Consider the following 70119-nt stretch of genomic DNA (forward strand, 5'->3'; position numbering starts at 1 on the left):
CTGGGTCATCCCATGATGTACCCTACACATGTAATTTTCATGTGTGCCAAGGTGTGTTTGTTGAGATCACCAACGTACTAAGGGAGGCTGCTCATTGAATTTGATGGAGATGGAGGAGAAGTGAACATACACAAGAAGACCAGAGCAGGTCTAGAATTCAGGCAATGAAGATCTGAACTGTACAAGTAGCCTGGGAGAGGTTATAAAGGAATTGTGATTTGATTGGAAAAAGAAAACCCCTCGAAGTGCATCTAGCTGCCCAGCGCCTGGCCAAGGCAGAGAAACCAGTATCCCAGACCTTGCCATCCTGGTGCAGAAAGGGCTGTTCAGACCACGATTTACAAATGGGGCCAGAGGGAAGATTGCAGCCCTCCCCAGCCAGTCCTTGGGAGAGCCTGGAACCATCCTGAGGGGTGATGGAAAGCATTCTGAGGGAGACAAAATCTGGAAGAAGCCAGGACACAGGCTCCCACAAGGAGGATGCAGGGGCTGGGGCTGCTGGTGCTCTTGGGGCAATATCTTGGTGGTAAGTTGAAGGCTGACTCCCACTCCAGCTTCTCACTGCACCCTAGCCTCTCCTGCCTCTTCTCTGCAAGAATCTACTGAGCCTGCTGTGGATGTGCCCCTCTGTTGGATGCTAGGGACACATGAACAGACAAGGTCCCTGGCCTCAAGATAGAAGAGGCAAGTGTGCAATGCCAGTGAGCAACCAAAGAACACAGTGCAGCTGGATGTGGGCAAAAGCTAGCATGTGTCAGACTCATACAACAGGCACACTTGATGGGATTATCCCAATTTGCCCTCTTCCCCAAAATTGGAAGGCTCCCCAGGTAGCTCAAATGGTAAATAATCTGCTCGCAATGCGGGAGACCTGGGTTTGATTCCTGGGTCAGGAAGATTCCCTGGAGAAGGGCATGGCAACCCACTCCAGTATTCTTGCCTGGAGTAGTCCATGGGCTCGCAGAGTTGGACATGACCGAGCAACTAACACAACCACCATTTGAGGCAGGTACCATTATCATCAGTCTCGTTTGACAGATGAGGAAACTGAGATGCAGACAGGTTAAGTCACTTGCTGAGAACTGATCTGTGGTACTGCCAAGAGATGACGCAGGCAGCATGCTGCAGACGCCCTGCTGTTATTCCCTCTTGTCCTTGGCACCCACAGAAGGCCCCACATTTATAGTCTCTGCAGACAAAGAGCTGGGAATGGAACAATCAACACAGGGCCGGGGTGGAGAATCCCTAAGACCTCAAGAGTAGAGATGTCATCTGAGCTCCTTGGGAAGAATGAATATAAGTGCACAGAGGCTGATGGTGGGAGGAAAGGAATTCTGGGTAGAGGGGGAACTAGAAGTCGACTGGCTTTGCTGCATCCAGAGGCTTAGCTGGGGCTTCTGGAAGACGGTGAAAGCCATGGACCTTCACCTCATCCTGAAAGCTTGTGAAGTCATCTGTGAAGATCAGGATGGAGGACACAGTGAAGGACTAGGGGACCCAGGAAGTGCGGTTCTGAAGAGCCCCAGACCATTTCCCCACGAACTAGGACCCAGGGTCTCGAACTCAGGGTGCCTTGAAAACATACATAGCCCTCTGGGCCCTGAAGGAGCTCCATTCGCAATCCTAGGTGAACTTGATTTTTTCCGCGGAAGCCCACTCAACAGGCCAGGGAGCCGGCCTTGCTGTCTTCCTTGGGGAGGGTTCAGATGGTCTGTGCTGAGCAAAGAAGGCTCCTGCAGCCTCGGAAGAGCAAGCCAGCCAGGAGAGGACTCTGCAAACAGGAGGCAGGGCTGGAGAGGAAAGCACCACTGGGGTGGGGGAAGGGGAGGAAGAGGGGGCCGAGGCCCTGACCAAGGCTGCTTTCTGCCATTCCCCGCCCCCGGGGCTGAACCGGAAACAGCTGGGTGGTGGAAGCTTTCCTGCCAGGGCTGGTAGGTATTTCTCAGCCTGGAATGGGGGGCGAGGGTAGTTCCAGGGGACGTTTTCCAGGCTCATTATGCCCCCCAAACACCAAATTAGGGGGATGCATCAACTCCCTGGTGGGGCTGGGCTCCAGAGGTGCAGAGAACAAAGAGAGCCCCCCAGAATCCAGCATGCCTGATGGGCCTCTCCTGGGAGGCTTTGGCAACCTGGGCCCCAGAACTGGCCTGCCATCTGTCAGCCGCCCACCTCTCCTGGGTTCTCCCCGCACTTGTGTCAACCCTCTGCCACCAGCGTCCAGTTGGTCCTACTGAACCTCCCACAGGGCCCCCCACCCCCACCCGGCGCTCCCCTGACAGACCCAGAAGATTCCATCCTCGCCCATTTCTGTGCCCCAAGAGTCCCCAAGCCCATCTCTTCCTTTATTTCGTGGCAGACCCCTGAGAGGGCGGCGGGATTCTTCTCATTTCCCAGACTTGACCAGAAAGAAGGCTGCCGTTCCGGGGCAGGGGTGAGGGGTAGGGGTAAGTGAAGAAGCCAAGGTCACTCAGTCATGGGCAGCGGAACGTGGCCTCGACCCGGCCCTTCTTCCGCAGGCCGGCTGGCACCCGGCCGAGGCAGGTCGGGGCGGCCAGCTTGCGCCCCTCTTGGCTCCGCGGGCAGTCGGGGCGGGCGGCCGGAATGACAGGTGAGCAGGGACGGGGGACTGTTAGGGGGTTGGGCTGCGTGGTGCCACCTGGCGCGCCGCCTTTGGGTGCGGCCGCCCAAGTCTGAGGCGGCGCGGGGCTTTCGAAGGCCAGAGCCCGGGGGTAGCGCCGGGGCAGGCTCCTCCGGCTGAGGGTCGCGGGGGCGCCCCGGGCCCGCCGACCAGGCCCCGCCCCTTGGCGGCACGGGCGGGGGCAGGGGCGGCGCCGGCGGAGTGGGGCGCGGGCGCGCGGTGCTCAGTGCGCGCCGCCGCCCCTCCGGCCCAGCTCGCCCGCCCGCCCTACCCCCTCAGCCCGCTCGCGTCGCCCCCCACCCCTTCTCCTCTCCTCGGCCTGGCAGCCCCGCGCGCGGTGCAGCGCGACGATCGCGGCCTGGCGCTCGGGGCGCGGGGTTCGTGGCGCTCGAGGGTGGCGCGCCAGGCGCGGGGCGCGAGGCCAGACCTGGCGCGGCAGGGAGTGGGGGGGGCGGGCAGCAGCGGAGCCCCCAGTGGAGAGCAGGGCCAGGGGGGTACAGAGGTAATGGGTAGGGCCTGGGAATCCGGCTGCGAGGGGCGGGGAGCTCCAGGCGCACTTCGGCCCGGGCCGGGCTGAGCCCCGGGGCTCCCGGGGGTAGCGGGGCGGGGAGGGAGGGTGGGAGGAGACGGCGGGGCCGGGCCGGGGGGCTTGGCCGACGGGGAGCAGGTGGGCGGGGACAGGGGCCCTGCTGGAAGAGGCGCCGCAGCGAGGTGGCGGGCTGCGTGCACAAACAGGGCGGCCGCCTCCTGGGCCCGGAGAACGGTGAGGCCGCTGGGGTTGGGCGCCCCGGCCCCGAGGGCACGGTTCCGCGTCCAGGACCCCTGAGCCGGGCGCTGGGCACTGTCGGGGGAGGATCTGGAGGCCTGGCGGGCCACGGCGCCAGGGATTCTGCAGCCGACCCAGCTGCTGGGCCAGAGGCAGGAGTTCTTGGGCAGCGCGCTGGTGGCAGGCACTGGTGGCGGGCGATGGTGAGCGAGGACAGGCACCTTCAGGGCTGGCATGAGTGGAAAGGGAACGAGGAGGGCCCAGAGTTTGAGTTGGAGGGTCATTTGAGAGTTCCGTGTCACCGGGTGGGTTGATGAGTCATGAGATTTGGGGATCACAGAAGGCTTTCCTGGTGATCAGTTCTGAGTGAGGGCAATGAAGAGAGCTGGGATTTGGAGAAGCGTTTTTGAGGCCACCTTTGGGACACTGGGTGCTCCTGTGGCTGCCGGTCCCCCTGCGAGGGCCTTTAGAGCCGACATCCCAGAGTGCTGGGATGGGGCAGCTGCGGTCCGGGGAGGGGTTAAGGAAGGTCTTTGTGGTGGCGGGTCCCAGCCTTCCTTCCTTTTCAGGCCTTCAGGATTCAGCTGAGTTCCTGTGGGGAGTGGGTTAAAAATTCCTCCGGCCTACAGTCAGCCTTAGAGTATCCACCAGGGGCAGGAGGGACATATACGTGCGTGACTGCCGCAGCATTCTCTGTCGTGGAGCCCTCGCGCTTCCTCACTGTTGCCATAGTAACGGCCTATTGATGGTGTATTTATAGGGAAGAAGCAGGCGCTAAATTTTGGGGAAGGAGGGGGAGGAGGCCTCAGGCAGCAGCAGTGAAGGCAGGCGGTCACGGAATTGTTAATGGAGTGGGCCATGCCTGGGAGCTGTTTGGGAGAGTTACTGGCTTGTCTGAAGCTTAAAAATGAACTAATGACTTATACATGTGTCAGGCTAACCTAGTCGGCCTGTGATACCTGTGGGTGTGCGTTCTCCACAGTCAGGTGTGTTTGGGACAAGGCATAGCTATCTAGAAGCTGTTACATAATTTCTGCACAGAAGAAAAATGTAAAAAACAATACTGCAGTTCTCATTGATAAGCAATGAGACATGTATTTTTCTGTCGTCACTTATTAGTAAGCCTTTACTCATTCTTTTCAATTCCCCTGACACAACAGCTCCATTTTTCTTCAATCAAAAACCTTGCTGTTAGGCACGCCACACCCACACCCTAGACACATGACTGGCACTGGCCTTAGGGGAACCTCAAAGATCCAGAATGGAAGCAAGATTTTGAGATAATATTCCATCTTCTCTCTTCTAAATACCAAGGGTCAACTTTTCTCACCATGGCAGGCCTGTCTGTGGAACAATTCCCATGTTAAGAGTTTTGGGTGGGATTGTTGTGGGGTGCACAAGAGAAAGGCTCCTTCAACGTGGTGTTTCCATAGATGGATGTTAGCTTTGCTTTTTTCCTTCAGTTTTCATTTCATTTATGATTCACATTCTACCTGTTTGCCAAAAGGATTAGAGGATATATTTTAAATATACATAAGATTGAAAACATAAGGAGAAAAGTGGATACCATGTCACAGGGGAGAAAGCATATGTGTTTAATAGCTAGGCTTCCAGGGATCCTGTGCTTTATGGTTAATGTTAACACTGAACTTCTTGACAGCCTAGGCAAAAAGGGTAGCCCCGTGGGTGACACCGTTGTGTCTAACATCCAGTTAGTCATAAAACCAGAGCTTCTGCTTGGGGAGGGGAACCATGGGGTGATTGCTCCCAGATGTGGACACCTTGGCCAGTGCTCTGAAATATGTGTGTGAGTGGGAGTGTATGTTGTGGGTGAGGGCAGTGTGCTGCCGTCATGGTTTACATACTGGCTGGATAATTCCTGAGCTTTCGGCTGATAGCTCCGATTAGAAGGAACAGTCTCATCTAGCCAGTGGCTCAGTTTTGAACATGTCCATCCATGTCTAGGTCCTCTGCTGCTGTTTTGTTTAATGCACAGAGAGGAGAGATGACTCTGTTTCGGGAGATCCTTGCCAGCCTGTCTGGTGAAGAAGAACACAGCAGGTCCTCTGGACTTGGGCTGTGACTTTGGAGATGGTTGTTGTGGCTGTGGGAAGCGTTACCAGTGCCCACTTCTTAAACATGCATTGCCTGGTTTCAGGGACCGTGCTTGTCATTAGAGGTATGTGCGACTTGCCATTGTGAGGAAGCTTTGTTCCCCAAACAGGTCCTGTCACTGTCACTGTTGACTTGCTGGACCTTCCCTAAGTGCCCCTCTTTTCTCTGGGTTGTTTTCCAAGTCAGAAGTGCACATGTTCATCGAGTCGAGTGAGGAAAGCAGAACCTCAGACTGTAGGAGTTTTTCTTTTTTTTTAAAAAAAAGAGAAAAGGTCAAGCCTTAGGCCTAGACTCTCAGACTGTGTTCTTGGGGGAAATAGCTGGAAGGTTTGCTGTGGGCTCTGCTGCGCCTTGGGGAGCTCTACAGGAGAGCTTGGACAAGGATGAGAGTGTCAGGGCTGGGAGTGGCTGCACAGAGGGTGATGTGTGCCATGAGGGGCTGCTGTGACCTTTGACCAGGCCAGTGTGGGCGGGGTCACATCCCAGGGCCGAGAGGGTGCCCTGTAGGTTTGGGGGTTTGGGATTTCACCATGACTCTGCTTTCCTCCTTTGCCAGGTGAGTGACACACTGGATCTGACGGAGAGCCATGGCAGGTGAGTTTGTCTGGGCCCTGGCCAAGTGGGGAAGGGCTGTGCCTAGGTCTTATGGAAAAGTGCTAGCCTACCTTTCAAGGCCTTTTCAGCTTTCATCATACTGAGGGTGTTCCCATGGCTCCTGTCCAATTGTCTGGGTCTCATCTTTCCACTCTCAACTCTTCAGCTCCCTTCTGGAGCACAGACTCCCCTAGAGAGGTGCGCCTACCCAGGCTACTTGGAGAGAAGCTAGCATGACAGGCCATGGGGGTTTTGAGAGGGATGCCTACCTGGGACCAAGAGGGCCTGCCTGACATGAGGACTAACAAACCCCAACTCTAGGGGCACACTAGGAGCAGATGTCACCTCTTCTTTCATCTTCCAAGGTCTCAGCTCAGGCTTCTGGGTGTGCCAGTCAGCTCAGCTGGAAATGGGGGTTCCCCTTGGAAATAAGAGGATATGGCTCCCACTCCATGACATTTTGACTGGAGGCCATCTGTGCCCAGTTTCCAAAGGCCTAGATTCTCCATCTCGAGCCTGCTATCCCTCTTCCCAGAGGTCCTGTCAGATTCACGTGTGTCTAGTCTCCCGATCTCCTGCAGCAGGTTTTGTACTAGACCGTCAAGGGCAGGACTCTTGATACCAGGCCATCCGGCAGCCCAGGTGGCCATTCAGGTGGGGGATGCCAACATCAGCCTCACAGGGAAATGCATCCTTATGATAAAGGCTCTGATTTTCTCTTTTGGAGGTGAGGCAGAAGATACTGGGGACGTATTCACTGGTGACTATAACATTCAAGATGTGTCATGTGCAAGGTTCTCATGCAACACACACTTCCCTCTTATGAGGGCCCCATTGACCTCCAGAGTTTTGTCAGCAGATACAGCATGGTGTCAGAGAAAGTCAGCCCTCCCATCTGTTGTCCATGTCCAGGAGGGTGTCCTGCCTGCTATCTCTGCTTTGCTTCCCTCCATCCTTGAGCCTCTGTGCCCAGGCTGAGTCTGGTCAGCAGGTGCCTCTGGGCCCCTCCACCCTCCAGGCCTCAGCGCAACTTTCTCCTCAGTGTTTCTGGAGGCCAAGAACGCCCATTCGGTCCTGAAACGCTTCCCTCGTGCCAATGAGTTCCTGGAGGAGCTGCGACAGGGCACCATCGAGCGGGAGTGCATGGAAGAGGTCTGCAGCTATGAGGAGGTCAAGGAGGTTTTCGAGGACAAGGAGAAAACGGCACGTACCACCCTGGGGCTGGGTGCTGGGAGGATAGCTAGCCTCGGGAATAAGCCACGCCCACCCTGGGATCTCAGATGGATGAGAAGCAATGAAGGGAAGCCATCTGAGTCCATGGCAGGGCCACGGGGCCCTATAAGAACAGCTCACCTGTCCTTAGAGCCCCATCTGCCAGACTCATGGCCATGTTGTCCTCGGCCCTCAGGGCATTCCACGGCCTTGTCAGTGGCTCTCAGAGGCCAGTCAGGGTGGGGGCAGGCGCAGACCCTGCGGAACTTGATCCTGACCTGCCGAAGTCAGAAGTGCTTACGTGTGAGTGTCAGCTGCCCTTTTTCCTTCTTTTGCAGATGGAGTTCTGGAAGGGGTACCCGAATGCGGTCTACTCAGTTCGAGACCCCGCACAGAGCTCAGATGCCATGTATGTGGTGGTGCCCCTTTTGGGGGTGGCGTTGCTGATCGTCATCGCCTTGTTCATAATCTGGAGGTGCCAGCTGCAGAAAGCCACCCGTCATCACCCTTCATATGCTCAGAACCGGTACCTAGCGAGTCGCGCGGGGCACAGCCTCCCTCGGGTCATGGTGTACCGGGGCACGGTGCACAGCCAGGGGGAGGCCTCTGGGCATCGGGAGACAGGGAGCCACCCACAGGTGGTGCTGGGGCCCAGTCGGGGAGGCAGAACCACCGTCCGGCTTGAGAGCACCCTCTACCTTCCCGAGCTGTCTCTCTCCAGACTGTCCAGTGCCACCCCTCCCCCGTCCTATGAGGAGGTGACCGCTCCCCAGGAGAGCAGCAGCGAGGAGGCAAGCGTGTCTTACAGTGACCCACCGCCGAAGTATGAGGAGATTGTGGCGGCCAACCCTGGCTCAGACAAGTAGAGGGACGCGTGTCCGGTCCCATGTGAACGCCTCGTTCAGGGGCCTCCTGTTTCCTTTTAACTTTTTAAAGACTGTGCCACCACAAAACAGCCTTAGCCTCCTTGTTGCCAAATAATTTCCTCACCGTGGATCTGTAGGAAGTCAGTTGTCAGAGACAGGTGGAGGTGGGTAGGGATCATGCATGCATGAAAACCCCCTGGTGAGAGCCACAGGCAAGAGAGCCCAGCTCTTCCAGAAGCCCTTACACCCCTGCCATCCGGCCCTCCTGTCAGGGACTGGCTTCTCTTACGCCAAAGGAATCACCCCATGCAGTTGACTGTGGCCCCAGGCTCAAGCTCTGGGATCCTGCAGCTGGCCGGAGACCTGTTGTCCAAAGCCTCACCACAGGGTTGAGGGAGAGAAGCCAGGCCTCAGCGCCCTTTTCCCTCACTAGTCCTGTGCTCTCTGTCCTCACTCACATTGGACGAGAAGGACAGAACAAAAACAACAGTAATAACATAATGAACACAATACAACAAAATGATACCACCTGGGCCACTGATAGGGGTTCAAGGGAGATCAGTCACACAGATGGGTGACACCCCCCCATACCCACCCCACACTCCCAACCAGGTTCAAATGAATGTCTGGAGCCACCTGAGAGGAGGACAGGCTCTGTGAAGGATGAGGGCCAGGAGCTGGCTGGCCAAGCTACCCCCTCCACACTGGGGACGTGGTCATCTGGAGGGGAGCTCTAGTCCTACTGTGCTTGGCCTCCCTCAGACCTTGGCTCTCCAGGTTCTCTTTCAGCTGTGCTAAAAGCCACTACCCATTGGCCTGAGCCATATCATGGCCTTGGGAAAACAGATAACGCTAACCCTTCCTGTGGAGCCCATGGCCTTTGAACGGTTGGGCCACAGGCTGGGGTAGAAGGCTGAAGTTTTCTCCTTGTGAGGTTGGCCCATAGGGTGATTAAACCCATGAACTCGGTTTCCTCAGCATTGTGCTCTCTGGCCTTAAACTTTTAGGCAACTGCCCTTTTTTGTGAGTAAGTGTGTTGAGATGAACTTGAATTTCAGATGGCTGATTTCTTCTTAATGATGGTGCCCACCTGGGGAGAAGATCAGAAAGTGTCCCTTTGTAGAAATTTCTTTGTCGTAGAAATGGGGAAGCCCGTGACCTGGGTTTGAGGGCCTGTCTGAGATATGCTCTCTCATTGCCAGGTGCTGGTCCGTTTTTAACAACCCCTTTCTGTGGCCCAGGAACTGTCCACCTCTCCATTTCAGTGAGGCTTTGGGCAGTAGTGGGGCAGAGGTGACCCGCCCTTTAAGTGTCGGTGACCACGCAAAAGACACTGTCAACACTGCCTCTCCACCCCTCCATCTTCATCCTCCTGGCCTCAGCACCAAACCATTTTTCCTCTGTGGTGCTTTAAAAAATGTAGCAAATTTTTGTGGGGCCCAAAAGAGTGCACAGCCAGGGTCTATTGGCAACCACAGCAGTTTAAAACCCACTGAGAAGATAAGCTTCTCTCTGTCTAAACAGCTCTCCAAGGCAGGCCTTGTGCCTCATTCTTTGAATGTGGCCCTGCCTAGAGGCCACAGATAACTTCTGGAGGCCCCTCTGGTCCTCACTCACCCAGAAACATGCTTCAGGCACGGAGGCTTGTGTTCTTACCCCAGCGAGGCCACCAGCTTGGCCAACTCAACCCTGTGGCCCAGTTTTCCATCCTTCCCCTACCTCACAGGCCCGCTGGAGGGTGATTGAGCTAATGCCTGTGCAGTGCTTGAGACACCAGGAAGTCCAGTGCAGTTTGCCCTTAGGAAGATTCTTCTAGAAATATGTAGATCATGAGGCACCCGTTTTAGCAGAGGTCTTCGTAGGACTGTGAAGTCAAGTCTCAACCTGGGGAGTCAGTCTCCTGCCAGTTGGACTGTTCCTCCCCTCTCTCTTCCCACCCACCCCACCCCGAGAGTTCCCTGATGCCAGAGGTGCTGACCAGGTGGCATCCCACCTTTCCTTCCTCCCTCTTTTCCTCCTTCTGGGCCTCCAGCATCCTGCCCTTCCTCCCAAAGGCATTTTGGGTGTACACTGTCCATGAGGGAATTTGGGATCCATCCTCTTCAGCCATGTTGGAGGACCCGGGGCAGCCTGAGGCTCCAGGGCCTGTCCCTGCCGTCCCCGTGTTTTCTCGGGGACCATGCCTGTGTGTCAGCCAGGAGCATGGGAGAAGACAGCCCTCTGTGTCTCCTCCCCACGGGGCAGAGAGCCAGGAGTGGGCCCCGCAGACCAGAGCCAGAGGGAGGATGCTGGGGAGTGCCTGCTCCCATTGGCCCCTGTCAAGTCCTTTCCTTCTGAGCTGTTCACTGTTTGCAGCCAGTTTGAGGTGGGAGGCGGAAGGATGCCCGGGAGTCTGGCCCGGGGCAGAGACCAGCCTGCGTCCTGCGGGTACCAAGCTCTCCGGTTCGGGGCCTTCACAGCATTCTTCCACATGGGGTTCTGTGGTCCCTGGGACGTTTCTCACATTTTATCTTAGACAAAAAGGCTGTACCGTACACCATGGTCATAACTCCCTTGCGGTGCACATTTGGCTTTAAGAACGCCCTGTACATATCTTTTTCAACTCTGTATGGATATCGATTTGATACAATGTTCAATCTGCGATAGCCACATTTTTGTTGCTTTTGGGCTTCGGGTGTGTGTGTGCGCGTTGTTGCCTTTTCTCACATGCTTATCTGAAACAATAGCCGGCGTGTGGCTATATTTGTACCAGGAGGGTTCCGGTCTGAGGGGAGGAATGTCACCTCCCAGGGCTAGGCAGTCTGAGGACAAGACCCTGAGTCAAGAAAGCTGAGATGAGCTGCTGGAGTGAGCCCTCCAGAGTTGCCACCTTCTGCCCTCCTTCACTAAAGCTTTTGGAAGAGGAGGAAGCAGCTCTATCCTGTGGGCCTCCCTCCTGTGGGACCCTCGACTCACACACTCTTTTGGAGCAGTGCCCCCAACCTCGGCTCCTGTTCTGTGGGTGTCAACAATGGAAGGAAATCAGCACTCTTGGGCCTTTTTGGTTTTTCTTTTTCTTTTTGGCGGAAAGATGTGTGACTGTTGATTTGGGGGTATGGCAGGCTGGTTATTTAGATATTTTTCATTTTAAAACAAAAAGGCTTTAACAAATTCCATGGAATGTGACTTTCATGTGTTTTCAACCAAAATCTTTTTAAGACTTTTTGAAGCAAGCATCACTATCTTGTCCCTCCCCTGCTACTCCCCATCACCTGGGGTTTTTCCAAATGAAAGCACAAGCAGAAGTGTGTGCGGCCCCAGGACAGCTGCCTTGTGCCCTGGCTGACGGACACGCGACACTGTGCCGTCTTACCCAGAGGCCAGGGGCCTCTTCTTCAACTTGCGAATCCCACTGCCATTAGTGTGAATTCCTTTGGGTGCTTCGGAAAATAGGAACCTGCCCAATCTGTTGGACTGTGTCTTTCGGCTAGCCTGAAGATGACCGATCTGGGATACAAAAGCATCTTTCTGCTAAGAAGTTGGATGGAGCCAGATGGTTCCTCTCTGGCTGGGGGTTGATCTTTTCACAACCAAATGGCATCACACAAGAACTAAGAACAACACTGCCGCTAGATTGTTCCTTTGTCCAAGAGAGAGACAGAGAGAGATTACTAAGAGAATTTATCTTATTCACCTATGCTCTGTCTTTCTAGGAGTGTGCATGTGTGTGCTATGTGTCATGTGTGTGCCCTCACGTTCAAGGCCAAGATGGAGAGCTGGGTAGCCAAGCTGCTGTCTAGGCTGCTTTTTCAGCATGACGAGGAACGCAGCTCCATCTCAGGATTGCACCAATTCAGAAACAAGCACATCCTCCCCACTGAACTCTAGTCATACTAATCAGTATAATTAGATAATTTAAAAGTACTGTAATCAAACTGCCTGCAACTGTGGTAAAAGCCCATTAATTCAAAGCCCACTAGTTCAAAATGTAGGAAAAAAAAAATCACTTTTTTTTTTTTTTTTGCCAAACTCTAGATAATGCATGGTATCTGCGATTCTTCCTCTGCAGAAATATTCCCAATATTCTTCCCTTGAGTCAGTTTTCAGGTTCATATGTGTAAGAGGGATCTAGTTTAAAATGAGTTCCTTTTCCCATTAAAAGGCTCACGATATGATGGATCCCTTCACTGTGCCTTCAGCAGTTCTCGTATGTCAGGCTCTTCGTGTACACGATGACCTCTGTTCTGTCTCTACTGTGTGCGTGCTGGGTATGGCAGCGTTTCATTCTCCTCCTTTATTTGCTCTGTGAATAAAATAGTTTGTGAACTAAATTGCAATTTAAAGTGATATAACTGTGCATCATGATAAATAGTCTGTAAAGCAGATATTTCGCTATCAGTCCGGCCACTCCCATCATTCACCCCCAAATATTCAAACATAGCAAGCTTTCCCTTTCACAGGCTGTGGGTGGTGTGGCTCATCTGAGCAAGAATTTCCCTGACAAAGAGGTCCAAACAGCGCACCCCACCCCCTCAGGCTCAGTGCCTCAACAGTTGTCCCACTGTCCTGAGCTATGTGACTGGTGCCCAGTGCCTGCCCCCAGCCCACCCCCAGCCCGAGCATTAACACAGATATTCAAGATGGGGACAAGTCCCACAGCTTTTTACGCCTCCCCATATGTCTCCCCGTATGGATGCCACTTTCCCAGGCTTGAACACACCTGTTCTTTCACTCTGTGATTGTGACTCTGTGACAGTGGAAACCCTGATATGTGCAACCGAGCTTCTAGACATGATTACTATGAAATGAATTCATTTTGGTATCACTTTAAACTGTGCTCGTAATTTGTGCGTTGACCCATGTTGGCTGGCAAATCTGTACATTCACTCATATGTCAGGATTTCACTGGAGCCTGGGGTAACAAACAATTGTACTTCCGCTTTCTCTCTCTGTAATTTTTGAGTTTAGCTGTTAAGTTTCGTCTCTTTCTGTACCAGAAAGTAATAAATAATAATAAAGAGCAAATGGCATTTACTTGTGTTCTCTCCTTACCCATCTTGGATCGCTGCTGACTCTTACTTCCTTGGATTATGGAAGGTTGTGGGCCAAACTTGTTTTTCCAAGAGTCAGACTGTAGATAAGGAAACAGCCTGAACCAGTTTAGAAGCAGGAAGCAGAGAGGTCCTGGGTCCTAGAGCTGGTCCTGTATGTGTAACATGATCTGCCGACCCATCCCCTTGGGAGGAGGTTAGTAAGGTCTGCCACAAATCATGTTAACAGCTTCCCTGTCGCCTGATCCCTGGTTACTCATCAAGATGGCCTTACTAGAAAAGATGTTCTGCTTGGTTTCAGAGCTGGAGGAGGGGCAGGAGGGAGAAATTTTTTGGAGCTCTATATAGGTGGGATGTAATCCTCAGCTTTTGCCCTGGCTCAGCATCCTGAATTCTGAAGGTGGCAGGAGTCTGAGACTATTCGGTGGGCACTGACAGTTTAGCCTCCCCTTGGAGGAAGCGTGGTCTTAGCCTGGAACACTGCCAGCTGTTTATCTGGAGTGAGATGGGGCCAAGGAAAGTAATTGGTAAAAGTTGTGCCTGTCCCCCATAAGGAAAGTAATCCATCCTTTAATAGGAAAAGCCATGGCAGTGATGAGACGATGGCAGTGACATTCACGGCCTCCTTTGAGGATTGAATGTGGAGGCCCAATGCTTGAATGACAGCCAGAGGCCTTAGGTTCTTTTCTTATCCCGAGCTGGCTTACTGAGTGATGCCAGCCTTCTGAAGATGCTGGGCAGTCAAATGAAGACTCCTCAGGCACACTCCAGCACAAAGATGGGGTCATGTTCTAGACATAGGTTTGGAACTTTAGGCTCTTTTTGTCAGAAACTAGCACTCTAGCCAGCCACTGAGGGTCCCAGCCTAGCCCACACAAGGAAACTAGCACACGAGAGCTTCCCCCTTTCCCCAGCCCCATCTTGTACTACAGCCACACCCTTAGAGCAGCTGGTTTGAGATCTCACAGAATGAAGGCACTGAAGGACAGTGGAGAGGGGCCACAGACTGGGCTTGGAAATGATCATAACCAGCCCTTACTGAGCACTTAGTGTATGCCAGGTCCTGTAGAAGGATTAACTGAGACGATCCTCCTAACAAACCTGTGATGTCTGAGAGAAGCAAAGACCAAGAGGATGCCATTTGACCAAGGCCTCCAAGAGAAGTGCTGACTTCATTGTGTGAACCCAGGTCTGCCCAGATTGTCCCACCCCTGGCCAATTGTACTGCACTGCTGGTCTCCTCTGGTGATTACTTTGCTTTTGTGTTCATGTTGACTGTTCATCCTCCCAGTACCCACCCGTCTACCTCTTTCTACCTAACTGTTAATTCCACAAGGGCAGGGACCATGTATAACTTTTGTTCTCATCATTTCTTCTCCAGAACTCAGCTCAGTGCTTGGCTCACACTCAGTGTTCAATTAAAAAAAAATGTGTTGAGTGATTTTATTCTGCAGTCATAACTCAGGCTCCTTGTACTAATTTTCTCAGGGTGCTATAACAAAGTCCCATAGACTTGATAGCTTAAATAACAGAAATATATCGCCTCCAAGTTCTAGAGGCTGGAAGTCTGAGATCAAAAGTTTGGTAAAGTCGGTTGCTCCTGAGACCATTGCCTTGGCCTGTAGACGGCCATCTTCTTCCCATGTCTTCACATGATCTTCCCTTTGTTCATGTCTGTATCTTAATCTCCTCTTTTTATAAGGTCACCAGTCATATTCGATCAGGGACCACCCTACTGACCTCATTTAAACTTAATGACCTCTTTAAAGACCCTACCTCTCAGTACAATCACATTATGAGGTACCGGAGGTCAGGATTTCAACATAGGAACTTGAAGAGGGGATATAGTTCATCCCATAATACTCTATTCATGGCAGACAGGAGTCTTTGTTGCCCCTTCTCCCAACCCTGAGCGCATCATACACACTCTGGAAAAGCTTGGGGGTGGATATTACAATTTCGCTGAGATTCTAGCAAACACAAGGGCACCTTGCCATTCTCAAACCACACCCCAGAGCAGATGCTCCCCTGCCACAGATGGTGCACCCAGGACAGCTGTCAAAGGTCCCCACAGGGCAGGTGGACTTGGGAGAGGCGATATGGGCTTCAGAATGATTTTCTCAGGGTCCCTCTGTGGAGAGTGATGGGCAGACCGAAAGCCTGAAGAACAGACAAAATATTTGTGCCCTTTTAGATTTTTTTAAATAGACAAAAGTTTTTTCATGAATCACAAGCCTAGCAGCTCCAGTAACAGTGGCTTTCAATAATTTCTCTGAAGAGCTCAAACTGTGTGATGGATTCAGTTTCACTGGGCTTTATGTACTGTAAAAATAGAGGCTCTAGAGGCTGGGTAACATTTGTGTCATGCTGGTTACACTTAATCACAGGAGCACAGTGGGTGGGCTGGTGGATGCCAGCACCCCAGAGTTCCGGGACTCACTGGGCATAGAGGGAGGGGCGCTGGTGGAGTGCAATGTTTACCAACCTGGAAGTGTCACTGCCTCCACTCTGGCCATGGGACTCAAGAAGGGCCGTCCTGTTTGGAAGTTTGGGCCTAGCTTGGTGGGGGAGGCATGAGATAAGAGATAGCAGCAGAGCATGTAGAACTTTCTGCTACAGGACAACCATGGGTCTGGAGGTGGAAGATGCCAGAGAAAACCTTCCTGAAGAAGCCACATCCAACCTCAAGCTTACGGGATGAGTATAAATCAAAGGCAAAGAGCATGAAAGACAACAAAACCAGGCAGAGGGACCTCACATGAAGAGGCCTGAAGACCAGCAAGGCCATCATGTTTTTAAGGAAACAGGAAGCCAGGACAGCAGAAAGGGAAAGACTTGTGCAAGACTGGAAAGATAGAGGGAAGCCAGTCCACACAGGGGCCCCTAGGCCACACTTGGCATTGTCATCTTTCCTCCCTGGATGACAGTCATAGCCTCCAACCTTATCTCTTTGATCCTGTTGAATCCATTCTCCATACAGCAGGCAGAGAGATTGTTTCAAATAGGTTTGCTCATGGCCTCTTGCTCCCACTATCACCAGAGTCAGTCCCACATGGCTGTGGGATCGGCTAGGCTGGTGAGACAGGAGACAGACAGAAGTAAACCCCTGGGAAGATTTGTGTTCAAACGCTGAATTATATATTTAAGAAGTTGTATTAGGGTCCTCCAGATACAGAATGCACAGGAGATAAAGTTCTACAAATAGAAATATACCTATCTATACATATAGAGATATAGAAAGATATTGATTTATCCTAAGGAATCACCTCATAGAATTACAATTATGGAGTCTGGGAAGTCCCCCACAACATGCGCTCTGCTAGCTGGAGTCCTGGGAAAGCCAGTGGTGTGAGTTCTAGTTCAAAGGCAGGGGGAGATCAATTTACCAGCTCAAGTCCTCAGGCAGTGAGAGAGAGGGAAAGGGAAAGAGATGTGTGTGTGTGTGTGTGTGTGTGTGTGTGTGTGTGTCGGGGGTGGGGGGCTGAACAAGTTTCCCCTTCTTCTGCCTTTTGGTTCTATGTAGGCCCTTCATGGATTATGTGATGCACACTTACATTGGGGAGGGCCATGTGTGTTACTCGGTTCACCAATTCACATGTTGATCTCATCTGGACACAGCCTCACAGACACATCTAGAATTCATGTTCAGCTAAATATCTGGACACCCTGTAGTCAAGTTGACACACACAATTAACCATCATAGAGGGAACAGAACCATGTACAGTGACTGACTGGGTTGTGAGAAGGTTGGGAGGACCCTCACATGTGAGTTTGGGGGCTAGGACAGTAGGATAGATGGTGAGCCATTCTCCTAGAAGGTTGAATAGGTTCACTTCCACTGGAGGAAAAGTAGGTTGTGGCATGTTGAGTGTGTGGTGTGGAGTGTCTTAGGGGATTGAAAGAGGGAGGTCTAGGCTGAAACAGCAGATATTGGAATCACTTGAGGTACCACGAAGATGCTAAATGAAGTCTGGGTATGGGCTCGATGGGCCAGGTAGGCAGGAGAGTATAAAGTCCTAGAAAGCAAGGGAGGAGAGTGTTTTTAGCAGAAGAGAGAGGACAGTAATACAAAATGCTTCAAGGAAGTTGAGTAAGATGAGTAAGATGGATTGAGCTGTCAGGAGGGCATTGGTGACCTTGGCCTGGCGCACTTTTAGTTGAGTGGTGGGCCAGAGTCAGGTAAGGAGAGGTCTGGGAGGTAAAACGGTGGAGACAGAGTTGGGGCAACACTTTCCAGGAGTTAGGCTTCCCTGGTGGCTCAGGGGGTAAAGCGTCTGCCTGCAATGTGGAAGACCTGGGCTCGATCCCTGGGTCAGAAAGATCCCCTGGAGAAGGAAATGGCAACCCACTCTGGTATTCTTGCCTGGAAAATTCCATGGATGGAGAAGCCTGGTAGGCTAGAGCCCATGGGGTTGCAAAAAGCTGGACACAACTGAGCGACTTCACTTTTCCAGGAGTTGAGAAAGGATGGTAGTACCAGTGAGACAAAACACCATGGTAAGAGAGTTGGGTTTCTTAATATTTGTTTGTTTACCATTCAGGTCATTTTTATTCAATAATTATGAGTTTCTACCATGAGGGACACAGTACAGTAAATGCAGGGGAGACAGAGAGAGGCAAGCAAAGCCCACAAGGTCTCTGCCCTCACGGAACTGCTATCAAATGCTGAAAAGGATGTGGCGATACTTTTGTGCTGAAGAGAGTGATCCTGGAGAAGGGAGTAGCCAAATGCCCAGGAAGCTACAGAGATAAGTCCCTGAGAGAGCTGAAGCTGGGCACAAACACGAGGGCCACCAGCTCTGCCAAGGACAGCCTGCGGGCAGTGGGAAAATCACACGGTGCCAGCTTCCAGTGAGAACTCTGCTAGAAGCTGAGTGCTTCACAGTCCATGGCCCCTTCCCCACCATTTTCTGGTGGGATCACCGAGGTACATTGCCTAGGGTCACACAGCTACTCTTGAGGAGCCATGGCAAGAAGGGCAAAGCAGCGGGATTGCAGAGCCTGGACTCTGACCCACCTCATTCTCCCTGGTGTGTCCTACTTGTGTTATGACCTGTCTGTTGGCCCTGTCTTGCAAGAATAATGGGCAGGGCAGAGTGGTCAAAGGCAAGAAGATATTTCCTGAAACTCTCGTGAGTCATTTCCTCCCTTGGACCTCCTCCTGTTCTGTCCCAGGGTCCTTGAATTAAAGGCAGGGACATAGCCCCATGGATCTGCATCTAAGCCCCATCTATGAATTGCTATGTGAACTGACTCACACCCTGGTCTGTCAAGGGCCTCAGATTGTCTGTCTGTAAAATGGAGGACCCTGGGAAGAGGATCGGCTTTGTGGATCTTCGGAGACCTTGTCATTAGTTTGCCAGGCCTCTCTCTCACTCACCTGGGGTTAGCCTCTCTGTGTCTTCCTCCAGGTCAGAGGGGCTGCCTCTGGGTGTGCTTTTGAGGCTTCAGCGTTTGCGTCTTTACAGCACTTTTTCCACCTCTCCATTATTGTGGGCCATGTTCCTTTGGCCCCTGACTGTTTTGAATTCTAGACATATCACATTTCTCTCACTGGATATGGAAACAATGGAAAGCAGGTGCAGCGCTCTGTGAGGAGTTACCTGGCAGGCAAGGCCAAGGACTCGGTGAGGTCACCTGGTCCAACCTCATCCCTGGGGAATCAGGAGAGAAGTCCTTCCCCACCCATGACAAGGATTCCCTGCACCCGAGGGACTGATAGGCAGTTGTTTATGCCTTCCAGGTTTTGGAATCTACTGCCAGCTTCTGGTGGAAGGGATTTGTGGGCCAGTGGGGAGATGGAAAGGAAGAAGGAGCTGAGCGGTGAGCAGCTGCTATGCTGGGCCAGAGGGGAGGGGATAGAGGGTGAGCTTCCTGTCATCACGCTTGCTCTTGGTCCTGCTTCTCTTCCACCTGCAGGCAGTCCGGAGTTACACTTTGGGCCATTAGCCAGCAGCTATCACCCTAAACTAGGTGATTGCAGCTCCCCCTGACTTGTCCAGGTGGCTGCCCTTCACAGGAGGAGCTGAAGGGACCCAGAGCATCTCAGTGGTCCCATTCTGCAGGTAGGCTCATCAGCCAGGTCTGGGCCTGTGTCAGTGTCTTTAACTCACTTCTGCTGGAGGTGCTTCCCCCACACTCCCAGGGAAGCAGAATGTGGCAGTATTAAGGGAAGTACCAACACACACAAAAAATGCCCTGATCTTGTCCCCATAGAGCCATGGACTTCCAGCCTGTTGGCTTCTATCTGCCTTCCAGAGCAGGAGCCCTATGAGGATGGGGACCTGGCCCCTAGCCCCAGTGCCTGACATGCAGGCAGGCTTTTTCAAGACAGTCCTTCTGGATGAGATGAGCCCACACGTGGAAACCAAGGAGCCCCCTGTAGCTTCCCACTGATGACTGGGTCCCCTGCCATTTATTTCCCTCTCTCTGTTCATGAAGTGGCCCTCCTTTCCTGGGCCAGCTACCATCCTTGAAGTTTGCTTTCTGTCCTTCCTGTTTTTTTAAGGAATGGGGGGACATCTGCCAGGCTTTGGTTTGGGGAGGGCCCTGGGGCTCCAGGCATGACCTCAGTACCAGCTGCTTCCAGAAGCAGGAAGCAGAATTGTTTACAGGTTCCTAAGTTTCATTAGCTAGTAGAGAGGAAGCTCCCAGATGCCTGGAAGAACTGGGTTTGCAGCCAAAATCAGGCTTACTAGCTGGGGCTTGATGTGGAGTTGCTTGAGACTCTGCTGTCCATGGAGCGGTGGGCAGCAAACCATCACACCCACTGGTCTGAACGGCCTCTTCCATAGAATCCCAACATAAGAAAGGGCTTAAAGAGCACTGCTTTGGGTGAAGAAGGGCTGGAAGAACCCCGCCACACTTCCCTGAAACCATGAAACAGTGGGAAGCTGGATTTTAGCCCCATCTTCCATGTGCAATGAGAAACTGAGGCTCAGCATAGAGGAAACAATTTGCCTAAGATGCTCCAGGGTCAGAGATAGGATACACTCCCAGGTGTACTGACCCCAGGCCTCGGTTCTCACCACCTCCCACTTCTGCTTGCAAGGGAGGTGGGAGCAAGTAGCAGCCATGGCTATCAGACCTCAAGCCATTCAGGAATCTCTCCATAGAGTGCGTGGCTGGCTGAGTAGCTGGGAGAGGCCAGTGGTTGGAAGCTATTGGTGGGGGCAGGAGGTTGAGCAGCAGAGAAATAGACAGACACAAGACGAGGGCGGACAGGCAGACATTCAGGATACAGCCTGAGGTGAACACTTGCTCTGTGGGGAGGGCGGGATTGGATGCTGTTTAGATTTCAACATGAACTTGTATGCAATTAACTGGGTTTGTTTGGTCCCCAGTGGAGGCTCTATGCTCAGGATCACCTTTAGGGAAAAAGATGATATGTTTTCTTTGGAGATGCTTAGCTTGAAGGGAGGGAGAGCTTTCACCCCCAACCCTTTCTGTTAATAAAATAGCTCTTATTTTAATAATGATTCAAGCCCTCCAGCAGTCAGTTCACAGGAAAGAAATACAGAAGATCAATAAACATATGAAAAATGCTCAGGTTTATTCATAATTAAAGCAATATAGATTCAAACAACCAGACAGAGATAATTTTTCACCCATCATAATGATGCCTTATGGAAAGTTTCCTAATATCTTTCACTGACAAGGCTGTGAAGAAACCAGCACTTTCATCCCCTTGCTGAGGTCCCATGTGGTCCAGCCTCTTCAGAGGGAACAGTGTCAACAGCATTCAAAACTGTCAGCACGTGCACCCCAGAACCCCGCAATTCCACTCCTAGGCTCCAGCTCTACAAAAACACGTTTGCAAAGAGGCATGTCCAAGAATGTTCCTTGCTCCATTGTTTATAAGAGAGAAAGGCTCTAGATACCCCAACTGCCCGCGAGTACGTCAATAAACAGAAGTGCAGCAAAATACTGTGTGTGTTCAAATGACGTGAGGCAGATTTGTTCTGACACGGGAGATCCCCAAGGCACACTGTTCACTTCAAAAAGTAAGTTTCAGAACAGCACGTACCACAAATGTATGATCTCATTTGTATAAAACACTGCAAACACACACACACACACACACACACACACACACACACATCTAAGCCAGATGTTCTCTGCACCCTTCCTCCCCACTCTCAGGTCATCAGTCTAACCTACAGCTGGGGGAGATATTTGGGCTCCCTGGCTCTCTTGTCTGGAAGCCTTCCACTAGGGTTAAGGTCTCTACAGCCCACCACTCACACTCGGCCCTGGGCCGTGTTCCTGGCCCCCCTTAGACTTAGAATATCGCTCTGTACCCAGGGTGCTCTCACTCTCTGGGCCCCTAAGTTTGTCCAGCCAGACAGTGGGGCTTCTGGAGTGTTTGGAATGAGAGTTTGGGACAATTTTAGAAAGAAACTATGGTGTTGGTGCCCAACCCAAGAGATGTAGACATGTTAAGGTGATGAAATGCCAAGGTTTCTGGGTGGCACTAGGGGCGTAGGGATTGGGCACCAAGTCTCCCCACCCTCTTTGCTTGGGTTTAGGTGGTAGGGTACTTTGCCACCAGGGGACAGCTCTTCTGCATGCACCTGGACCTAGTGACCCAGTGCCCAGGAGTGACCCGGGCACCCAGGGCCTAGGAGTGACCTGGGGACTAGGGTCAAGGCCAGTTGGTAGTCAGAGAGGAATCTGATCTGAGGTCAATAGTGCAAAGTCATGCCCATACCTGGTGCTTCCCAGGTGGCACTAGTGGTAAAGAACCCACCTGCCAATTCAGGAGACATAAGAAATGTGGTTCTATCCCTGGGTCAGGAAGATTCCCCAGAGAAGGAAATGGCAACCCACTCCAGTATTCATGCCTGGAGAATTCCATGGACTGTCCAGGGGTCACAAAGAGTTGGACACAGTCAAACAGCTTAGCACGCACGCATGTCCATACTTATTCAGCTCTGCTGACTTGACCGCTCTCAAGATCAGCCACCCTGTAGGGAGGAGACTATTAGTTCCATTTTCCAGTGGGGAGACTGAAGTCCAAAGAATTGAGTTCGTGTGGAGGATAGGCAGGGCATATGGCTGCCACTTAAAATACAGGGTACCCAATTAAATGGGATACTTTTTTAGTGGACATACTTCCCAAATGTCTCATGTGTGAGTGTGAGTGTGAGGGAAAGGGACTGAACCTGGGTCTCCTGCATTGCAGGTGGATTCTTTACCATCTGAGCCACCAGGGAAGCCCACATGTTGCTTACTTATGCTAAAAAAGAAAAAAAGAAAAGCATTGCTTATTTGAAATTCAAAGCCAGTGGGCATCCTATATTTTCCTCTGTTCAATCTGGCAACCCAGGCCTGCCAGAAACCTATGGCTGGTTCCTGCTTTGCAGGCTCCTAAGTCCCACAGAGCACACTTCTTTCTCCTAAGGTGACCCTTCAGAAAGCTCAGATTTCATCACAGCTGCTCCACCAGAGCTGGAAAGGGCTTCTCCTGGGCCCTCAGGAATGCAGGCAGGGCCTTTGTAAGCTCTGTTCTAGAGAGCTTGTTCCTAGCACTGGACAGGTGGGACCAGGGAGGGGGTTAGGCAACCCAGATCAGCCACCCTCTCTAAGGGAGTTGGCCCCTCACTTTCTTCTCCCTCACTGTTTCCTTCCTCCCTTCCTCTCCTCCCCCTCCCCCTGTCCTCCTCTCCCTCCCACCTGGCCCCAGTTGTGCTTGGTTTCTTTACAAATAGCCTCCTCTTCCTCAGGAGCTCTGAGGCTATTCCCAAGAGCTGAGGGTTCACCTTCGGTGGCTGTATGAGTCAGAGTTCTCCAGAGAAATGGAACCAATAGGAGGTATGTATGTGTATGTATATGTGTTGTTGCACTCACTGAGTCATATCTGACTCTTTGCAACCCCATGGACTGTAGCCCACCAGGCTCCTCTGGCCATGGGATTTCCCAGACAAGAATACTGGAGTGGGTTGCCATTCCATTCTCCAAGGGATCTTCTCGACCCAGGGATCAAATCTGGGTTTCCTGAACTGGCAGGTGGATTTTTTTTTACCACTGACTCACTATGCATATATGTGTGTGTAAAGAAAATTTTATTTAAAGAATTTGGCTCATGCCATGATAGAGCTAGCAAGGCCAAAATTTGCAGGACAAGTCAGCAGGTTGGAATGTTAGGGAGGGGTTGAGGTGTAGTCTTGAGCAGAATTTCTTCTCTGAGAAACCTCAGTCTTTGTCCTTAAGGCCTACAGCTGATTGAATGAGGCCCATTCACAGTATCAAGGATACACAATGTCCTTTATTTAAAGTCCACTGATTATAGACATCAACAGCTACAAAAAATGCCTTGATAGAAACATCTAGACCAGCACATGATGGAATAACTGGAGACCTTAGGCTAGCCACATGGACCATAAACATGACCACTGAGGTCTATTCAGTAGGGAAGCTGAGGGAAAATTTGACTTAGAATAGGGGGTGCAGGGCTGGGGACACTGGAGGCTCCAGTAAGCAGGCCCCTCTTCTGCACATCCCTCCTTTGGTTCTCGTGGTTCCTGTCCAGGATGATCCAGGGTGTCAAAAGCCATGTCCCTTGCCTGGGAATTCTGGATGGGGTAAGGCAGGATGTGCTCTGTACACGATGCTTTCTGAAGGGGGCTATGGCTTGGACTGTTAACCAAAGCTGGCCTTGCAGAAACCACGGTGGGATCTAAACCTGCTTTGGCCACTGACCAACTCTGGAGTCCTGTGCCAGCCCCTCCCTCTATCTAGAAATGAGGTCAAATCGGATGAGCTGAGAGCCAGGGCAGTTTTCCCAGGCAAAGATTCAGAGCCTATTGCTTCTCCTAAGTTGCTTACAGAGTAGCAGAGAAGAAGACCTTGAACCCAGCCAGCAAGATACAGCAGGAACAGGAGGTGCTGGGTCCAATGCTTGAACTCAAAGTGGGAGTCTGGCTCCACCCCTGTGTCCAGATATATCTTCCGCAGAGAGCTGATTTCCCAAGCCTCCTCTGAGCCTTGGTCCCTGTGCCTTCTTGGCCATTGCTTACAATTGGTGGTGATGGCAGGAGGAGCAGTCCCTAACCTCAAGGAAAAGATGCAAGTGCCAAAGGATGAAGACCTGCTTCTTGGAAGCTTTAGGGATAACCAAGAGCGCTCAGTGGCAGCAGGTGAGGATCCCCCGTAATGTCCCTTCCCCTTGGGTATCTACACCTGTGCATGCATATTAGAAAATGCACAGGTGTGGCTTGGCAGAAGCATGAATGTGTGTTTGCATGTAATTGTGGGTACCTGTGTGTGAGGTAATGGGATTGATAAAGTGAGCCTTTTGTAGTGTGTGATGGGGAAGGTTGGATGAACGCCCCTCCCATTGCAAGCCACCAGTGGGTCTTAATGCAAAACACTCAGTGGGTTCAATTTATAAGATCATTCAAAGCAATTCTCTCTCCTAACCTTCCAGTACCTTCTTCTGCCCTTTAGAGTAAAGCTCCTTACCATGATCTACAAGATCCACATAAGGTCACCTCCTCAATATACTTCCTGCTGTGGCATGCTGACTCAGTCCACAGTGCCTTTAAGCCTGTCCTGTAACATCCCAAGACTCTTTCTTCTTCACAGCCTTTTCACTATGTGTTCCCTCTTTCCCCAGATTTTCTATGGCTGGACTCTTTCTCTTTCAGGTCTCTGCCTCAGTGTTGTCTCTGACTTTTCTAGAAGTATCCCCTTCCTTCTGTCTTGCTATCCTGTTTTTATTGTTTTGGGAGCATGCATCTCTTGATTTGCACTGATGGATTATTTCCTGTAACCCCCACTCTCATTATCACTTTCTCTGTACACACACAGACAATCAATGTTTTATTGCTGTGATCTTATTTCTTGGCCATTGCTTGCTCTTTAAGAACCTAGCCCAGAGCTTGACACTCAGTAAACACTTACTATATTTTGAGTACATGAAGAAATTGAGACCTGAGATTAGCCAGTAGATGCCAGAGAATGGGTGTTGAGTGCTTCCTAAGATGTTGGGGGACCCTATCCTATTTTTTGGTGTGTTCTGTGCCCATGAAACCTTGGGATAGCCTCTATGGGTATTCCTTGGGCCTCTGTTCTTCTCCCTAGAAATGAAGGAGCATATATCTCGGTTGCTGGGTGCTTCTCCGCGGCGACAGAAGGTGGATCCAAAGGCTGTTGGCTCTGCTGCGGTTTGGAATATGGCCGCAAACCAGTCCAAGAAGGTGGTACTGTATGGCATTTGGTGGCTAGCTTGAGTTTGGGGGAGTTTGCTATAGTTGTAGCAGCTCTGGTATGGAGATGGTAGGTCAAGCAGGGCAGATGTTGACTTTGGGGGAAGGACAAAGCTCCTGTGTTCTGGGCAGGCAAATGAGGGCAACAAGGTCTGGCAAGAGATCATGGCCATTCTTTGTTAGTTCAACCTTGAGGGTCCAGAATGTCTGAAACCCACATTGCTTGTGGAGTACATATCTACTTTCTTTTATCAATAAATTAGTAAATATATCTATATTTGAATCTCTATATGTATATATGTATATATCTATATGTTATGTCTACTTCTCTCTCTCTATATTTCTATATAGAAATATGCAAAAGTATAAAAATCATTATATATATATATATATATATATAGTTGCTGTTTAGTCTCTAAGTTATGTCTGACTTTTTGAATCCCCATGGACTGCAGCATGCCAGGCTTCCCTCTCCTCCACTATCTCCCAGAATTTGCTCTAATAAATGTCCATTGAGTCAGTGATGCTATCTGACCATCTAATCCTCTGCTGCCCCCTTCTCCTTTTCCGTTTAATCTTTCCCAACATCAGGGTCTTTTCCAGTGAGTTGGCTCTTTGCATCAGATGACCAAAGTACTGTAGCTTCAGCAACCATCCTTCCAATGAATACACAGGGTTGTATATATATCTCTAAGCATATATAAATATAGATATACATGTATCTATATCTATCTTAGGGCTGGGACTAGGGTAAGGCAAGTGAAATGCCTATACTCTCTGGCTACTAGGAAATCCAGTCAATTGAATCTGAGCAGTTTGTAGCCAATCCTTTAAGTTACATTCTATATGAGTGAGGGAATGTTCTAGAAAAAATGGTGGCTATACTGTTGCAAAAGATACTGAGAAAAGGCAGTCATTTTGGAGAAGAGAAAGTCCTGACTCTTCTTGGGAATCACATGAATCCCATCATCCTTCTGTAGCCAATTCTTTTAACTACATTCATCTTGGGTGACAGAAAGTTTTAGAAACATGGTTGTTAAACCACTGCACGTTTACTGGGAAAAGGCAACACCTTTGGAGAGGAGGGAGACCTGAGTGGTCCAGGAAATCATGTGAGTCTCATGTTTTGTAGCCCATCTGATAAGTAAGCTACTTTTGCTGCAGATGCTGGCAATTTTAGAAACATGGTTGTTATACTGTTGCAAAGGTTATAGGAGGTAGAGGGAAGGCAAACTGACTGGAGAGGCAGGAAGACCTGATGTTCTAGAAAATCAGCTGAGTTACATTTTGTTCCACTGTAATGAATTTTTTAAATTATACTAAACATCTGAGGGAATGTTGTAGAGAAAATGGTGGCCATGTTGTTGCATTCAGTTCATTTCAGTTCAGTTGCTCGGTCGTGTCCGACTCTTTGTGACCCCATGAACGCCAGGCCTCCCTGTCCATCACCAACTCCTGAAGGTTACCCAAACTCATGTCCATCGAGTCAGTGATGCCATCCAGCCATCCCATCCTCTATCGTCCCCTTCTACTCCTGCCTTCAGTCTTTCGCAACATCAGGGTCTTTTCAAATGAGTCAGCTCTTCACATCAGGTGGCCAAAGTATTGGAGTTTCAGCTTCAGCATCAGTCCTTCCAATGAACACCCAAGACTGATCTCCTTTAGGATGAACCGGTTGGATCTCCTTGCAGTCCAAGGGACTCTCAAGAGTCTTCTCCAACACCAGAGTTCAAAAGCATCAATTCTTTGGCACTCAGCTTTCTTTAAAGTCCAGCTCTCACATCCATACATGACTACTGGAAAAACCATAGCTTTGACTAGACAGACCTTTGTTGACAAAGTAATGTCTCTGCTTTTTGTTATGCTGTCAAGGTTGGTCATAACTTTCCTTCCAAGGAGTAAGCGTCTTTTAATTTCATGGCTGCAGTCACCATCTGCAGTGATTTTGGAGCCCCCCAAAATAAAGTCTGACACTGTTTCCACTGTTTCCCCATCTATTTGCCATGAAGTGATGGCACCAGATGCCATGATCTTAATTTTCTGAATATTGGGCTTTAAGCCAACTTTTTCACTCTCCTCTTTCACTTTCAAGAGGCTCTTTAATTCTTCACTTTCTGCCATATCTTCTTCACATGCATTAAATATGGGGAAAAGGCAGCCATTTTGAGGAGGAGGGAGACCTGATTGTTTCATGAAATCACTTAAGTCTAGTAGTTCTGTGGCTGATTCTGTTAGCTATATTCACCTTGGATGTGGGCAAGCTGCTTATGTTCTAACTTTGATGTAGAAGGTGGGGGCACTGAGAGGGATTTAACTAATCTCTAGATTAATTAGAGTTGCTTATTAGGACTAGAGGAATATACCTTTAAAAAATAGAGTCCTTATATTGATTGTAGAAATTAAATTTAGACACTTAGAATTAAATGTATAAATTCTATATATTTATTCATTATTTATTTTTGAGTAAAATGTTAATGAAATGCTATTGCCTCTGAGAGAACCACAACATGAAAGAAAAAAAAAATCATAATACTACTCTGCTCATTTGGGAAAAATGATGTAGTGTGCCTTAAAAAATAAATGAAAATAAAAATAACATTTTTGGAAATAATTGACAGAGGGAAGCTGCACTTGCTGCAATTCATAGATTTTAAAAATCCCCATCAAATGTAAATAAAAATCTGATGTTTTGAAATGTATATAACTCTAAGTAGAGAGTTTCTAAAATTAAAAAGAAAAGAAAAAAAAGACAACTCCTTTGGACAGTTAGACCTATCAAATGATTGGTGATCACAAGTTATCATCAGGCTTGCATATGTTGTTAAATTAATTCTTTAGATATTGATGTATTAAATATAAAATATTTTACCTCAAACAAACAAACAAACAATACGCCCTACTAACTCATCCTTATTTTGCCTTCAACTCTCTCAAAAAGCATTTTCTCATTCTGATCCCAATCTATAAGAAAATCAAGGGGGTGTTGTGGAAATTTTTCTAGGAGAGACTCTCCATCTAATTCTTCTTTATAGTCCTGAAGTCTTCCTGACACACACTGTCCTTTTAATGCTGTTTTTGAGGTATCTTACTGCTTGCAGTGCAGGAGGCGTGGGTTTGATCCCTGGGTCAGGAAGATCGCCTGGAGTAGGAAATTACCACTCACTCCTGAAGTCTTGCCTGGAGAGCCCCGTGGCCAGAGGAGCCTGGTGGAGGTGGGGTGGTGGCAGGCAGCCAACCTGTGTGACTCCCAGGCTCTTCTGATTCTGGAGGATCAGGCTCCACGTAACTCCCAATGGGGTGTGCTGATGCTCCCAAAGTATGGGACCAAGCAGGATACTTTGACTGATGGTTCCTTTCCCTAGGGGCTGCAGCTGCGGGGAGTTGGAGTGGTGGGAGAACAAGGCGATGGCGGTGCCCGACCCCAGGAGAATCCTGGCGGCTCCCAGGGCATGAGGTCCCAGTATGAGCGGTAAGAAGGATCCCATGGACCCTGCGGGAGAGAAAGGACAGGGCTTTGGGGGCAGGGACCCAGGGAGTTGGCAAGCAGACTGCCCAAGAGGGAGCAGTGAACAGCTGGCCATGCTTGGAGTTTGGGGACTCTGTTGCCTCCTCACCACAGCCATAGAGCCCCCTGGCCCCTTGCCTGTTCAGGGCCTCCTAGCATCCCACAGCAGGGCCAGCTCCCAGCCCTCAGGCTTCAGGACCTGCGACCAGAGAAGGGGAGAGCTCCAGGCGGACAGACTCATGGTCCAGAGGAGTCCACAACCTTACCCATCTGCCTTTATGGCTCTCCTGGGACCACCAGAGGGTCTGACTCTCTGTTTAACTCTCTGTGCAGCCGAGAGTTAAATACACTGGCTGAGATTGGTCTGGAAGAGCTCAATGAGCTGGAGATGGAGATCATGAGAAGACAGGTGAGTGTCTGATTGCCAGGGACCCACTTGAAGGTGGGAGGCAGAATCATGGTGAATGGGTGGGTGGGGCCACCCACCTTGAGGATACCCAGCCTCTCCAATCATATTCATCTGCTAGCAGTGGAGGCGAAATCAGGCTTGCTTCCCCATTCACCCAGCCTTCTTGTCTCCAGTGTCCTATCTTGAGGCCTAGGCTCAACCCCATCTCTCTGCCTGACATGCGGGAAGGGAGAAGGGAGAAGAGAAGGAAGAGGGGACATCAGAGGATAAGAGAAGTTTATTCACAGAGAGTGATGCCAAGAGGTCTGAGCCAGGGGTTATGTTCATTCAGGCCAAGTTCAGGTCTCCTTGGTTTGAGACCCCAGCAGGCATGGGCATGGGCAGGAGGGATGTCTTCCCTGGTGGCCCTCTCTGGCCTTGCATGTCACCCCATCCTGAGGCCCTTACTCTGGTGCTGCTGCACCCCATCCCCTTCCCTGGCAGCTGGGATGGGCCGGCTTCTTCCAGACAATGGGAAGAACTGGTGATGGTGGGGGCAAGGTGGCAGGGACTGGGAACACAGACAGCCCAGTCTCTGGGTTACACTGGGCCCATCCCCAGCCCTGGTCAGCTGCTCTGCCTGCTTCTTGCCCAGAGGCCCTTTTCCTCCCAAAGCACAGCAGAGGCCCTCCTTGGTCTAAAGTCATATTTTACCCCCATTGGTGTGCTGTGGACTTCCCTAGAAGAGCCTTGTTCACCAGCTAGCTCTGGTCTCTCTGCAGCTGTTCATGATTACTGAGCGTCTGCGCTACCTGGAGGACCAGAGTGCCACCTGGCACCAACGGGAGGTGCTGTTATTCACCATGCTGCTGTCTTCCTGCATCGCCAACCTGTGGCTGTGGATGCGCCAGTGATGTTTCCTGCCGGTTCGCCGTGCAGCTAGAGCCCTTCAGTCCTCCCTTTCTTCCCTTCTCTCCCTCAGCCACCTCTGCCCATCCTCCTTCTAACTTTCAGCAGCCTTCAACAGCATCACCACCATTTTCCACCTCTGCCCAAGGGAGGCCCTAGCTGCTGGGAGGTGGAGGAAGTGTAGAATTGTGAAGGTCAGAATGGACTGAGATCCAGCCTCTTGCAGGGAGAGGATGGTGGTTTCCAGTCCCCACAGTAACAGCAGTGGTAGGTGCTTCCTCCTTCCCTGTCAGGGCTCCATGGTGACCATCTTGGAGCTAGACCTTGCCTCTGGGCCCTCAGTGTCTCTTCTGTTCCATCCTTGGCAGGGGCTTGGCTGTGTCTTCCCTGTTTTCTTCAAGGTTGTGCTCAGGGCTCTGCACACAGAATATTCTCAATAAAATTCAGTTATAGCAGCAAACCCTGGTGACTGAATTTCTTGCATCCAGGACTCGCATGGGGACAGCCCCTCTGGACAAAATCCTTGGTTCCTCCTTCCCAGGCTCCTCCTGCCTCTCCATTGCCAGCCCAGTTGGGGGAGGCACTCCTTAGGGGCAGAGTTTGGCAAAGCCCTTCCTGTGGGACTTCCACCAGCAAATGCTTATGGGGACATGGTTTTGCAGCAGCAGCTTGTCCTAGTTGGACATTACAGGGACTCATTCAGAGAAATCTCCTGGATAGGACCACAAACTTTTCCATTTGCTCAGGAAGAAAGTGAGGCCCAAAGAAGGGAAACATGGCCCTGGGGTCACCTGAGATAGCCCTAGGGTCTAGGGCTTGGCCTTCCTCCAACAGATCGATTGGGGACCAGCCCCAACTCAGCTTCGGACGCTGGATGGGAGATCACATAGAGGACTTTGAACCCTTCTCCTCTGTGTCCACAGCTCTGAAATGTTCTCATAGAGGACAGGGTGCTGAGTAGGGTACTGGGACTTGGCCTAAGAGGGCAGGAGTGTCACTGCTTCGGGCCTGGCCTCAGGGCCAATGTGCTGGGGGCCAGGAGGCCATCAAAAGAACTGCTGCCCTTTCTCTGGGACCAAGGGTTAAATACACATTTCTCCACGGGCAAGGACCTGGATCATTACATTGTTATTGGCTTTAGTGGCTCAACAGAGCTTATCCCAGCCCCCAAGTCGGTCAAGGCTTCTCCATCTCTAAAGGTGAGAGAGTGTGCTAGTCCCTAGATATAAAATAAACATGATGGCATGTGTGTGTGTGTGTGTGTGTGAGAGAGAGAGAGAGTGTGTGTATGAGTGAGGAGGGAGGGGGAGGGGAAGAAAATTGAGTCCTGGAGCCTGCTCTGAGTCCACCCCACCCCCTCTTTGGCCCTCATTGGCCTCATACAGTGAAGGGGGGTTCCTCCTCTCCTTACACTCGGGGGCTTGTGATACTTCTGAGAGTAGAGTGTGGGTCTCCTGTTAGCGCTGTGCCATCCCATGCACATGACCACTGGATCTTGGGCTCTGCTGAGAGCAGAAATAAGAGCATTTGGCAAAGAAACCATTGGAAGATTCCTTCTCTGGTCCCAGAGCAGAGGGGTGGGACTGGGGTGCCAGAGGAAAAGCCCTGCAGAATGGGGACGAAGCAGGGCCTGGCCACAAGGCCCAGGGAGGACCAGGAGGCCACCCCTCCCTCCCTCCAGTGCTCCTGAAGGTGCTCCTTGCTTCTGTTCCAATCAGGCCATGGCCACGCTCAGAGGCTGCCAGGTGCTGCAGGGCGGGGCCGGGCCTGCCCTCTGGGACACGGTGTGCATGTGTGCGAGCGGACACAGACATGTTTGCAGAAAAAGTCTGGTTGAAAGTATGTTGTGAAACAAAGGTTCACCCTTGGGAGCAATTTAGCTACGATGCAAACAAACAGTGCGGCGGCCCCTGGAGAAACGCCTCCCAGGCCAGGTGGCCGCCCCTCCAGGCTTCGCAGTGACTGCTCGCTGATCTGGGCCCTGCCTGCCTGCACTGTGTCCACTCCAGGCTGGCCTCCTCTTCAGGACTCCACGGGGGTCCTATTATGGGTGCTGGCGTGGTCTGCCTGGCCCTCTGGCCCTAGTTCACCTGGAACATCTGTCCACTTGCTGATATTTCCCTGTCAAGCTGCCTTGGCTTCGCCAAAGCACTCCAGCAGGTGCCCAACCCTTTTTGACCTTGAATTTCCTTGTGGACAAGCTGGGCCAGTGCGGAGGAGACGGACTCATTGATAGTTGGGGTGGGGGTGCTCCTCTGAGGCAGGTTGTTTAGCGCTCTGCTGTGCTACTTCCTGCAAGTGGCCCAGGCTTGGTGGCCATGGCCATTTCCCTTCTGGATCAGGAGCTGCTGGAGGGGAGGGGCAACCTTCCATTGCCTTCTTAACCTGGCACCCAGCAGAAGTGAAGGGGCTGGCGGGGTGGTCTCTGACCAGGGTCTCCAGGGAATAATTCCAGCCAAATGGCCTCCCGAAGGGAGGGCTGGCCTCGCCTTGCTCACACGGGCCTGCCCTTCTGTGGAAACCCGCGGGAAAGTCAGTCCATACGGACCTTCACTACCCTCAGCACTCTCACTTCGAGCCAGCACACTGTGTCTTTAAGGTATTAGATCACACGCATCCTGCTTCACTGCGTCCTCCAGAAACAGGTAAAAAACATGGCATGTGCAGCTAGCAAAGCCCCTTGTCCTCCCCCACAGCCTCTGCCCCGTCAAGTGCCTGCATGGAGGTAAGTCCCATGATTGGATGGTGTGCACCCCAGCAGACTCTGACTGTCATGTGCAGACATGTGTCTCTGTGCATGCCCTGGGCTCTGTGCAGAGGAGCCATGCAAGCCCTCCCAGGCAGCCCTTGGAGAGAGGCTGGGCCCCCCAGCTATGAGTCCCTTTCCTGCGTACTCAGGGGTGTCCGACTCTTTGAGACCTCATGGACTGGAGCCCGCCAGTCTCCTCCGTCCGTGGAACTCTCCAGGCCATAATACTGGAGCGGGTTGCCATTTCCTTCTCCAGGGAATCTCCCCAACCCAGGGATAGAACCCGCCTCTCCTACGTCTCTTGTATTCGTGGGTGGATTGTTTACTGCGTGTGTGCAGGTGGGGGAAGCTATATACCTGCTCCACTGGGCTGGCCCTCAAACCCCCTCCAGCCCTTCCAAAACCTGGAACTCAACATATTCCAGGTCCTTTGTCTCAGCAGCTGGGAGAGGCGGCACGTGGGGTGAGAGGGTGTGTGGAGGGTGTCTGTGTACCTGGCAGCAGCCAGAAATCCAGCCCTCTTGAGTCACCACCCAAGTGCTCTTACCTACTTTCACTTCCCCAACCGTGGCCCCTCTTGGACGCCAAGTCCAGGGAGGCCTGGAGGGGAAGGAATGGATTACCTCCAACTCTGCCCCGCCCCAAGTACCTCTTGTCTCTCCTAAGTTTCCACCTGGCTTGCCCTCTGGCCAGGTAGGTGGGCTGAGACTGTGAACAAGGCCAGGAGGCAGGTGCATGGGGGTGGTGAGCTGGTGACGCTGGGTCCCTAGACACAAAGTCATGAGCGGTACAAGTTCCATGTAAGGGAGGGCTCCTCAGGGAGCTTGGGAGGGGCTGGCTCCTGGGTCTGGGCGGATGAGCAGCTTCCACTGCCAGGCAGCCTAGTATCCATCCCTCACCTACTGGCAGCCTGGGGTGTGCGGGCCCCACAGTGAGAAGGTCAGGCATCCAGCCAGTGGGCAGAACTGTTTCTGCAGTGGGCAAGTGCTGCCCTGGGCCAAGGCCTTGACCTTGCCTCAGCTGTGGGCATGGGCTCCTCTGGGCCACTGCCGGCCTCCCCTGCTGGCCTCAGGCAGGGCGGGCAATTCTTTGACTGAGAGGCTGAGAAGCTGCATGGGGATTTGGGGATCCCCCTGGTCTGGGGACAGAAGCTTTGGGAGGTCTCTACTGTCCCTTGGTGCTGATGAGCCCCCGAGGGCTCGTCTCTGACCTGGAAGCTTCTTGGACAGACCTATAGACTGTGGCCAAGGAACACCCTGCCTCGGAAGCCGTCTGACTGGTGAGGAAAGGTCGGTGGCCTCCTTAGGGTCAGGTTTGGAGCCCTATGTGTGTTGGTTCTGGAGCTGGACTTGACACGGGCCCTTGTGTGCCTGGTCTGTCCTGGAAGCTGAAAGAAAGTGGCTGTGTGGGGGTACTTTGTTCCTCGTCCAAGTGCATGAATGAAACCCTGGGGGTTTTAGGGGTATGGAGGCACTGAGTATGTGTGAGGCTAGGCCTTCTCCAAGCCTGAGCTCTAACCACCCTCCCTGCCACCTCCTGCTGCTGCTGCTGCTAAGTTGCTTCAGTTGTGTCTGACTCTGTGCGACCCCATCGATGGCAGCCCACCAGGCTCCCCCGTCCCTGGGATTCTCCAGGCAAGAACACTGGAGTGGGTTGCCATTTCCTTCTCCAACGCATGAAAGTGAAAAATGAAAGTGAAGTCGCTCAGTCATATCTGACTTGTAGCGACCCCATCGATGGCAGCCCACCAGGCTCTTCCGTCCATGGGATTTTCCAGACAAGAGTACTGAAGTGGGGTGCCATTGCCTTTTCCACTGCCACCTCCTAGGGGACAACATAGGGGCCAAGAGTGCACCTGGTCAGGAGGGGTGGGGTGGGAGAAAGTGGGGAGTCTGTGGGCCTCACCTGCTGCATCGGCTTCCACTGCCAGCCTGCCCAGGGCATTTATGGGCATCCGAGGCCAGAGCATGGGGACTGCACCCCTGGGAGCTCCCTGGCTCCCTGCATGTGAGGAGTAATGGATGTAGGGCAGGGCAATGTATGTGTGGCACTTCTCCCATAAACTCTGCTGGGACTGCAGACTTTGCTTTCGGCTCTTTGAGTTGCACCCTGCCCTCTTCAGGAGATCCTTGAAGGAGGGCACCTGCTGTGGGTGTCTCAGGCTTTGGGAGCCAGCCCCACTGCCATTTTGGCAGATATTTCTACAGTGAAGCCCATTACAGCGTCTGCCTGAGGGAAGATTCCAGAACCAGCCTGCAGGCCTGGGACAGGGATAGGCTCCCCATTTTGGCCCTCCAGCTGAGCTTGCCCTGCGTGTCCCCTTGAGCTCAGACCATCCAGTGTCTGCTCCATCCCTGTCAGACTGTGGTCATAGAAGGCAGCTAGCGTGGGCAGCCTGCTCGGTCTATCTCTTGCCAGTGTCTGGGCCCTGATGCTGGTGGAGCATGCACAGAACTTTCAGTTTCACTTGTCAAATGGTGGCTGACTTCTCCAGAGGGAGGGTCTCTGAGTGCTTGCGCTGTGCACATGCACATGGAATTGAGTCCCAGCTGTGGCTGACATGGTGTGTGCCTGGTGGGCCCTTGGCATCAGAACTGCCAGTACTTGCTCGGGCCACCTTCCCCCAACAACAGGCTCCAACATGAGATGGTTTCACAGGAAGCTTCAAAGATGGCTCTGGTCAGATCAAGAAGGGGTTTTAATGTCCAAATACAGAGTTTGTATTTTTTATGTAGATGATCTTTCAATCCATTCAATGAGTACCTGACACTCTCCTTGGCCCTGGGACCCAGTAGGGAACAAGGCACTCCTGGTCGCTACTCACATGATGTGATCATCTCACCAGGGACAGAAAAGAAGCATGGAAATCGTTATCAGGATGTAAGTCTATGATGCAAATAAAGTGGGGAAAAGTGAACATGAAACAAGGAGTGGATTGGGAATGTGCAGAGCAAGTTTAGGGAATTCATTCATTCATTCATTCGTTCACACATCCAGAATGTGTATGTGCTTGCCATGGGGCTAGGCTCTGAGACTTAGTGATGAAACAAAACAGACAAGTCCCCGCCCTGATGAAGTTTATTTCTTTGGTGAGGGCATCTGTCCATGGGTTTTAGAAGCAGGAGTAACACATAGATCTGGATGAAGACTTACTGAACTCACCCTGGGGTATGGAAGGTAGAGGAGAGAACAGGCTGGGGATATGAAGGCAAAGAAGCAATGAGTCAGAAGACTATGACAGGGTTGAGGCCAGGCCTAGGGCAGCAGCAGGCAGGATAGACACAGAAGAAGGTACTAGAGAGAAATTTCAGCAGTAGAACCAATAGCATTTGAGGATGAGGAGGAAATGTCAAGAATGACTCCTACCTAGGTTTGTAGACTGAGCATAGGTAGGGAGAGATGTGCCTTTCTCAAGATAAGGCACTGGGGCTGGGGCTGAGGTCAGAGAGTCATGTCAGTCTGGGATACATTGAGTCTAGGGGCCCAGTGACTGCCTCTAGGAGACAGAGCTGGCATGTGGGCACCTGAGGGTGTAGAGCTCAGGAAGGGCTTCTCAGTGAGGACAGCAGGGGCTAGGGGCATGGGCTGCTATCTCTAGGGTCCAGTGTATCCTGCGGGGTGGGGGCTGACTATGACTGGTGTCAGATATACTGCACCAGTCCCATATTGATCTATAAAGAAATAAAGCCTCAGGTGGCAAAAGCAGTCCAAGTTTGGAAAGTTTCTGATGTGATGGTGTCCACACTAGAGGTTCCAGTCCCTTGTCAAAGGAGTGACCCAGCATGGTGTTCTGCCAGACCAGTTGGGCAGAGCCTTTTCCGTGTGTCCCACTGGAGATTTCATTCATTCAGCAGATAGTTGTCAAGCATCTTTTCCATGGAGGTGCTAGCCTGGAGCCTGACCGCAGGGTGGCTGCTGATAGCCAGAGGCAAATTGGCACCAAGGACCCATGCCTGCCCAGTGAGTGCCAAGCCCTTGCTCTACCCTCAGCTTGGGGCTGCCTATCCACAGATGAACCCCTTCTAACTGTCCCTCCAGACCTGGGGCGCAAGGGTCACTGCTGTGCCTGCTGCAGCCTTGGACAAGTCTCCTCCTAGTACTAAAGCCCAAGTCCCTTCCAGGCTGGCCCTGTGGTTAAGTGTGCTTTTCGAGCCATGCTGCTTAGGTGTGAATCTGTAAAATGGGGATAGTAATAACATTAGCTTTGCCAGATTGCTGTGAGAATTAAAGAAGTCAACTTAGATCAAGTGAAAGTAGCCCATGGTAGCTGCTTCCTGAACAAGAAGTTGCTCCCTACACCCCACCCCTCTTCTAGCTTCCTCTTGTTTCTCCTTGTCAATGTCTGCTTGCCTGCCCACCTCCCAGCCACCCGTGATGCACATGACCCTCCCCTTGGCACTGTTCTCTGCCTGCTGTTCAGGACTTTTTCTACTGCATTGGCTAGAATTGACCATCTGGGGCACTAGTTTCTGGCTGGGACTTAGCATCTGCTTCTCTGGGCTGTTTGTCATGGAAGAGTTCCCTTCTCAGTCACAGTGGAAATATTTTGGCTGGTATTATCTTGAATCTGAGGCCAGAAAGGCCTGAATTATAAAAGAGGCTGAGAAACCTGGTTACCTGGAGGGTTTTGTCAGCCTTTTGGGAAGACCCACTGAAACCAGTGTCACTCACCAACAGTTAGTTCCCTCTTCTGAGCTCTGTTTTCTAAGATTCCTCAGAGCCGTACCAAGATTTAGCCTGTATGTCTCCCTCCCCACCTCCCTGCCTGCCTTCCTTTCTTCCCTCCACCATTATGTATGGAGTGTTTCCCAGGAGCATCACGAGCAGACACTGATGCCTGTCCTCAGGCACTGCTTGTACCTCTCCAGTGGGTCCTGGCAAGAGGGGTGGCATAGTCTGGACTCGGGCTTCATCCCAGGACTTTGAGAACTTGGCGAAGTGGTGCATGGGGAGAATGAGCAAGGACATATTCTTAGCGGAGAAATTTGAGTGCCAAGCTGCACTGAAGGCCAGAAGCTGAAGGCTTGAAGTCTCAGTCAGTCACAAATATTTAAAGGCCGACACTGGTGATGCACTGAGTGTGATTTGGGACAAAATAAGCTGTCCTTATTTTTCAAGAGATGGGAATACCAGACCACCTGACCTGCCTCTTGAGAAACCTGTATGCAGGTCAGGAAACAACAGTTAGAACTGGACATGGAACACCAGACTGGTTCCAAATAGGAAAAGGAGTATGTCAAGGCTGCATATTGTCACCCTGCTTATTTAACTTACATGCAGAGTACATCATGAGAAACGCTGGGCTGGAAGAAGCACAAGCTGGAATCAAGATTGCTGGAAGAAATACCAATAACCTCAGATATGCAGATGACACCACCCTTATGGCAGAAAGTGAAGAGGAACTAGAAAGCCTCTTGATGAAAGTGAAAGAGGAGAGTGAAAAAGTTGGCTTAAAGCTCAACATTCAGAAAACGAAGATCATGGCATCTGGTCCCATCACTTCATGGGAAATAGATGGGGAAACAGTGGAAACAGTGGCAGACTTTATTTTTTGGTCTCCAAAATCATTGCAGATGGTGACTGCAGCCATGAAATTAAAAGACACTTACTCCTTGGAAGAAAAGTTATGACCAACCTAGATAGCACATTGAAAAGCAGAGACATTACTTTGCCAACAAAGGTCCATCTAGTCAAGGCTATGGTTTTTCCAATGGTCATGTATGGATGTGAGAGTTGGATTCTGAAGAAAGCTAAACCCGAAGAATTGACGCTTTTGAACGGTGGTGTTGGAGAAAGACTCCTGAGAGTCCCTTGGACTGCAAGGAGATCCAACCAGTCCATTCTAAAGGAGATCAGCCTTGGGTGTTCTTTGGAAGGAATGATGCTAAAGCTGAAACTCCAGTACTTTGGCCACCTCATGCGAAGAGTTGACTCATTGGAAAAGAGTCTGATGCTGGGAGGTATTGGGGGCAGGAGGAGAAGGGGACGACAGAGGATGAGATGGCTGGATGTCATCACCGACTGGATGGACATGAGATTGAGTGAACTCCAGGGGCTGGTGATGGACAGGGAGGACTGGCGTGCTGCGATTCATGGGGTTGCAAAGAGTCGGACATGACTGAGCGACTGAACTGAACTGAACTGAACTGACTGAAGCTGTCCTTGTCCAAAGGCAGCCAGAGACTAATGTCCAACTGGGAGTTGGAAGGAAAGCCTGAAGCTCTTCAAAGAGAATCTGCTGTTACCCTCGTCTTTAGTACTGGGCAGTGGATGCCATCCGTACTTTTGTGACTGTGAATAATGTGTTTTACTTCCCTGGCTGCTTTTCAGGTTTCCCCATTATCAGTGGATTTGGGCAATTTGATTACAGTGTGCCTTGGTGTAGCTTTCTTCATGCTTTTTTCCCTTGGTTATCATTGAGCTTCTTATGTCTGGATTTGTAGTTTTTTTTAAAAAATCAGATTTGGAAAAATTTTGACCATTACTTCTTTAAATACACTTCCTACCTCTCCCTCCTTTGGGAACTTCAAGTACACCTCTATTAAAGCCACTTGAAAATTTCCCACAATTTGCTGATGCTTCGCTCTTTCTTTTCCTGATTCTTTTTTTTTCCCCCTCTGTGCTTCCCTTTGAATAGTTTTATTGTGTTGTCTGCAAGTTCACTGATATCTTCTTGTGAAATAGCTGATCTCTTGTTGATCTCATCTAGTATGTTTTTTATCTCATAGTTTATAGTTTTCATACTTAGAAGTTTGATTTGGGTCTTTTCATATATTCTATACCCTTATGTAACTTTTTGAACATATGGAATACAGTTATATTAACTGTTTTAATACCCCTGTCTAGTAATTTTGTATTTGTGTCAGTTCTGGGTTTATTTTGGTTGGTAGTTTCATCTTTATTTTGGAGAAATTATTTGTATACCTGGTAAACTTTAAGTGGTTGCAACACATTATGAATTTCATTCTGGAGGGTATATCTGACCCCTGTTACTCCATCTTCTTCAGAAGCAGAACTGTCATGTACTCCTTTAAAATCAACAAATTGATATAGCAGAGGTCTAATCTGAGTAGTAGAAGTAGAGAGACAGAGTAATGTACAGGGAAAGTGCAAATATTCATTGAGCACCTACCATGTACCAGGCACTGAGAAAAGATGGTAGCTTGGACTTAAATGTTAATGGTGGAGACAGTGAGAAGTGGTCGGATACAGGGTATGTTTGGAAGGTAGAGACAACGTGAATTGCATATGACCAGATGAATCACATAGGTGTGAGGGTATGAAGGGGCTTCCCAGGTGGTGCTAATGTAAAGAACCCGTCTGCCAATGCGGGAGATGCCAGTTCAGTCCCTGGGTCTGGAAGATTTCCTGGAAGAGGGCATGGCAACCCACTCCAGTATTGTTCCCTGGGAAATCCCATGGGCAGAGGAGCCTGGCGGGCTATAGTCCACAGGGTCACAAAGAGTCAGACATGACTGAAGTAACTTAGCAGCAACAGCAGCAGAAGGTATGAAAGAAAGGGAGGAGTGAAAGATGACTTTAAGGCATTTTAAAACATTTATTGGAACATAGTTGATTTACAATGTTGTGTTAGTTTCAGGTATACAGCAATACCAGTTATACATATAACATATATTCATTCGTTTTCAGATTCTTTTCTCATATAGGATGTAAGAGTACTGAGTAGAGTTCCCTGTGCTATACAGTAGATTCTTGTCAGTTTTTGACTTGGGAGAACTGCATCACCTTTATTGAGATGCAGATGCGTACTGGAGGATAAGGTTTTGAGGGGAAAGATCAACTATTCAGTTTTGGACATATTCAGCCTGTGATGTCTATTCACATGGTAATGTCAGGGAGATAAACTGGAGTCCAGGAGAGAGGCTGGTTAGGTGTTGAAATTTGCAAGTCTTCAGTATACAGTCGTGTTTAAAGCCAGAAGACTAGATGAAGAAATGATGAAGAAAGAAAATATAAGACATCTACTCAAACACTGAGTTCAGGACACTCCAAAGTTTAGAACTAAGAAAGAGGAGGAGGCTTCATCAGAGGGCACTAAGAAGAAGTGGCCGGTGAGGCAGGAGGAGAATCAGGAGCACGGAACCCATTATTTCAAGGAGAGAGTGTCTAAACTGTACCGAATGCTGCTGAGAAACACAGGTGTGGACAGAGAACGGACTCTGAGGATGAACTGTGTTCATGGCTTTCCCTTTTATTCTGGGAGAAATACTGAGGTCAGAGACTCTGCAGACTCATCTTTCTCACCCCAGGCCCTTGGAGGCCTGGTGCACAGCAGATGTCTTGGCCATATGCATGGAATGAATGAATGAATAAAAGGGCACTGGGCAGCAGTGAGACGTGAATGAGCCACAGACTGGAAAGTAGTAGCTCTGGCTTCTAGCCTTGGCTATATTTCTAACTTGTTTCTTCTGTTCCTGGTCTTAACATCTCAGAAGGAATCAGCCTCACAATGCTTTCAGCCAGGGTCCGAGAGACTCTTGGGACCAGGCTGGTGTTTCTGTAAGTCTTGGGCTGGATGTTCAACTTGTGGATGAGGAGAAAAGAGGCCCAGAAGTGCACCACAATTGATGTTGGGTTTTTTGTGGAAATAGGGTGTCTTACTCTTGGTTTGGGGCTTCCCAGGTGGCGCTAGTGGTAAAGAACCTGCAGGAGACATAAAGAGACATGGGTTTGATCCCCGGGCTGGAAAGATCCCCCAGAGAAGGAAATGGCAACCCATTCCAGTATCCTTGCCTGGAGAATCCCACGGACAGAGGAGCCTGGTGGGCTACAGTCCACAGGGTCTCAAAGACTCGGACACGACTAAGTGACTTAACATGCACACACACATTCTTGGTTTGAAGGCCTCCCTCCTATCTACGTTCACTGTCCATCTCTTGTCTTTGCCAACTATATTTGCTGTCTTCCTCATGCAGCTTAGCCCTGCGTGGACACTTGCTTGGTTTCCCCAGTGCATCTACTGTCGCCTGATGCCTCTGAAGATGAAACCCTTCCTGTTTCGCTGAAAATGCTGGGGGTTGGCATGAGTGAGCCTCTTCACCTGTCTCTCACTCTTCCCTAGCTGCATCTAACATGTTTGCTTATCACCTCCTCCCCTTTCTGGCCTGTTCATCCAGCCCCTCTGCTCCATGTTCTTCATAAGTCACCTCTCACATCCTCATCTGTCATGAGCTCCAGCCCTAACTGTGGTTATGTGTGTGCTAAGTCACTCAGTCATGTCTGACTCTTTGCGACCCCATGGACTGTAGCCCTCTAGGCTCCTCTGCTCATGGGATTCTCCAGGCAAGAATACTGAGTGGATTGCCATGTCCTCCTCCAGGGGATCTTCCTGACCCAGGGACTGAACCCTTCTCTCTTCATCTCCAGCATTGGCAGGCAGGTTCTTTACCAGCAGTAGCGCCAACTGGGGTTAGGAGCACAGATATTTTCACTGTCTATCGAATCCCTCCTCAAACCTTTTAATTTGCTTCCTTACGTCCTTTCTGTACAATGGTAAAAATAATAGCAACACAAAAAGTTTACAAATTTACATCTCCCAGTTCCCACTCTCTCTCCCTCAAGCTTCTAGAAAGAGTTAGCTACATTCCCCATCTATTGTTTCTCACCTCCTATCATTCAGTCAGAAACCTTGCAAACATGCCCTCTTTGCTTTTGACGAGGTAGCCAGTGAGGCCCCTAGCATTCGACACAGGGCCGCTCCAGCTCTCATCTCAGGCTCCTCCCTTCCTGAGGCTCCCTCTCCTGGGGCCTGGCCTCCATAATCTCCTCAGAACTCTCCCCTCAGCCTCCTCTGCTCTTATGCTACAAGAGTGCTCCTCCCCTCTGAAAGCTTGAACTGCCAGCAACCCTGATGGTGTCCACATCTTCCCTCCAGTCCAGGCCCCACTGAGCATGGGGCTGGTCAGACACTCGCCTCAGGCTTGGAGGGTGACTGGAAAGGCTGAGACTAGGCCAGGGCCTTGGGGACAGAGGGCAGTGAATGGAAAGATTTTTTGACACTTTGTAGAGGGGATAATCAACTGAGAAGGAAACTGCTTGGAGGTGGTGACTGAAGGTTTCTGGCTTGGGTGACTGGGTAGAGGGTAGGCCATGTTCTGAGGTGGGGAAATTAGAGGGGAAGCCACTTTGTAGGTGAAGGTGTCAAGCTTAGTTTTAGCTAGGTTGAGTTTGAGGCACCTCACAAAAGAAGATGCCCGACAGAGACTGGAGAGATGGGTGGGCACCTTGGAAGAGATGCCTGGCTGGGGACGTGATGGTAACTGAAGCCTGGGACTGGATGAACTTTCTGGAGAGAGCATGTAGACCAGAAGCACTGGCCTAACTACCTGTGGGCTGTGGATAGCCGACCGCCCAGGTGCCCACCATGAGCAGCCCAAGGGGCAGTTCTCCTGAAGGGCAGTGTGGGTGGCAGCCAGACGGAGGAAAGAGCTTGTTTCTGGCAGAGAAGAAGCAGGGATCATGGGAGAGGAATCTGTCTTGGTGCCAGAAACTCAGAGAGGGCATATGACTTGTCATGCGCCCCCAGGGCTGCCCCCCTTGTGGGCTCAGGGCCACTGCTATCCCAGATGACCAGGAGGGATGGGAGGGGTCCGAGTGCTGGCAAGCAGGGCCGATGTTGGCTCTCTATCAGCAAGAAGCTATCCCGAGTCCTCAGCCTGGAGTCTGCAGTCTCCCTGGGCTGGCCTTGGCCTCCTCTGCCTTCTTCCTATAAGCAGAGCTCACTCTGTACTCTGGGTCCCGCCTCCCACAACAGTGTCCTCTACATCCCTGCCATGGACAGGACCATTACTTCCACTGCTCCACCCCAGTCATTCAGCCACTGAACAGGTCTCTACTGAGTACCACTCATGAGCCAATGTTCCAGCCCCACTTCAGCTTCAGGCTTCCAGGAGGCCAGCCCTGAAAGCCTGCTTAGTGCAGGTGGCCCCAGCTTTGTTTGCGTTGCTTGGAACTTTCTGTCACCATGGTTGGTCACCTCTTGGGTCCAAGTGAGGACACAGGGATGCCAGTTCCTGTCCCTCAGGTGCCCTTATTAGCATCCTGGTGACGCATTCCCACAGGGAGCAGCGGGTGAGAGGCTCTGAAGCTGCTTGTTATTACCACTCACCACAGAGCTTGACGTGCCTGCTGTCACCATGGGGACCGCTTCCGAAGCTGGAGAAGGCTGGGCTCCAGTAGGAGCTCCAGCAGTTGGGGCCACCGGTCATCCGTGGGGTATGCTTATCCTTTCTGAGCAAATCTGGCAGGGCAGCCTCAGTGGGGAAGGGCTGTCGCACCCTCCCTGACCCTGTGCAAGACACATTTGGAACACCAGGTCTCTCTTCTGGACTTTTCCTTTTCAGGATGCTCCTTCTTGGTCTGTTTTGTGGCTCTCTCCTCCTCTTTTCAATTCTTAAATGTTGGGGTTCTCCAGAGATCTTCCTGTGTGACCTCGCCCACTTGTTCTCCCTCAATCTCCACCCCCAATGGCTTCTTCCTTCTCTTGGGCTTCATCTGTACTGTCTTCTCCAGACTTCTCCACTGCACATCTCTCCACCTCTCTGCTCCCTCCAGGCCAGCCTCCACTTAGCAGTCAGAAGGCTCTTTCTCTAATATAACACTGTCCTTGTCATCCTCCTGCTTAGCCCTTGCAAAGCTCCCCATAGCCCAAAGGAGAAAGTATTCACTTGTACCACTTCTTATAGAGCCCGTGGGTGCTCTCCTTTCTCTCGTCTCACCCTCAGTCCCACTCACTGTTTGTTCCTCAGCTTCAGGGTGCTTGAAAGAATGTGACTGAGGCTTAAAGGAAGGACCCCCAGAGTCCATGTCCCTGGTGCAGAAGTCAATGGGAGGCAGGACTCTCACCTGAGGACAACCAGAGAGCTGAGCAGGCAGGTGACAGCTTCTTTGGGCCAAGGAGGTACATCTCCTCTCATGGGGCAGGAATTCGGGGGCAGTGACTAGTTTGGAGGTGCTCGGTGGCTTCAGTCTCTGCCAGATAGCTGCAAACAGGGTCGCTGGAAGATGGCTAAAATAGGTTTTTTCTTGTTTTGTTTTAGCTTGGTTAGTTCACGTGTCAGAGAATTCATTCTGGTAAAAGAAAAAGAAACACACCCTGCAGTTTAGCACAGTTTGCCTTTTAAATAACCTGTCAGGGTGGAGAGAGCACCAGCATCTTGCCCTGTACCACCATAGCAGTACTGCAGGGAGCCGGGGTTCGCCAGCTGGGCCCTGGTGCTGTTCTCAGTGCTCACCTGAGCTTCCTATGTGGGTACTGGGGTCTTCTGCGAACTTTCTTTCGGCTTCTCCCTGGCAGGTGAGGGTCCTGGTTGTACATGGAGGATGACAGAAAAAGCCAATGGCGTGAAGAGCTCCCCAGCCAATAACCACAACCACCATGCCCCTCCTGCCATCAAGGCCAATGGCAAAGATGACCACAGGGCCAGCAGCCGGTGAGTCTGTTGAGGCTGGACCATTTCAGAGATGGCCTTGAGCCTGCTACTTCCTCCCAGCTCTGCCTCATTGTCACAGAGTAAACAATCCTTGGCTCAAGTGCAGCCTCTAAAAGGACCATGGGATTTCTAGGTTATCTCCTAGGAAGGGGGAGGGCTAATAGGATATGAAGCATGCACAGAAACAAACAAACAAAAAAAGCCTTCAGTCAATACTGCTCCTTCCTCTGTAGGCCACAGTCTGCGGCCGATGATGACACCTCCTCAGAGCTACAGCGACTGGCAGAGATGGATGCCCCCCAGCAGAGGAGGGGTGGCTTCCGCAGGTGAGTCTCACCACTGCCCTGCTACTATCCCCTCCCTCCCGTGGGGCCTGTCAGATCATGTGGTCCTCTTGGTCCCAGGGGCCTTTCTAACAAGAGCTCTAGGAAGCCCTGTCAGCCCTGGCCTAGCTCAATTTTTCTCTCTAGAGAAAGCTCCTGTCAGCAAGTTTGGAGGGGCTGGTGGAGGTTTCTCTTCAGACTTGTCTGTGGCAGTATCAGGAAGAGACTGTCTTCCCAGCAGAGGGGCTCAGGTGGAGGGCTCTGAGGTCTCCAGCCAAGAGTTGTAGTCTCCATGCAGAAATCAGAAAGCCTGAAGCAATCTTTCTCCTGACTTGTCCTCCCTCAGCACCATCTCCATTTTACCCCAGAGATGCCGTGTTTGTTCTTCAGAATCGACAGAAATGACACCTCCTACAGGAAGTCTTCCCAGAGTAGCCTCTTCAGGCTGCTGGGCTGAGTCACGCCCAAGCCCCATCCCCTGTCCTGGGCGTGGGTCCTCTCTCCAAAGCACAGGTCTCTTATGCCTCACGCTCTCTCTCTCTGCTCTAGGATTGCACACCTGGTGGGGGTCCTCAGAGAGTGGGCTAACAGGAACTTCCGTGAGGAGGAGCCTAGACCTGACTCATTCCTTGAGCGTTTCCGGGGGCCTGAGCTCCACACCGTGATAACACAGCAAGGGGACGGCAAAGGCGACAAGGACGGCGAGGGAAAGGGCACTAAGTATAGCAGTCCAGCCTGAGGGATGGGAAGGGCCCCAAGCATGTGTTGGGAGGGCTTGGTGGGGTTCCTCAGACCACAGCCAGGGAGGCCTGCTGTGCTTTCAACTCTAAAATGTTCTTTGGTCTGTGCCCAGAGTCTTTCTAATGGCCAGTGACTCACTGGCCACGGGATCCCCTGCTGGCTCCTCTCACCTTCGCCACCAATTCACAGAGCTTCTCCTGCTGCTCAGGAAGCAAGGGGCAAGGGCACGTGGATGTGGGTGGGAAGAGGACTCAGCCAAGGGTGCAGAGGAGGGTGCAACTAGAGAGTGCTGTGGAGCCCATGTCAACCCCAGCGCCCGTGTGAGTGCACAGTTGGGGTGTGAAGAGGCCATGCTGGAGGCTGCCTGGCTGGTGGTGGAGGGAGGAGGCCCCGAAACAAGTGAGCAAGACAGAGGGAGTGGGGAGGCCAGAGAAGGCAGGTCTGGAGGGCCTCTTCTTTGAGGAAGGAGTAGGCGATGGGGGATGTCTGGCCAGGCCGACATTCCCTACCTCTGACCAGTAGAGGAAAAGCGCTCCTGCCAAGGCAGGACCCGGCATCTGGAAAAGTCATTTGGGAGCTGGAGGCCAGACCAAACAGCGGGGACGGGCAGGAAGCACATTCACTCAGAGGCCCTCTCTCTTCCCAGGAGGGATGTGGGGACCTGCCCTGAGCCCTCATCACCATGCTGTGTAAGTCCCTTCCTGGGGCCCGAGGCCTGCCTCAGTGACAGCACTCTCCCTCACACACCCTCTTGGCGAGAGGCCTCCAGAGAGCACAAGAGGCAATGGGCCCATGTAGGGTCAAAATCAGAAGAAGGCTGTTTCTTACCCACCAAGCTCTAGTTAGATGCCCAGTGCCAGGCTGTGGCTTTCTCATAGATGAGGCCCTAAGAAAACCCATGCATCACCCTGGGCATCCTGCAAGGCACTGCATTTTCAGGGTCCTCTGGCCTCTGGGAACCAGGGTGCTGCCACAACAGGGAGCTGGTTCCCAAGCCTGGTCTCTGTGTGTCTCCTCAGGAAGAAGTTTGAACTCTTTGTCTTGGACCCAGCCGGGGACTGGTACTACCGCTGGCTTTTTCTCATTGCCTTGCCCGTCCTCTACAACTGGTGCCTATTGGTGGCCAGGTGAGCAGAAAGTGGTCCGGGAGGGGGTGGCCTGAGCAACCTGGTCCAGCTGTGGACACAGAGCCCACGCTACCTCAGCCATTCATTCACCAGAGGTTTAACTGAGCACCTAATGGGTGCCAGCCTCAGTGCTCAGGGTTAGGGACCATGTGTGAACAAGGCACACATGGTCTCTGCACTCCTGGAGCTCTCAGGCTTATGGGAACACTGACAGTGAACCTGAATACGCCAGTGCTCAAGCCAACTTCAGGGACTGGAGGCAGGGAGCTACTGATACTAGAGAAAAGGCAGTCAGGGTGAACCTCTCTGAGGAGGTGGTGCCTTAGCTAAGACCTGAGTGATGAGAGAGGGTCTGGAGGACTGCAGGTAAAGTGTTGGAGAGGCAGGCGCAGGCCGGCGCTGCAGGCTTTGTGCACCAAGGAGGGGGCTGGGTTTCATTCGAAGTGTAACCAAGTAGTCAGAGTAAACTGCTCCTATTTTTGACTTGTACACTCACTGAGTCATCCTGGATTCTATCCCTTCCTTTGCCCTCTCCCGTGGCCCCTACCCACCCAGGCAGCAAGACTCAATTCCTCCTAACACTCTCCTGCAGTCTCCAACCTCTCTTCATTCCCACTGCCTTGAGTCTAAGCCCAGCTACCATTCTCTCTCAGGTGGGTTGGCCAGTGCTCCATGTTGGGTTCTCAGTAGGTGTGTGTTGAAGAGCCAAACATGGAGGCTAGTCAGCTGTGTATTGTGGGCATTCTTCCAATGACTCATTTTTCATTCAACTCACTTCTGTTGAGCACTTGAATCCTGGGCTAGGATGTGCTCTGGGCTAGCACATGGGGCACCAGGTATGTTGTAATACTAAGAGGTGGTCTCTGTCTCCGTGGAGCTCACAGTCCAGTGGGTCAGACAGACAAGTAATGTTCAGGAGCAAAGTCTATGTATAATAAGGGTTGGAGTAGGAGTTACTTGTGAATCCGTGTCTTCTGGGCAGCAGACTGACTGTGACTCATCAGTGCCCCTGGTGGCCTTCCCAAGCTCTGCTTGTGGCCAATCAGTTTGGGGACTTCAAGAGTCATTGGATGGCTTTGAGGGTGAAGCCCAGCACTGTCTTCCTGCAGAGCCTGCTTCAGTGACCTGCAGAAAGGTTACTACATAGTGTGGCTCGTGCTGGATTACGTCTCAGATGTGGTCTACATCACAGACCTCTTCATCCGACTGCGCACAGGTAAGTGATAACTGGGATGCACAGGCAGCAGCATGACCCCTGAGTCCAAAGGCTTGAATCCAAATTCTCAGGAAATCCCCTTGGCATGGTGTTAGCCTCAACTATCTGGCTGGGACACAGGCTGATGCCTTTCCCTCTTTGAATCTCAACTTCCCTACATGCTCAGTGAGTTTTGGATCTGAGGGTGATTTCTTAGGATACTTATGGCCAGCTATACTGTGTGAGCCTCCTATATACCCTTCTTGGGAAGGAGGGTTCAGTGATCATATGCTCCTTCCTGAGCATTAGTCTGTTAGGAGGGACGGGTACGAAGTCAGAGGTGATATACATTGGCTTGTGTCTCCACTAGGTTTCTTGGAGCAGGGGCTACTGGTGAAAGATACCAAGAAGTTGCGGGACAACTACATCCACACCATGCAGTTCAAGCTGGATGTGGCCTCCATCATCCCTACAGACCTGATCTATTTTGCTGTGGGGATCCACAACCCTGAGGTGCGCTTCAACCGCCTGCTACACTTTGCCCGCATGTTTGAGTTCTTTGACCGCACTGAGACACGCACTAGCTACCCCAACATCTTCCGAATCAGCAACCTGATCCTCTACATCTTGGTCATCATCCACTGGAATGCCTGCATCTACTATGCCATCTCCAAGTCCATCGGCTTTGGGGTAGACACCTGGGTTTACCCCAACATCACTGACCCTGAGTACGGCTACCTGTCTAGGGAGTACATCTATTGCCTTTACTGGTCTACACTGACCCTCACCACCATTGGGGAGACACCACCCCCTGTAAAGGATGAGGAGTACCTGTTTGTCATCTTTGACTTCCTGATTGGTGTCCTCATCTTTGCCACCATTGTGGGAAATGTGGGCTCCATGATCTCCAACATGAATGCCACCCGGGCTGAGTTCCAGGCCAAGATTGATGCCGTCAAACATTATATGCAATTCCGAAAGGTCAGCAAGGAGATGGAAGCCAAGGTCATTAGGTGGTTTGACTACTTGTGGACCAATAAGAAGAGTGTGGATGAGCGGGAAGTCCTCAAAAACCTGCCAGCCAAGCTTAGGGCTGAGATAGCCATCAACGTCCACCTGTCCACACTCAAGAAAGTGCGCATCTTTCAGGACTGCGAGGCTGGCCTGCTGGTGGAACTGGTATTAAAGCTCCGGCCTCAGGTCTTCAGCCCTGGGGACTACATTTGCCGCAAAGGGGATATTGGGAAGGAGATGTACATAATCAAGGAGGGAAAATTGGCAGTGGTGGCTGATGATGGTGTCACTCAGTATGCCCTGCTCTCGGCTGGGAGTTGCTTTGGAGAGATCAGTATCCTTAATATTAAGGGCAGCAAAATGGGCAATCGGCGCACAGCCAACATCCGCAGTCTTGGCTACTCTGATCTGTTCTGCTTGTCCAAGGATGATCTTATGGAAGCTGTGACTGAGTACCCTGATGCCAAGAGGGTCTTGGAGGAGAGAGGCCGGGAGATTCTGATGAAGGAGGGCTTGTTGGATGAGAATGAGGTGGCAGCCAGCATGGAAGTAGATGTGCAGGAAAAGCTAGAACAGCTGGAGACCAACATGGACACCTTGTACACTCGTTTTGCCCGCCTGCTGGCCGAGTACACGGGAGCCCAGCAGAAGCTCAAGCAGCGCATCACAGTTTTGGAAATCAAGATGAAGCAGAATAATGAGGATGACTACCTGTCAGATGGGCTGAACAGCCCGGAGCCACCTGCTGAGAAGCCATAATGGCTTAGCCCAATTGCCCTTCCAGCCTTGGCCTTGACCCCAGGGCTGGAAGAGCTGTGTAGGTCCCCACATATATATGCATTACCACATCCCCTTGAATTCTCCCAGAAGCCTCTCTGCTGGAAGGTTTAGGGCTCGATCATCCAGAAGCCCTCCTCCAAGTCCGACTAACAGCTAATCTTGTGCAGGTCACAGACTGTGCTTAGCTTGGCTTCCAGAAGCTTCAGCCTGTCTGAGTTTGAGGAAGAAAGAGAAAAGGAGCAGCTCTCCAGGCTCTTTTGCATCTGGTTACCTCCCACTTGGTTCTTTTCTGTGTTCTGAATATGTCCATTTCCCTGCAGCAGTACTTAGTTAGAACACTGGCTGCAGACACCTAGCACTGGTCCCAGTGTCCTTTTTCCAAGGCAGGCAAAAGGTGTGGAGGGGGGAAGGGAGGAGATGCTCACTCCAAGTCCTGCTCTGCTGATTCCTCTGTCTGCCAACCCAGAGTGGGAGCCCTGTGGTCTTCTCTGGACCAGGGGGAGGAGGATGCTCCTGGTCTCCAATCCACCCCAGGGCATGGAGTGAGGAACTAGCAGGTGGCCAGCAGGCAAGGCACCCGGAGAAGGCAGTGGGCAGGAGTCTGGCCATCACCCCTCTATGCAGAGCATTTCTCAGGAGGCCCTGAGGCTGATGGTGGGTGGATGACTCTTCAAGTTAACATCTGCAGTAGAGACACTTACAAGTTAATAAATTCCTCTGAACTCTTTGTGGTGATTGCTTCACTCTGCTATTAAGATTCTCTCCCTTCCTCCCTCCCAACCCATCTCTTTTCCCCTTATTTCTCTCTTCCCTTACCCAAGACTCTGCCTGGAATCCCCTCTGCTGTTTTTTGCTGCCTGTATAAGCCCTACTAGGGCTTCCCTCATAGCTCAGTTGGTAAAGAATCTGCGTGCAGTTCAGGAGACCCTGGTTTGATTCCTGGGTCAGGAAGACCCCCTGGAGAAGGGCTAGGATACCCACTCCAGTATTCTTGGGCTTCCCTTGTGGCTCAGCTGGTAAAAGGACCTGCCTGCAATGAGGGAGACTTGGGTTCAACCCCTAGGTTGGGAAGATCCCCTGGAGAAAGGAAAGGCTATCCACTCCAGTATAGTCCATGGGGTTGCAAAGAGTCGGACATGACTGAGCCACTTTCACTTTCACTTTAAGCCCTACTGGTCCTTCTGTACTCAGCTCAGGTACCACATTTTGGGAGAAGGTTCCCTTGTCTGAATCAGCTTCCATACTAGGCAATCTTGAGTCTAGGCTCTAGGCTGCTCTAGGCTGCTCGTGAGTCTCAGTCCTGGCTCTTTATCACACGGTGGGATCTGTTTTGATGCATCTGGTTTCCACTGTGGGCTTTCTGTGGGCAGGGCCGAGACAACCTCTCTCACTGCTCTGCTGGCAGCCTTGGAGACATGCCTGGCACAAAGGAGGTGTTTGGAGAAGTTCAGTCACTGGGGTGATAAGTGAGCACATCCAAACTCCTATGCTTGCATTTGCCAGCAACCATGTCTTTACAGTCATGCAGGCTACATCTGGGGATTTGGGAAGGCTCTCCTGAAGGTGTAGATACTTGAGTGGGTACCACCAGGTGATCCGGGGCCTGAAGAACATTGCTAACTAGTGTACAGGAAGATCTAGCTGCAGACTCGGGTGTCTCTGTGCATATCAGTTATCTCTCTCTATCTCTGTATTAATAGTGGTTCAGCACACACACAATTTTTCCGTAATTTTAACATTTATCTTTGTTTTTAAAGTGTACAATTTGGTACTGTTAAGTATATTTACGTTGCTGTGCAACCAATCTCCAGAACTCAGTTCACGCTGTGAAACTGAGACTCAGCCTCCAGTAAGCAGTCTTTCCTCATTCTCCCTCCCTCCAGCTCTAGCAATCACCATTCTGCCTTTCCTCTCTAAGAATTTGACTGCTCCGGATACGTCACATAATGGAATCATATAATGTAGGTCCTTTTGTGACTGACTTATCTCACTTAGCATAATGTTCTCAAAGTTCATCATGTTGTAAAAGGTGTCAGAATTTTCTTCCTTTTTTAAGGCTGAATAACATTCCATTGTATGGATAGACTGCATTTTACTTATCTACATATCCATCAATGAATACTTGCATTGTTTTCATCGTTTGGTTACTATGGATAATGCTACTATGCATATGAGCCTACAATTGTCTGTTCCAGTTCCTGCTGTCACTTTTTGGAGTGTATACCTAGAAGTAGAATTGCTGCATCATGGAGCAATTCAATGTTTAATTTTGAACAGTATGAAACGCCATACTGTTTTCCACAATGACTACACCATTTTACATTCCCACTAACAGTGTACAAGGGTCCACATCCTCACCAGCACTTGTTGCTTTCTGCTTTTTTTTTTGTCTTTCACAGTAGCCATCTTAATAAGTGTGAGTTGATATCTCTTTGTAGTTTTGAGATTCACTTCCCTGATGTAATTATTGACATTGAGCATCTCTTTGTATGCAGCTGACTGGACCATTTGTATGTCTTTTGTAGAGAAATGTCAATTTAGTTCTTTGCTCAATTTTTAATTGGATTATTTCTTTTGTTGTTGTTGAGTTGTAGCAGTTCTTTATATATTGTGGCAATTAACCCAAACCAGTTATATTATTTGCAAATTTCCTCCATTCCATGGGTTGTCTTTTCACTCTGTTGATCATGCCCTCTGATGCACAGAAAATTCTAGTTTTGATGTAGTCCAGTTTATTTTTTCTTTTGTTGCCTGAATTTTGGTGTCACATTTATTTTTATTGGAATTAATTCTTTTAGGGAGACTTCTTTTAAAATTTAATGTAATTTCTTGACTTCTTCTGTAGCTTACAGTGGTAAATTGTAATCAGGGGAAGACTTACTTGCAGAGATCTGGAACATGTTCCATGCCTAGGCCCTGGTCACTGAGTGGCAGCGGCAGGGTGGCAGCATTTGTGATGGGCCAGTGTTCTCTGAATGCCCTCCCTTAGGGTATAGGACTGAAAGAAAAGGCTCTCTCCTTCACTTTCAGAGAGACTAGGCCACTAGGAGTTGGAATCCCTGGAGACCCAGCCAGATGCTTGCCCAGACTCTCATGGCTAAGGCTGTGTTAAGGCCATCAGTTTCCACAATCTGCTAAGACTGGAAGTAGACATTAGTTTTGTAGCCCTAGGATGGCACTGGGCCCAGAGGCAGGAGGATGACTGCACTGAAGAATATGGCCTTGGTTTCTGCAAGATGTCTACAGCATTTCACCCTCAGTCCAGCACCAATGGGTGCCTGATTTCCAGTCCACATCAACCAGGTGAACATGGCATTTTGGATCTGGTTTTCCCCCGGGAACAGCAAGTAACACATCTGGGTCACAGGGGGAGCTCACTGGTTTGAGATGCAGACTTCAGGGCTCTCAGCTCTCACTTGCTTCTCCACTTCCCTTTCCCTAGACCTCCTTAAGTTTAATCACCCATTTGTGTGTGTGTGTGTGTGGTGCCTTGAATGCCTATGTTCTCTTAGGTGTCTAGGATTTTTCTCATGCTGTTCCCTCTTCCTGGACCAGTCTTTTCTGCCTTTTCTTCTAAGGCTCAGCTCCTCCTTCTCTGAGCCTTCACAGACTCAAAGCCTTCAAGGCGAGACCCCCTTGCACCCAGACTGCCAGTGACTGTTTGGCAATTGGTCTCTTCTCATCTAAACACAGTTTAAAGTGAAAGTGGCTCAGTCGTGTCAGACTCTTTGCAACCCCCTGGACTATACAGTCCATGAAACTCTCCAGGCCAGAATACTGGAGTGGGTAGCCTTTCCCTTCTCCAGGGGATCTTCCCCACTCAGGGATCGAACCCAGGTCTCCTGCATTGCAGGCGGATTCTTTACCAGCTGAGCCATCAGGGAAGCCCAAGAATACTGGAGTGGGTAGCCTATCCCCTTTCCAGGGGATCTTCCTGACCCAGGAATCGAACCGAGGTCTCCTGCATTGCAGGCGGATTCTTTACCAACTGTTCATTGAGAAAAGGATGAAGGAGCAACAGCGGGAATATCCATGCAGCTTGGGGCGTGTGAGCGTGTGAATGTGTGTATGTGGGCACCTATGTTAAGCCCCATGTGAGCACCTGGGTGTGGACCTTAGGCAGACAGTGTTCCTCTCTGTGCTCTGCATCAGCCTGCCCAGCCCCCTCCTCAGTTGCTCTCTCTGCAACAACGTGACTGGCTCCTGCTTGTCTCTGGCCGCCACCCCCGCTTCTCTCCCATAACTGGCTGTAATATAAGAACTGAAGTACATTTTCCATTATGTGTCGTTTTTATTCAGCACAGTCTGAAGTTCCCTGCTCTTAAAAAATGTTTAAATTGGAATGTTTTTTCTTTTCCTCTGAACACACCCACGAAGGTAAATTGCCCTCTTGGTATATGGTCATGAATTTGTTTTTCTCTGCGTTGATGACCTTCTATAGAAAACAGAAGCCCTTTCTTCTGCCCACCACTTTCCCTCCCCTTTCAGTCTGACCCTCAGTGGCTCCTGCCTGGCTTGCAGACTGCCGCCCCCACGTTGGCCCAGCCCAAGTCTCAGACTCAGCACTATCTATCTGTCCCTCAGTCTGGAGCCTAAAGCTAGTGTGATCTCTTGCCCCCTTCTCCGGGCTGGGGGAGGTGTGGGGGCGCGGTGGGCAAGGCAGAAGTTTCCTCTCTTCTGGAAACAATGAGCCAGGAAGCCCCCAGTGCACAGAGACAAGGAACCTGGCCACCAGAGGGCGCATGGACCTCAGGAAAGGGTGGTGGGCTCTCCTCAGTGAACCCCTAAGCAGACGGCTGAGGGGTGCCCGCGGAGGTAGCTAGATGGCTCCTCACGGAGTCTCTCTGAGCTGTAGGACCAAGTCTGTCTCCCTGAATGCCCTGCTGTGATCCCTGTAGATGCCCTCAGATGGTCCTGGGTTTCAAAGCCAATGGTTCTGTCCAAGTCTGTGCGCCAGGTGCCCAGACCCGGCTAGAAGCTGGGTATAGAAGAAATATCAGGGTTGAACTGCAAGGGGGCCTGGTTGTTACTATTTTAATGTGTATTCAGAAAAAATACTACTAACCCATAAAACACTCGTTGTTATGGATATTATTCCTTCAGTTCAGTTCAATTCAGTCGCTCAGTCGTGCCCGACTCTTTGCGACCCCATGAATTGCATCACACAAGGCCTCCCTGTCCATCACCAACTCCCGGAGTTCACTCAAACTCATGTCCATTGAGTCAGTGATGCCATCCAGCCATCTCATCCTCTGTCGTCCCCTTCTCTTCCTGCCCCCAATCCCTCCCAGCATCAGAGTCTTTTCCAATGAGTCAGCTCTTCACATGAGGTGGCCAAAGTACTGGAGTTTCAGCTTTAGCATCATTCCTTCCAAAGAACACCCAGGACTGATCTCCTTTAGAATGGACTGGTTGGACCCCCTTGCAGTCCAAGGGACTCTCAAGAGTCTTCTCCAACACCACAGCTCAAAAGCATCAATTCTTCGGCGCTCAGGTTTCTTCACAGTCCAACTCTCACATCCATACATGACTACTGGGAAAACCATAGCCTTGACTAGAGGGACTTTTGTTGACAAAGTAATGTTTCTGCTTTTGAATATGCTATCTAGGTTGGTCATAACTTTCCTTCCAAGGAGTAAGTGTCTTTTAATTTCATGGCTGCAGTCACCATCTGCAGTGATTTTGGAGCCCCCCAAAATAAAGTCTGACACTGTTTCCACTGTTTCCCCATCTGTCTGCCATGAAATGATGGGACCAGATGCCATGATCTTCGTTTTCTGAATGTTGAGCTTTAAGCCAACTTTTTCACTCTCCTCTTTCATTTTCATCAAGAGGCTTTCTAGTTCCTCTTCACTTTCTGCCATAAGGGTTGTGTCATCTGCATATCTGAGGTTATTGATATTTCTCCCAGCAATCTTGATTCCAGCCTGTGCTTCTTCCAGCCCAGCGTTTCTCATGATGTACTCTGCATGTAAGTTAAATAAGCAGAGTGACAATATACAGCATTGACGTACTCCTTTTCCCATTTGGAATCAGTCTGTTGTTCCATGTTCAGTTCTAACTGTTGCTTCCTGACCTGCATATAGGTTTCTCAAGAGGCAGGTCAGGTGGTCTGGTATTCCCATCTCTTTCAGAATTTTCCTTAGCATGGACCTAAATAAAGAAAGCTGATTTAAGACTGATTTAAAGGATTACATAAATAACTATTCCAATGACCCATGAAGGTGAAACATGGAAGATGCTGTTTCAAGATGAAGATGGTCATAACTCACCTCTTAATTACTTTTCTCCAAGCCAGCTTTCTCTCGCCACATCAGTCATGACATGTACACTGTTTCAGTTGCTGAAGCCTAAGCATTGGAGCCATCCTGAACTCCCCTCTTTGTTTCATCCACCATATCCGATCAGCCTGGAAACGCTCTCGACTCTCAAAATAAAATCAGAATCCATGCACTTCTCCCACTTCCACCAGCCCCACTTGAGTCTAGGACTTTGCCAGCTTTCTCCCGGATGCCACAGTCACCTCCACACTGGTATCCCTTGTTACCACCCTGAAATCCGCTCAGCTAAACAGGGAGTGCACGTAGGCAGGCATGGGTGCCATCTGGTCCCACTGTGAGCAATAGCTTGTCATACTGGCTGTGGGTTCGATTGCAGGTCACCTCCCCCTGGCATGGACAGAGCTGCCAAGGACTAAATGATTTTGCTTCTTAGTCTGCTTCGAGGCAGACATCTCCCTAGAAAGACAAGCCAATCCTGATTTAGGGCCTAACACCAGCTAGCCCTGATCAGGAGGGTGATGAAAATGCATCTCTAGCTAAAAGGTTTGCTAAGCATAAGTCCAAACTTGCTCAGTTCTCTGGTTGGAACTAGGGCTGTGCCTGTGGAGGGCCTGATAGTGGCCCTGCTCTGAGAGCCCAGGAACGTGCTGGGGGCCTGGAAATATCTACCTTTGGAAACCTGGAGTATACCACAGCAGGGAAGTTGAGGAAGAAGACGCTGTCTTTATTTCCAATCAAATCATCCTTTCTTGGCTTGGTGAGGCTCTGTCCTTTTCCAGAACCTTCCACTTAGTTGTATGCACGTGAGTCAAACTGGACAGTGCTCTAAGGCGAGCTGAGCAAGTTGCTGTTTTGTCCTCCATGGACAGATTTGTCCTGGAGAACCTTAAATTTGCCTAGGGTCTTGAAGGATGCAGAGGAGCTGTCTGGGCCAGTGAGGTGACATTCCAGGTCCAGGTTCAAGCTGCTAACGGGGAAAGGATGCTGAAGAGCGAGGCAAGGGTCCCAGTCTGTTGCTGGAGTGGTGCATGAACCCAATGAATGCTCTCTTGGGCTCCACAGACCCTAGAATTAACTTGGCCTCACTGGTTGAACTCGGACAAGTTTCTTCCTGTTTTGAGCTGTTTTCAACTTATTTTAAGGAATGCATTTCTCAGGGCCCCCTGCAGCCCTTCTGGGGGTGGGAGGAGAATGGGTTTGTCTTATTTCCACTCATATCCTTACATCACTCACATTTGTCAAGTGGCTAACATCCAGGCAGACTTTCAGAGTTGCCAGTTTCTACAGATCAATGTATTTAATTAGATGGGTTTTCTTTTTTCTCTTTTACTGAATTGAGTAAGCAAATAAAATTTGGGCAATTTGTTATAGGTCATTTAAATGCCAACTCAGTTTCATAATCTGGACTTGTGCCACATCCAAGTCCTTCCAATTTCTTTCCGGAGAGATGGAATCTGAAGCCAGCTGGAGGAGTGGGTATTACTGGGGTCTGTAGTACTCCTGAGGGTCTGAGCATCTGCAGTCTAGCCAGACTCTCTGTTGATCTAAGAGTGCAAGCTGGGTGGTTAGGGAGTTTAGGGCTAGTGTTGGATGGGGACAGTGGTGACATGGTAATAATCAGATGTTCTTGGCATTCTCCACGAACAAAGTCTTGCTTTGAATCTGCAACCTCTGTTTTCTTATCTGTATCACCAATAAAGTCTCTGCAACACTCTAGTTCAGGGGAGGTAGAACTGCCCCAGCCCCACCAAGGTATAGCTGGTCCCTTCAGTGCTGGGAGGAGACAGCCCTTGGGACCCAGGTCTTGGAGGCCCAACGAGGAGCGGTGAGGAGGAGTCTGGGATCTGGAGGGCAGCCGCCTGGGCTCGGCCTGAGAGGTGCCTGGTCTGAGAGGTGCCCGGTCTGAGAGGTGCCCGCTGGCCAGGCTGCATTGGGCTCAGGACCGCTCGCCCCGCTGCTGTTCCACCTCTGGCCACAAGGCAGGGTGGGGGCGCTCTCGCTCCGCCGATGGAGCGGGCCGCGGCTCTTTCCAAGCCCTTGGCCACCCTCCACGTCGCGGGAACACTTTTGCTGGTCCTGGACTCCCGGGAGCGCGGGCACCTCAAGACCCCCGGGGCGAGAAGGGGTTTGGATGCTGAGAGATGGGCAGCCGTAGGCACCGAGCATGGCAGGAGGGAGGTCTCCCTGGGCGCCAGACCTAGGTCTCCACATTCCCATCCCCTTTTCGAGCCTCGCCCCTCGCCCCTTCTCTCCCTCCCTGTTGACACCCGCTTCCTGCCGAGGAGAGGCAGGAGGGAGGTAGCCGTGGGTCATTTCCCTCTGGGACCTGCTCTGAGAGGGTGAGGCTGGGGACGCTAAGCCACCTTCCTGGCTCCTGCAGCCCAGAGTGAGCAGGCAAGTCTGTAGATAGGCTGCTCACAACTGTTGAACTCAGGGAGGCCGTGACAAGGTGTGACGGGCGTCCAGGGGCAGTGGTTGGAGGGCTCTCTCGTATGGGTCCCGGGACAGGCATTCGGGGCATCAGGCTTGGTAAATAACATTAGCAAGGCGACAACCCCGAGCAGGCAAATTGGGAATGCAGACAGGGCTTGGTGACCACGCTGGCTGTCTGCCTGTGAGTCATCTCTGCGGATCGATTCATCGCAGAGCACTTGGATGGGCAATGTGCTTAGAAAGAGAGGCCTAGTAGAGCCTTCCCTGCAGACCACGGAGCTCTCTGGGTGCCCAGGAACGCTGCCTCCTCTTGCTGGGCACAGAAGCCACTCAGGGCCCTTGTCCTTTCCCTACTTGCCCCTCTTTTGCAAGGGTTGGTACAGGTTCCCCAGTTTTCAAGTTGAAACTGAACTTTCCTAAAGCTACCCTGATTTGGGGGACTCCAGGGATCCCCCAGCCCCACTGAATTGAGTCCCTTCTTGTGGCTCCATCTCCTTGTCTATGTTGAGTGCTTGGTGCAGAGTAGATGCCAATGAATATTGGTTGTCAGAATGAAGAAACCACTCTATTCTCTATTTTTGAACGTGCGTGGCTTTGTGTTTCCTTCTAAACCTAGGAAATAAATGGATGGCCCATTAGGAAACAAGTGGGTGTCCAGTGTATACATAGCAGAGAGTGGTTTCAGGAGATAAACCAGTTCTGTGCAGATGTGGGGTGGGGGCAGGGGCCGGTGGGGTGGCAAACAGGGTCTGGGAAAGAGGAAATTTGCCTGCAAAGAGTCCCGGGAACACAGCTTATTTCACAGGCTCTTCCTTCCTGCACTTCCTTTTCAGTTCTGACCCTGTGAAACAGAAAACAGCTTTCTTTGACCCAGAGACAAGGCAGGCTGTGACTGTAGTGTGCAGACATGCTGAGAGCTAATTGTGCCCGCTACGGGACAGCTCCGGCACTCTCCACAGGAGAACCCTGTGGTGTGGGCAGGTCAGTGCCCTGAGAGCATGTGACCTGGAAGCTGCTCCCGAGCCCCTTCCACCCTCCACCCCCAGTCACAGTGGCCCCCTAACCCAGGTTTCTGATGGGTTGTTTACCTAAGTCCATAGATAACATCCGAGCCACATGGAGAAAGCACTAATGGGTGACATTTGAAGAATCTGAGCTGAATCTGCCTGGAATTTGATTTTTGCCTCTTAAAACAAAACAAAACAAAACAAAACTTTCCACTTTATATTTTCAAATCTTGCCGTGCACTGAGTCATTTCTTAATGGCACATAAATCCCATCCATTAGTTCACATTTGCCTGTTGTTTCAAGAGGATATTTTTTTACAGCCAGTGACCATAGCTAGTTTTGTGTCATGCCCTCCTCGCATTTGCGGACATGTAGTCCTTTGGGCTCGCGGCCCTGCAAAGCCACAGCTTGGAGCTGGAGGCAGTTTTGCCCCTGCTACACAGAGGAGTGGGGGCTGCAGGGGGCGGCCAGCTGTGAAACATGCCCACACAACTGGGTTCTGCCTGGCTTCCATTGTGAGGCTCACTGGCACATGGAGGGAGTTGCAGGAGAGGTCAGGCTGTGTGTGGCCAGTTCTGAGTGGAGGAAGAAAGAAGCGGAGGAGGAGAGAGGGAGGGAAGAGAGACAGGAGACTTCTGGTGACTCATGGCCACAGTGATGACAGCTGGCACAACTTGACTTCCTTGGAAGCCAGGCAGCGCCCAGTACCCAGCACTGAGTGCACAGCTCTGCAGGGTGGTGGGGTTCACCCCAAGGGGAGGGATGGTGCAAGTGTCACTCTGGAGTGAAGACAATCTTGGCAGCTTGTGCAAGTATGCTGGCTTTACTCGGGGAATGCCACAGTGTCTCCCAGGAGCCTGGCCAGCCGGCCAGGGCCACATCCTCTTTGAAATGGGTATTCACAGGCTTGGCCGATCATCCCTCACACCCAGGTCCTAGCTGCCACCTGAAATGGTCCTCCCCTGCCTTTAACCCTCTTTGGCTTTCTTTTCCTGGATCTCTCTCCTCTGCCGTCTACCTCCTCCCTCCCTTCTTCTGCCAGGTCCTTCTCTTCTGTCTGGTCCCTGCGCCCCTAGCCCTCTCCTGCCCCTCCTCCCTCCTCTCCTCTTTCTCCCTCAGTAGCTCTCTTGCTGTCCCTGCACCTTCTGGCCTTTCCTCTGCCTCTTTCCTGCTCCTTCTTTCTCCTTCCTTTCTTCTTTCTCCCCCAAGGCTGCTCTCCACTCCTTACTCTTAACTTCATGCCTGTTTTCCACTCCTCATCCCATCCTTTTTCTCCTTTTCCTCCCCATCCCTTATTCCTCTCTGCATCCCTGTCCTCAGAATCCTTTACCCATGTCTGCTCACCTTTGGTCATGCTTTCGGCTCTCTGCCCTCTTTTCCCAGTCTCTCTCCTCCCTCTCCTCTCCTCTCATTGTTCCTGCTGCTCTGAGTTGGTCTTTCTCTGCCTTCCACCATCCTTCCTTCCCTCCTCACAGCTCTTCCCTCCACCGTCAAACTCTCTTCATCTTTCATCTCTCCACCAAACTGCCCCTCCAGCTCCTTCTCCCTGCCCTGTGCTCCTCTGTCTTTGCTTTCTTGTTTCTTGAACCCCTGCCTTTCCCCTCTACTTCTCCCAGCATCCCAAGTGGCAGAATCCTGGGAGCAGCTAAGCCCTCCCCCACCCCTCTAACTGTTCTAAGCACTGCCTCAGGGACACTCATTGGGACACAGGGGAAACAACAAGCCCTGGGAGTCAGGCAGGAGGGGGAGACCAGCTCAGAGCTGACGTGCCATATGCTTGTAGCCCAGACAACAGGGAAGGGGATCCTTGAAGGTTGCTAGGTTTTAGTGGGTTCCTAGTCAATGTGCTGTCAATGGAAGTTGCCTCTGATGGGCACCCCCAGAGACGAGCCATCTGTGCGTGAGCACGGTTGAACTGCAGGCAGATCTCGTGTAGGATGACCGTTTTGTCTCTAAGATCCTCCCTTGGGTGGATGGTCCTCCATGCCAGCCTCTTCCCATAGGGCCTGGCCATCCTTGCCCATCACCTACATCCTTAGCTGCCCGTTGCCCCTGTCTGTATCTCTTAGCCCCAAGGCCCATGTCCTGGCCCTTCGTTTCCCACTTACCTCATTCTCCACCTCCATTCAGTTTGCTACTGTATCCATCTGCTCACAGCTGGCCGTGGGGCAGTAGGGCAAACGTCCTTGGGAAGCTACTGCCTCTGCTGTTCACCATAAAGGAGGCAGTGGGGCACAGGGGATTCGTAAAGGTGGTGGGGACCCTAGAACAACCCAGTCCTGAGCTCTGCATCAGAGCAGGAAAAGCTGTGGACCCCTACAACTACATCCCTAGCCAAACGAGGATTCTGCCCTTCACAGAGAGCCCCCCAGGGCCCAGGGGAGCTCCTGTGGATGTAGCTCACACATCACCTACTGTGTGTGTTTCTGTCTTTGTGCCAAGCCGTGCCAGAGGACAGTGGCAAGAGCATTCTGTCGACTCAAGAAGGACCCGAAAGAGCGGGGGTGGGAGTGGCTGTACAAACACAGTCTCAAGCCTCTTGTGCAGGAGACACTGAGGGCCAACCAGGGCCTACGCCTAGGTTGTCCAAGACCTGGGGCCAGAAGCAAATCTAGGGTGACACTTGGCAAGCCTGGGCCTTGGGGTCCTCATGTTAAGCAGAGTAACAGACTTCCATGGTCTTTCGACTGGGGTAACACTAGCTTATTAAGGTGCATTTTTCTTCAGGCCCTATATTCATACATAGGTGCTTTCACTGAAGCCTCTCATTAACTCAACAAGCTGGTTTCCGGTTTTGCCCAGACAGTAACCAAGGTGCAGGACATTTAAGTGATCCATCAGAGATGTGCGGCAAGTAAGCGGCAGAGTCAGACCTGGCACATGGGTCTACTGTCTCTGCATCCCCTCGCCAGCTCTGTCAAGGTACTTCCTGTTGGAGGGCCAGGGCTCCAGCACTCTGAGCTCTTGTCCGCCAGAAGCAACTGGATGAATGAAAAGGCAAACCCGAGGGGGCAAACCTCCAAAGCCCTGAAGGGAGGGGTGGCTTTTTGACTGTTGTTTTCTTTTCATCTCTGCTACAAGCTGGGCGGCAGGGTACTTTGCCCAAGGCACTGTGTGTTTTATCATTGTTTTGTGGTAGCAGAGGTTCTGTAATGTTTGCTTAATCACTTGCTGTTCCCGTTGCCTGCATCCTCTGCCCTCAATCTGTACATTACCAGCTGCTTCTTGACATTCAGTTCTCAGCTTAAATGTCACCATGTTTGGCCACCCATTCTAAAGTGGCCATTTAGCCACTCTATTTCATCATCCCATCTTAATTTTCTAGCCAGCACTGCTTGTTTCTATTGTCCTCCTTTATTTCTTCCTTTGTGCAATCTCTCTCTCTCTCTCCTAACTAGACTGCCAGCTCTGTGAGTGCAAGACCACATCTGGATCCCTTTTGCATTCCCAGGTCCTGGCACTGTGCTTGGCACCCGGTAGGGGCTCAATGAATAGTTGCTATGAAGCCCAGGGAAGCAGGGACCAACCTTGTCTGTGAGAATTAGGGAAAGTATTGAAGGATGGTTTAGGAGCTGTCCAGGCAGAGAGATAGGACCAGACATTTCTAGTAAGAGAAGCACACATTAGAATGTTAGCATTACCAGCTCCAGCCTTGATTTTCCCCGACCAGAGGTTCTGGACTTGAACACCAAGACCTTGGGGAGGGCTGCTTTCTTAAACACCCCGAGCCCCAGTAGTACCAGTGAGAGAGCTGCAGGGACCTCCAAACAATTATAGATCTGCCAGTGCCCGTCTTATTGTTGTTCAGTCACTCAGTCATGTCTGATTCTTTGCGACCCCATGGACTGCAGCACGACAGGCTTCCTTGTCCTTTACCATCTCCCAGAGCTTGCTCAAACTCACGTCCATTGAGTTGATGATGACATCCAACCATCTCATCTTCTGTCATCCGCTTTTCTTCCTGCCTTCAATCTTTTCCAGCATCAGGGTCTTTTCTGATGAGTCAGCACCCATCTAAAGAAAGGAAATATCCCCAAACCTCTCAGCAGCTTGTCCTATAGCCTCAAAGTGTCCCACTTTACCAGAGCTGGCCCCTCTAAGGTCATCTCTGAGCAGGGTGAGGATGAAGGCCCCTGTGCATGCAGCGTAGTGCTTAGACGTGAACCTGCACACACATGCTGTAGGTTTAAAGCTCTGTCCTGTGTCTGAGGGATGGACTCTGAGCTCTGGCCCCTGACCACCCCCCTGAACCGCGTGCCTTTCAGTCATTGTTTTGACATCAGGAGGATGACCAAATTTCTGGCAAGCCTTGGGGAAGAGGGTAAGGATTGTGATACTGCATCCAAAAGTCCCAAGTCACAGAAATGGAAATTGGCTGCCATGTCAGGAAAGTATAAGGGAGAGGAAACTGCCTTGTGAGCAATTCTGCATGGTCATAAAAATCCCCAATAATCCTTTACACTGGTGTGGCTCTCTATCAAGTGCTGAGTACCTTCCCGCACATCAGTCCACCCAAGCTTTGCCATAGCCTGCGAGGCAAACAGGGCCAGGATTAGCTCCCCAAGGAGGCACTGGCCAAGCTAGGGCCAGAAGCCAGGCCTCCTGCCCCAAGCCCAGGGCATTGCCATCAATTTTGCCCAGGCCCTTGCCCAGGCCCTTGCCCAGGCCCAAGAGGTTGTTGTGCTGCAGTGGGGCATCTGGCCTTGAGCACCAGTGGACTGGAGACAGGGTTTTGGTTAGGAGAGTCAAGGTCAGTGGACTGCATTCTAAGGAGCCCTGAATGGTTGATTTGTCTTCCTTTCTGCTCTTCTTCCACTCTCCCTTTTTTGCTTGTATTGTGGTAAAATTGACATAGCATGAAGTTCATCATTTAACAATTTTAAAGTATACACTTCATTAGAATTTAGTACATTCATGGTATTATATAACCATTACCCATGTCTAGTTCTACAACATTCTGGTCACCCCAAAAGTAAACTTCACATTCATGAAGCATCCATCCCCAATTCTCCTCTCCCTTCTTTACACTTAAAAAAAAATAAAACCCTTATTACTGCAATTTATTTGTGGACTTTGGGTGTAGAGAGTTGAAATCAAATGCATATCTCATTTCAGAGCCAGCTACTAAAATCACCTATGGGGTATATGAGGACCCTTTCTCCTCTTATGTCTTTTCTCCTTTATTTCAGATCCTCACTTCTTTTCTTCCCTTTCATGGACACCCACTCTAATGCATTTGAGATGCATCTCTGAATATGTATGTGTTCTTGTAAAATATAGTGTTGTTTTGTGTATGTATTCTTAATTTGCATAAATATTATTGTGCTATAAATTTTGTTCTGTTTCTTGCTTGGAAAAAAAAAACAACACCACTATAATTTTGAGATCATTCTATGCTGCACATACATCTGGTTACTTCAAACTGCTGCTTAGAATTCTATTTATACTATCCATTCTCCTGAGGATGGAAAAATGGCCTGTCCCCAGTTTCATGCCATGGCCCCCCTTGGACATGTCCCAATGGTACCTGCATTGGGATAGACTCCCAGATGTGGGCTCAGTGGATCACAGAATACACGTGTACTTAATGCTACTAAACCCTGTTGGTTTCCTCTCCGAAAGAGTAGGTCAAAAAAAGAATGAAATAGTGCCATTTGCAGCAACATGGCTGGACCTAGAGATTAGCATACTAAGTGACGTGAGTCAGACAGAGAAACACAAATAACATGATATCACTTATATGTGGAATCTAAAAATAGGCTACAAACGAACTCATTTACAAAACAGAAATGGAGATACAAATGTAGAAAATAAACTTATGGTTACCAGGGACTAAGTTGGGGGAGTGATATATTGGAAGATAGGGATTGACATATATACACTGCTATATATAGAATAGATAATCTATCATATAGCAAAGGGAATTCTACTCAATACTCTGTAATGACCTATATGGGAAAAGAATCTAAAAAAAGAGTGGATATATGTATACCTGATTCACTGTATACCTGAAACTAACACAGCATTGTCAATCAACTATACTCTGATAAAAATTATTTTTTTTTTGCATTTAGATTTAGTTCATTTTTATTTTGGATTTCTATAGTTTTTAGATACATGTCCTTTTCTCAACTGAAAAAAATGTAACTCTGTGAGGTAGATATTATGATCCCTACTTTTCTTTCTTCTTTCAAAAAATAATTAATTATTTTAATTGAAGGATAATTATTTTACCATATTGTAGTGTTTTTGGCCATACATCGACATGAATCAGCTATAGGTGCACATGTGTCAAAAGATAGTTCAGCTTATAGTCCCACCAGGAAGGCACGGGGGCTCTGGTTTCACCTAGTCCTTGCTGACATCTGGCATTTTCGCACTTTCTAATACTTTCCTAACCGATAGGGGCTAAGAGAATCTTACTGTATTTTCCAATTTGCATATCCTTGATTACTAGCGAGTTTGGGCATCCATCCCCAGGTTTATTGGCTATTATGAAAATTGCTTAAACAAGCAATACTTTCTCTGTTTTTTCTTTTCTTTTTTTTTAAAATTTAACTCCTGTCTTTTTTCTGAACGATCTCCTCTTGTTGGTTTGGTTTTAGACATCACATATATATTCACCTCTTGGTCATTTATCTTTTTATTCCCAATGATATCATTTTATGAATAGAAATCCTTACTTTTATTTAATTGAACCTATCCATTTGTATGGCTTGAAGGTTTTATTTTTAGTCTGATCCCTGTCCTCTCCAAGACCTAATGGTATTCTACATTTTCTTTCAATACCTTTTTGGTTTTACCTTTTATATTTAGGTTTTTAAATCCATCAGAAATCACTTTTTATTTGTGGTGTGAAGTGGGAATGTAACAATTTTTTCAGCACTATTTACTTAAAAATGCTTGTTTTGCTTATTCGTTTGTCATTCCAACTTCAACATATATATTAAATTGCTATTATTTTCCATGGGATCTGGTTTTTTTTTTTTCCTACACCAGTACATATTGCTTTTTAAAAAATTGCTTTAACTTTATATTATATCTTATCTTGCAGGACAAGTCTTTCTCTTTGCTCTATCTATTAGGATGAATCTTTCTCTTTGCTCTTCTATACAAATTGACTTAACGTCTTTTGAGGCCTTTATTCTGTCAATTTCTTAATTCCCATATAAACAAATTCACAGCATTGGCAGAATGGAAAGACCTCTTTCCTCTTGGGTCCTGAGGAGAGCTACTCTTTTATGGCAGCTAATACTTCAACCATGATAAAGTTCTTTCAAGCCATTTGTTTTATTTCAGAACCCTAAAGAAGTCCCTGAGGAAGGCAGCCCCATTTTACAGATGTGGACACTGAGGCTTAAAGAGGGATAGGTTTTTCCAGAGATGCCCAGTGAGTTAGTCAGGTGGTAGTTTTCTGAGCCCCTGTCCTTGTCTATGAACACCACGCCATGCTAACACACAGTGTTCAAAGACCATAGACAACTCAGGTTCCAAAGCACAAATATTTGCCACTCAGTCTCCACCCAGATAGACAAGGTAATGGGACAGCGAAGCCAGAATTGCTTTGAAGGAGTGAGAGCTGAAGACCAATGGGCATTTCCAGGGAGGTCATCAAGCATAGTTAGGAGGCTATGGTCAAAGCAGAGGATGGTTTGGGAGACAGTGGAAATAGTTCTAGAGCCAGATGTGGGGACATTGCAGGGGTGGCCATGGCAACTCAGTGCTAATGACACTCCAGTTGAACGAATCTTTATACATCAAAATTTCCCACACTCTATCAGGCAAGCAAGGAGCATGGGTCAGAAGGAGGGAGAAAAGGACATGGTAGCTCCGGTGACTGCAGTGAGGAAGCCAGCAGTAGGCTCTACAGGCATAGGTGGTGTGCACAGCAGGACTTCCTTGAAGAGGAGCTAGGAGTCTAAATAACGACTTAGCCTGAGCAGCAGGTCAGTGGAAAGACTTGACCCAGGCACCCTATGACCATAGACATCACTCCAGTGGAGTCTGACAGGGCCCAGCTACCCATCAGCAATCCAGCTCCATCTGAGCAAGCACTTTTTTAAGGTCAGGGCCCCTGCCTCAGAATGGGTACCCTCCTTGGCCCTGGAGGTGTGCAAGGAGTGGTTGCATGGCCACAGGAAGGTGGAGGTTGAACATATGTTTGAGGTGGAGATGGTTCTACAACACTGGCCCACTGGTTTACAGGTGGACTTCAGACTCACTTGTGGGTGGATTAAAAACACAGATGCCAGTTCCTACCCTGCTGAGTCCACCCCTATGCTGCGGAACCTCTAGTTTAGAGCAGTTCTTCTCAAACTATCTGAGATAGAAAGACTAGTTTTTCAATCTCTACTCTGTCACAAGATATATTATACAAAGGGCTTCCAGATGGCTCAGTGGTAAGGAATCCGCCTACCAATGCAGGAGATGCAGGTTCCACCCCTGGGTCTGGAAGATCCCCTGGAGAAGGGAATGGCAACCCACTCCAGTATTCTTGCCTGGAAAATCCCATGGGCTTCAGAAACTGGCATGCTACAGTCCATAGGGTCATAAAGAGTCAGACATGACTTAATGACTAAACAACAGCAAATATTTTCTAAAAGACAAAAATCTTACCTTTCTCTGTTGTTCAGTTCAGTTCAGTTCGGTCGCTCAGTTGTGTCCGACTTTTTGAGATCCCATGAATTGTAGCCAGGTCAAATTTCTAAAACAGTACCTAGACACCTACTCTTATTGCTGTACTTAGGAATCAGCACTAGCATGTGAAATGTTCTTGTAGAGTTCATGGCCAGCCTGGAGGTTCGAGGCCACAATGCCTCTGCTTCTGATCAGCAAAAGCTGTCCTGCCTCTATTCCACTTGTGAGGCTCCCCTGGGATAAGGGCCTTTGGGCTTGGTCCACCCACTGAGGACCCAATCGGTTCTATGCTTGTCTTGGCTCCTCAATTTCCTCTTCACTCCCTGTGAAGGGGGCAGCTGCCATAATTCCTTCCTAAAAGGTCAAAGAGCGATGGAACAAGATGCTTTTCCAGTCTTTCTTTGAGGGGGACCTGATCTTCCCATTGTGCACTGTAAGTGATAAATAAAGCATATGTTGACTTTTCGAAGACCTGGCCTGGCCCAAACGGGTACATCATGGTTTCCAAAGTGGAATTACCAAGCCAGAAGCTCAACTTCTCTGGCTGCCCTCCAGAGGCTGTGGTCCAGAAGGTGGAAGAGCTTTGGGGTGGGCTTTACTACAGAATGACAGCTACACAAAAGCTCCCAGAGCAGGCCAAAGAAAGACTATGTTGAGGGACATGGGCCACTTGATGTCAAAGGAATGGAATGTGCCTGCCACAGTGATTGCTGAGGCTCTGTACCACTTGAACATTCCATGTTTCAAATAGGCTGTTGGCTAAGATGCTTGATCTATGTACACTTTCTCCCATGGCCACAGAGACAAATTCATTGCCTTAAAACTTACTTAGCATCTTCTAGCTGCTAGTCCCTGTGTTGAGCCCTGCTGAGGGAGGTGAAGAATCATACATAGCCCCAAGTCTGGAGATGCATGCAGCTCACAGTCCAAAGGGGAGAAAGAAAATAAACATCCCTCAGTTCAGTTCAGTCGCTCAGTCATGTCTGACTCTTTGTGACCTCATGAACTTCAGCACGCCAGGCCTCCCTGTCCATCACCAACTCCTGGAGTTTACTCAAACTCATGTTCATTGAGTCAGTGATGCCATCCAACCATCTCATTCTCTGTCGTCCCCATCTCCTCCCATCTTCAATCTTTCACAGCATCA

At 50.4% G+C, this 70119-nt stretch overlaps 2 protein-coding genes across 2 annotated transcripts; both read left to right on the plus strand.

Moving 5' to 3' along the window:
• Positions 1-3374: 3374 nt before the first annotated feature.
• Positions 3375-50592, plus strand: CNGA2 (cyclic nucleotide gated channel subunit alpha 2). Its single transcript, XM_052663343.1, has 10 exons — positions 3375-3401; positions 6076-6113; positions 7156-7316; positions 7664-7734; positions 45298-45433; positions 45667-45759; positions 46306-46476; positions 47517-47624; positions 48734-48840; positions 49190-50592. Exons 3-10 carry the CDS (start codon positions 7210-7212, stop codon positions 50590-50592), a joined length of 2196 nt encoding a protein of 731 aa, XP_052519303.1. The 5' UTR covers positions 3375-3401; positions 6076-6113; positions 7156-7209.
• On the plus strand, positions 24251-30237 carry FATE1 (fetal and adult testis expressed 1). The gene is made up of 5 exons (XM_052663344.1): positions 24251-24359; positions 25306-25424; positions 28793-28899; positions 29269-29344; positions 30106-30237. Exons 1-5 carry the CDS (start codon positions 24251-24253, stop codon positions 30235-30237), a joined length of 543 nt encoding a protein of 180 aa, XP_052519304.1.
• Positions 50593-70119: the final 19527 nt, after the last annotated feature.

The sequence above is a fragment of the Budorcas taxicolor genome, chromosome X (assembly GCF_023091745.1).
Source record: "Budorcas taxicolor isolate Tak-1 chromosome X, Takin1.1, whole genome shotgun sequence".
Classification (NCBI taxonomy): Eukaryota; Metazoa; Chordata; class Mammalia; order Artiodactyla; family Bovidae; genus Budorcas; species Budorcas taxicolor.

What these genes read in the sequence shown, in the direction of transcription:
- CNGA2 (XM_052663343.1), top strand. Translation starts at nt 7,210, where the DNA reads ATGAGTTCCTGGAGGAGCTGCGACAGGGCACCATCGAGCGGGAGTGCA. An exon ending in GACCACAGGGCCAGCAGCCG is followed by an intron (nt 45,434 to 45,666) that starts GTGAGTCTGTTG and finishes CTTCCTCTGTAG; the next exon opens with GCCACAGTCTGCGGCCGATG. An exon ending in CTTCATCCGACTGCGCACAG is followed by an intron (nt 48,841 to 49,189) that starts GTAAGTGATAAC and finishes TGTCTCCACTAG; the next exon opens with GTTTCTTGGAGCAGGGGCTA.
- FATE1 (XM_052663344.1), top strand. Translation starts at nt 24,251, where the DNA reads ATGGCAGGAGGAGCAGTCCCTAACCTCAAGGAAAAGATGCAAGTGCCA. An exon ending in AGAGCGCTCAGTGGCAGCAG is followed by an intron (nt 24,360 to 25,305) that starts GTGAGGATCCCC and finishes TCTTCTCCCTAG; the next exon opens with AAATGAAGGAGCATATATCT. An exon ending in ATGAGGTCCCAGTATGAGCG is followed by an intron (nt 28,900 to 29,268) that starts GTAAGAAGGATC and finishes CTCTCTGTGCAG; the next exon opens with CCGAGAGTTAAATACACTGG.